This window comes from Aythya fuligula, chromosome 25 (assembly GCF_009819795.1).
Source record: "Aythya fuligula isolate bAytFul2 chromosome 25, bAytFul2.pri, whole genome shotgun sequence".
NCBI classification, from domain to species: Eukaryota; Metazoa; Chordata; class Aves; order Anseriformes; family Anatidae; genus Aythya; species Aythya fuligula.
The window spans coordinates 6,497,956-6,569,471 of record NC_045583.1 but is presented as its reverse complement, the minus strand read 5'-3'; the positions used below and the strand labels follow the sequence as shown (position 1 = coordinate 6,569,471).

General features: G+C 41.0%; 3 protein-coding genes across 5 annotated transcripts; 1 reads left to right on the top strand and 2 right to left on the bottom strand.

Moving 5' to 3' along the window:
- Nucleotides 1–4,581: 4,581 nt before the first annotated feature.
- On the bottom strand, nt 4,582–10,424 carry SRSF3 (serine and arginine rich splicing factor 3). Its single transcript, XM_032203209.1, has 6 exons — nt 10,330–10,424; nt 9,316–9,523; nt 8,641–8,775; nt 6,451–6,489; nt 5,680–5,766; nt 4,582–5,428 (listed from the first exon to the last, which is right to left on the bottom strand). Exons 2-6 carry the CDS (start codon nt 9,519–9,521, stop codon nt 5,401–5,403), a joined length of 495 nt encoding a protein of 164 aa, XP_032059100.1. The 5' UTR covers nt 9,522–9,523; nt 10,330–10,424; the 3' UTR covers nt 4,582–5,400.
- Nucleotides 10,425–24,609: 14,185 nt separating this feature from the next.
- Nucleotides 24,610–37,430, top strand: STK38 (serine/threonine kinase 38). 2 transcript variants are annotated; one of them, XM_032203110.1, is made up of 14 exons: nt 24,610–24,691; nt 26,104–26,236; nt 28,479–28,530; nt 28,676–28,798; nt 29,368–29,451; nt 31,335–31,458; nt 32,358–32,512; nt 33,566–33,668; nt 34,361–34,422; nt 34,997–35,114; nt 35,314–35,437; nt 36,179–36,274; nt 36,507–36,601; nt 37,215–37,430. In XM_032203110.1, exons 2-14 carry the CDS (start codon nt 26,106–26,108, stop codon nt 37,343–37,345), a joined length of 1,398 nt encoding a protein of 465 aa, XP_032059001.1. In that variant the 5' UTR covers nt 24,610–24,691; nt 26,104–26,105; the 3' UTR covers nt 37,346–37,430. The 2 variants fall into 2 exon arrangements, with proteins under 2 accessions (XP_032059001.1, XP_032059002.1); XM_032203111.1 differs by lacking the exon at nt 24,610–24,691 and adding an exon at nt 25,190–25,259.
- Nucleotides 37,431–44,965: 7,535 nt separating this feature from the next.
- On the bottom strand, nt 44,966–61,752 carry KCTD20 (potassium channel tetramerization domain containing 20). Of its 2 annotated transcripts, XM_032203140.1 has the most exons (8): nt 61,469–61,752; nt 51,523–51,722; nt 50,810–51,089; nt 49,810–49,912; nt 49,164–49,284; nt 47,987–48,184; nt 47,368–47,478; nt 44,966–46,099 (listed from the first exon to the last, which is right to left on the bottom strand). In XM_032203140.1, the coding sequence occupies exons 1-8, from the start codon at nt 61,477–61,479 to the stop codon at nt 45,807–45,809; spliced, it is 1,317 nt and encodes a 438-aa protein (XP_032059031.1). In that variant the 5' UTR covers nt 61,480–61,752; the 3' UTR covers nt 44,966–45,806. The 2 variants fall into 2 exon arrangements, with proteins under 2 accessions (XP_032059031.1, XP_032059032.1); XM_032203141.1 differs by lacking the exon at nt 61,469–61,752 and having other exon boundaries at nt 50,810–51,105; nt 51,523–51,579.
- Between the last annotated feature and the right edge of the window lie 9,764 nt (nt 61,753–71,516).

Genomic DNA, 71,516 nt, shown 5'->3' with positions numbered 1-71,516 from the left:
GGAGCAGCAGACCTTCCTCGCAGACACATTGCTGTCCACATGCTCATGTAGCTTCCTGAATATTCATGAGCAAAGCAGCCTATGCAAACGGCAGAGATAATGCTCCTCTCTCACATCTGGCAGCAGTGATCTTACAGCCAGCTAAAAAGTGACACCCAGGGTGACAGGGTGCCCCACCCTGATACTGCTGCCCCACCCTGATACTGCTGCTCCAGATGCAGAAGCTGCAGCTCTCCAAGGGCCTTTCCCACAAAGGCCCACATTGCAGTGCGCTGCATGATGATGACAGAGGTGCTACAATGGCTGGCAGCTTGGCTGCTTGTGCTGGGCACTGCTACGGCACTGCATCTGCTTCACAACTTGGCAGCACATTTACATGTTGACCACGGGCATGCCCAAGGCAGGTGGAGAACAGTCTTAATCTGATTGTACAAGGATTAATCCTAGGATAACACAGGGAAGCTGTGGAGCAATACCACTAAAAGTGGTGGCAAAATGTGGCTGAGGATGGATGCTTCCCGTTTTGGATTTATTCACTCCCTAAAATAAACAAACAAACAAACAAAAAACCAGCTATAGTCCTACAATCCTACTTTAAGGACCAAGAAGAAACACACCTCTTGAGTGAGTGTGATGATTTGTTGAACTAACAGCAATGTCAGCTACTAAAACTATTAAATAATAGATGTATGAATCACTTGGGAACATAGTGTTCTTGTTAAATAGTCTATTTTATATTTGCCTGGATCTGCTGTTTATTTAGTCCACATTTATTTGACCAGCAATAATGGGATATATATAATGGTAGTGCCTGGGCAACCCAAGAGAACAGCTTAAGTGAGATTTCAGAAATGAAACAGAAAACTGAAACAGTATTTCTAGGAACTCAGAATGCTTTCTACAACAGCCAGCAGGTTGGGATTCTGCTTCAACCTCAGCAATTGTTTTATGAAATGACTTTAATAGTTTTTACTTGAAAACCGTAGTTTGTCTATTTTCGGGAGGTTGAATTGTGAAACTGGAGCTAGCTGCATCACAGTGACAGGGAAACAGACCCTTTATGGCAGGTCTCTCTCTCTCTCTCTCATATGCCAGGTACTCTCACCATGGGATCTAAGGTTAAACCTGAGCTACTGGAATTGCCCTTTGGCCTTGTTTGCATAAGGGGTTGGTACTCCCTTTTTTTTTTTTTTTTCCTTTTCTATTTAAGTGACACTGTGCTACATCAGCACCAAAATAGGACATTTCATGATGGTGACTGTAACCCCAGGTTTGGGGACACATTTTGGGAACACTGATTAAGAACAGTAGAAATGGGAGAAAGTTGGTCAAACATTCAGATGCTTTATGGAAATTTATGTCACATGATGACAGGACACTGACATCCTGTCGTGATGAGACTGTAAATGAAAGAGAGTAATATTGGGAATCTGTCTGAAAAGACATCATGTTAATAGCAAAAGAAACAGTGCAGAACTGCTAGGGTACTCTTCATTTCCATTGGTGAATTCTGCTGACAGGTCCCCACAGAAGTGCAGACACTCAGAAAAAATGCTTCATCTGCCAGTCGAGGAAACGGGGGCTGCTGCAGGAGGACCCAACGGCACTGCACATTTTTTCTGATGTTTTCTTTGACCCCAAATGACAAGAAGTACAAGAACAGAGAGTACAAACATGCAAGTGATTTCTCTCAGGAATATATTTTAGTTCTTGGTGGGGCTGGACTACAGAGTAGCACAGCTCTAAGAACACGTTCATTTTGGAGACAAACAGCAGCAGCTCCCCAAATGTAGCTGCAACAGAGTTTTGCTAACTAGAATCCCTGTTACTATTTTAGAAGGCTGCAATTGCTCACCCAAGCATGAACCTGGTGAGCAGAACATCTAAGACTGGTGGAACAGATCCCATTGAAATAAAGTGTATTTAACCTCTCCATTTCCTTAGTGCAAGACATTCTTAAAATTATCTTCTCCGTCATAAGTAAAAGGCAGCATGTACATAAGAAAAATCCTTTTCTTAACAAAACCATTTGTAAACACTTTTCTCACACTGTCCCTTATGGAGAGCAACCACACACAAACATGAGGTAGTTACATAGTTTAAAATGCCTCTAGATGCGTGTAGATATTGAACTGATGTACATCTGAAGAACTCAGATAATACTAACCTCAGGATGTTTCTGACAGGCAAAAGGAGTTGTAAACCTCTCCCAAAATTAGAAACACAGCTTTAAACATTTGCATGAGAACCATGACGCCCTGTAACAGGTCACCATAGCATATTCCCTCATCATCCTGGAGCGTTGGAGCAGCAGCATCTCTTGAGATTCCAGGTACAAGCAACTCCATTCTGCCTAGGAATCACTGGACAGTGTGCTTGTCCTGTTTGTAACAGGGCAGATAACGTAAGTGGCTTTCTGGTTTTAATAATCTTTGTGGAGAGACAAGGGATGTTCCTGGCACTAGAAAGTGAATAGAAATATTTCCTTGTGAATTTATTTTCAAAGCAGACTTTTTAAATACAAGCCACAATGCTCTCTACCTGTAAATAGTGTTCCCAGTCTGGCTACCCTGTTACTGAAACAAACTTAAAGGCTTAAATTCAAGAATGCGTTCTTGAATTAAAAATAAGTGCTAACTATACCCTAGGAGACGGGCTGTACACAGCTTAGCCTTTATAGGTTTCCCATTTTTCTCTAAAAGCTGCTGATTTTGTTCCCCATCAAAAAACACCTGATTAAATAAAAACAGGATGATATCAAAAGTCCTGATCCACCTTCCTCATTCAAATGAGTAAAACATGAAGTCATCAACCTGAGACTGACAACTATTCCCAGTTCTGCAGTCCCTTGCACGTGAAAACCACGATCTGCTTCTCCATAGCACACACTATCACCAGAGCTTCAGATTTTTTACCCTCTTGCCTCATCATCAGCTAAAACTACTGAAGACTACTTGTCCCCTGCTTTTCCCTCCCTCAACTTAACCATAAGAGGAAGCACGATGCCAGCAGAAACTGGCTCCCAGGCAACAAGAGGTGCAACCCTTCTATAAATCAAGCCTTGGTAGAAGCACATATTAAAAAAGGGAACACAGCTGTGTGGCACATATCTCAGCCCTTGGCTGCCTTTCATCTAATAAACATCCCCAGAGGAGATGGTCCGATAACATTTTACTACCAAACTTGATTCTGAAACAGTAGCTGTTGGTCTGCAGGGCACTAGCGCCACCCAGCCAGCCACAAGGCCACCCTGACCTCTGCTGGGGGATCACAACAGTGCATGGCAGAACCCCGTTCCAGCCTGCCTCTTCAAGGCTCAAAGCTCCACTTCAGCTTGGAGCCTGATGCTTTCCATGTGTTTCAGCTGATACACAGGCTCCACTTTCCCTGGAAGAGAACAGAACAAGCCATACCACCTGCCCCTTAAAGTACACCACCAAGAATTATAGGTCACATTTAAACTTCTACCTTGATCAGCAGCAGTTGTTTTCCGCTAGCAGCATTCCCCCCCATAGGAATAATCACACTGTAAAATTAGCAGAGCTCATCCATCTGTAACATTTAAGCTTCCTGCCCTCCATGCGTAGTGATTTTAGACCTATGTATGCCTTCTGCACAACACACACCTTTCCTGCTTTTCTGTGAACACAAGTTTGCTTATGCTTATATGGGTTTGGGCCAGTGGTTCCATTAAACTCTTAGACAAGAATACCAAGTAGTTGCAGAAAAATAAGAAGTATGATAGACACCATACACCAGTAGCCAAGCTTGCAACACATCTGGTACCTCTGACAACTGCTTAGTGCATATAATCCCCTTTCACCTATGTCCTTTCTAGGCAGCCTGCAAAGCAACATAATTTCCTTCCAAAAGCTTTGAATCCAAAGCCACTGCCATAATCTTATCCCCAGGTGGATACAAGTGAAGGAAATTAAACACAAGGTTGGTTGGGTAGGATGGATTTAATCTAGATGCACATGATCAGAACTGATGTAGCTCATCTCTTGGATACAGAAAAAAGAGCTGTTAAGCAGTTCAGGAGCTCTCATTACATTTGTCCCATGCTATGGTTTTTACACTGAGTAGACTCTTCATGCAAAGCTTGTTAATAGACCAACAGTTTCAAAACTGAAATTTGCATCTCGAATTATTACTAATCCACATATAGGATGCAAGAAAAAAATGTTATGAACTTTTCAACCTCCAGTTAGTTTTCCGAGTAAGCATTACAGAACTCACTGTGTTAGGCAAGAAGTCAAGCTGCCATTTTCTAAGCTCATCTAGGCTGGAATTATATGCAAGGGATAGGGAAATAGGCCCTGCCCATCCGAGTTGTGAGATGGTATGGAACAAAGTCACAGTTTCAAATTAAATGGAGACAGTGACCTGCACCTTACAACCTGAACAGCATTTTTAACAGCTTACTGTTATAGGTGTGTTAGCCTATATTCACCATACCTCCTTCTTTCTCCATACTGCAAAGTGCTTTTAACTGGAACCAAGATCCAACTCTAAGAACCAAGTGCATGTTCTGTAGTGCAAAGGGATAGCAGGTACTTGAGTTAAATACTGAACAACAAGTTGTAACCAAAACTTTAATCCCAAGGATCTCACAAAAAGACATTTTACAAGTGACATGAAAATTCTTGTACAGTAAAGAAATGTTTAATTCATAACTTTTACAATGTACCATTACACATTCAACACATCCACTCCAGGTGTCAGTTCTGTGGTACATTTGGTCTATTCAGAGATTCTGGAACAGACAGTCAAGCTATCATCTATTTAAGAAGTACTCTAGTCATATGAGGTACAAAATTAACTGACCCTACAGCTAAAAGTTTATATGTCATATTATAAAGTAGCTCAGTTCCAGATAATTGGAAGTTGGAACTAAAACCTCTGGATAAAACTGCAGCTCAGACATTCCCTTTACATGCCACTGGCTCAACATTATTACTTCTGAGAACTGTACTATGAAGCATCTACACCTTGTTCTACACAAACACCAATCACAGCCATCATTCTGCAAACATCTTCATTGCATGCTTCCTTCCACAAGCTGAACCCCAACAAAATACACTGCAGAATGTCAAGACCAGAAACATTCTATCTGTGCAGGACTGATTACCATTCAAAAACAAACAAAAACTTATGTATAAGGGTACATTGTAAAAACTGATTAATAATACAAATCATATGATCTGCTTAGAACCATATACAGATTCACATCTTTACATTTGCCACCTGTTACAAGATACAATGAACAAAGCAAGTTCAACAGCTAAAACATTTTAAAAATGCACCAAGCTTTATGAAGTTTCAAAACAAAACAATGTTCTGTACATACTCCTGTCCTCAGATCTAATGACTTCCTGTACACAGCTCCTCCTTTAAGTCTTATTTCCTCTCATTTGACCTAGAGCGACTAAAGAAAAAAATATATTAGTTACCGAGTGCCAACAGCAGCAATATTTTGTTCCAAACCTCCCAGCCCAATTGAGTGCATTACAGATAAGCGTTTTAAAATACTGTTCTATTTATTAAAACATAGCATTTAATTCAAGGTAAAAACCCCCAGACTAACTCCACCACAACTTACCTTAGTATTACTAAGACAGGGAAACAGATCCATTTTTACTGATCTACTCAAAAAGCCTACTATACAACTCATCCTACCTGCGAGACCTGGAAAAGGAACGAGAAGGCTTGTGATTCCTCTCCCGTGAGAGTGATCTCTCTCTTCTTCTGTCTCTGGAGAGGGACCTGTTGGAGATTACAAGACAAGGTGATTGTAGCATCAAAACAAAGCTGAACTAGGTAGTTACACAGCTACCTCAAGACATTCCCTTTAGGAAGTTACAGTTTTCAACTATTCATCCAGGGAAAACCTTTCAAAGTTTACTGTATTGCACAAGCCAATTATTCTTACAATGTAGATGAAGCTGTTGTTTACAAGTTATTCCTTTGCAGCAGTTTAAACCTGTTCAGTCAGTTACACTGCCACAGCATAACTGACAGGGTATCAATATATACTTAAAAATCCTTTATCCTAATGCACAATCCCACACCACAGAAAAAAATGCACAAACTGTGTCACTAGTCTGTCTCTTGCTTATCACCTGTACTTGTGGCTTACAGCACCCAGAGAACTATGTTATCAACACTGAAACTTCATAAGAAACATAAGGGATGCTGGAAAACTGCATGACATGAAAACTCACTACTGCCGTTCTTAATATACTTTGATAACCCTGGCATCTCACATAGCTATGTAATCATATTAACTCTAGGCAAGCAATGACAGTACCAAAACACATTTTTCTCATATATTGAGTTAACGTCTATTTTGAAATCTATTAATTAATACAATCCAAACACTTCTGTTTGTTTCTTTTTAAATCCCTTGGACAAAGTGGTCCAATACTTAGTAATTGATGCTATGCATACCTGCTGCGGCTACGAGAAAAGCTTCTCCTTCGTGGTGATCTAGAACCGTAAAAAGAAATGTGAGGCTTTTTATCAATTCTTTTAGCATTTATAGGGTGAGGCATTTCCCAACTTGTCAAACTCACTGTTGGGCCCTGGGAACGTGCCAAGAATAACTGGCATCCATCATCCAGTAAAAGGCATGGAAAGATTAAGCAGTAAAACAAAGCTCAGTGTGAACAGCACATTTCCAACCACGATTTCACTTTAACTAAGAATGCTTCATAGCAGAGTTGTCCAATGCAACACTTCCATTTCAACTAAATACACTGCCCAGAACACCACACCAAAGTCCCACAAGTGGTTCCAAAAAAATAGCACAGACCAAATGTTTTGGAACCCATGCAAGCCAAAAAGGTCCATGACAAGACATAAGAAATATCAAGTGGAAAAAGTGAAAATGCGCTCAGTGTAAAATATTGATAACGCCATTAAGTGCTACATTAGAACTGCATATTTGTGATTGTCATTTTAATGCCATAGTGTGTTTAGACTATTTTCTCTTTTTAAAAAAACTTAGCTCGGCCAGTTTCATCCCAAAAAAGTAATTGTTTTAAGTTCTGAAAACTGTTAGTAAAACGATTTAAAGGTGATAGGATTTTTTTGGCAAGGAAAAGCTAGTTTGTTAGAGCTTTATTAAAATTTAGTTGACATCTCACATGCAAATATACTGGGTTTTACATTATTCACAAGTGTAAGAGTTTCCATATCACCCTTAAAAGTTTTCTCAAGCAACATATGTACGTTTACCATTCAATTAGCACAGCCAGCCTTTGATTGAGAAAAGTAATTACTTATAAGCCGCTTACTCCTTATTTTAACCAGCAGTAAACTGTATAAGCAGGAAAAAACTACTAGTTTTTGTTTCAAACAAGCTAGAAATGGTGAGGTGAGGCTGCCGGACTGACTGCCAAGAAGAATTTGCTGAAAAGGTTTTGCCAGATGTTGCGTTGTATTTAGTTGGTTGGCGAAGGGGGTGTTGTGGATTTTTCCTGCTTTTTTGTTAGCCGAAGGCTGCTGCTGTAGTTGTTGTGAAGACATTTGGTAAATAAACAGCTGAGCTGATTGGCCGGGAATGTGTGGGCGGTCGAGGTGGCTGCTGCCGATTTGGTTAAGGTTGGAGAGAAGGCTGAGAGAAAACAGCATGCTCGGGAACCAAAGGGCGGTGCAACCTGACGACTGGCCATGCCTGGGTCATGTGAAACGACACCAGCCAAGCTGAATGGGGCGCGCTGGTCACATGACGCTGAAAGGGCTAGTTGACTGGCTAATGCAGACTCAGAGGGTGGTGAGAAGAGACATGATGGTGACTCTGTAACGGGTTCATTTTTATTAATAGATGGACCAAAAAGCATAAAAAAATGAAAAACAAGCCATCAGTACAACCATCTATTAGCTAACAAATATTCCTAATGTGTTATTTTTCAACAGCAAAAGGGTAAGCTTGAAAATCTGACTTGTGAGGACTTCACTCACCTGCAACAGGTAAATTCAGTCCTGTAAAAACCACGTTGCAGACTTAACCACCAGACAATCTAGTCTGGGTCCAAGAATGCGTCAGTTACCAGAAATCCTGCTGTATTTTAGAGCTGAGTTTGCAAACCTCAAGTGACAGAATTGTCACATGATGCTTTAATTTCAAACTGATGCAAAAGTGTAAAGATTCTAGATGTTTAGAGCAACTGTTACTTGATCTATTATTAAACAGCTGCCTATTTACAAAGTATTTAAACTGCGCAAACAAAGTGGAGAAACACATCTGCATGAAAATGCTTTGCTGTATGTCATGTTTTGCCATTATGGAATAAAAGAAAGGAACAACCTAAGTTGAAGTATGGGGAAGAAAGGGAAAGTGTGACTAGAAGATGAGCAGATTTTAGAAGGAACGAGGACAAATCCAGGACAAAGGGCGCTGACTATCAACTTGCATAGTGAACCTAAGGACAAAAGCCAACATTCAACACAACTTATGTTCACCTTGATTTTGTTCCCTCCCCCCCCCCCTTTTTTTTTTTTTTAAGCATTTGGCATCTCCAAATTGTGATAAGATAGATGAATGTTATCCATTTACATGCTTTTAAATGCCTGCTTCTATGATGCTAAGTGGTAACAATGCCAACAGCTCTATGAGTGTACTTTGACCTAGGGTACCTGCGACGTGGAGGAGGACTTCTTCTGCGATAGTCATCTCGAGGACGTCTGCCCCAGGATGGAGGTGGACCACGGTTCCGACTCCGTTTTTCACCATTGGAGAGCTCAACTCTGACACGACACCCACAGAGGGTTCTGGGAAAAGAGGTTGACATTGGTTACATTTCCAGGGACAGCTCTATCTAAAAAAACACCTAGAAAGTCAGAGGGGAAAAACAAATAGAAAACGCAGGTTAAAAGCATTCTGTATATACGCATTAGCCAAGTATGCAGGATACAGAGTCTACAAAGGTAGCTACAGCTAAAGAGACAAAAGGTCTAGCCAATTCTGAAAGCTCACTGTGCTATTAAGGCAGAGAAGAAACTAGAAAGTGCCTCTCTGAACAGTTTTGCCTCTTTACTGGACAACCATCTCAAATTTAACTAACGCAGACCACCAAGTCCAAGTCATGTCTAACTTAAGAGTTCCTTTCTAAAATATAAAACTAATTGTCCCAATGCTATTTCTGCACTATCAAATAAAATTACCCTTGTATCACTCCACAAATAAATACTGCATAACAGATGCGTCAAGCACTTGGTTGCCATTTGAAGCTTCCCCATTTTAAACTACCATACACCACAATTTTTCTTATTTTCATTAGGCAAACCAAACACACAAGAAGCACATTTTACCTTCCATCTAGTTCTCTTACTGCATCAGCTGCATCTCGTGGATCTTCAAATTCCACAAAGGCAAAACCAGGAGGATTTCTTGCCACCCATACACTGCGCAGTGGTCCATAGTAGCCAAAAGCTCGCTCTAGCTCAGTTTTGTTGCCATTGTTTCCAAGGTTACCCACATAAACCTTGCAGTCCAGCGGACAAGAGTCACGATGCATTGCTAAAAAAAAAGGAAAAAAGAAAAAAACTCACATATACTTAACAACCAGGAAGCATTTATTCATCTGCAGGAGAAACAACACAGTGAGTTGCTTTCCTTAAAGTTTCAACAATGACATAATCTGGTAGAATAGAAACATCAGCCTCTGCGAACATGATGGGTTAAGGCATGTTTAAAAGCAAGTAAAGAAGGTATCTGGTATATCATAATTGTGACCGAAGTTTACCATTACGGGGATTTTTGTTTAATTCTGTGGTCCCCTACTACGAAAAGAAATGTTTCTCCGCGCCCCCTTCTTCAGCACCGAGGGCAGGACCTGCAGGGGGAGCGCTGCGCTGGAGCAGTGCTCCATTGTTCTCCGAGCAGGAGCCGGGGGAAGCTACACATGCCGGGGCGAGAAGCAGCACCATTCGCGGCAAAGGCCACGCTGAGAGGCCTCGCCGGATGCCGCTTTAGCGTCTCTTCAGCGCTGTGTATGCGGCGTAGGGAAACAGCGCTCCGTCGGAGCGGGCGGGACGGCGCCACACCACCCCCACGGCGCTTCCCGCCTAGCCACACCTCGCCTCACTGGCCGCAGCCGCGGAAAAAGGGCGGCAGGCGGCCTCTCCAAGGCGATCCGTAGCCTACCCGCCTTCTCCCCGCCCGGCTGTCCTCAGCGCAGCGGCAGGCACCGCCCGCGGCCCAGCTTTACAAAATGGCGGCGGCTCTTTGTTTGCCGCCACCGGGCCCCGCAGCTTTCGCCCGCCCTGCCGGAGACGGGACCGCGGGTCCGCTCCCACCCCGCCCTCCGAGGTGAAGGTCCTCACCGATGCTAAGAGGGAGGGCGCGCGAAGGGAGCCCGCGCTAAATTCGTAGCCGACTCGACCCTCAACGAAACTCCCGTTCCGCTTTTCCTCACTGGACAAAATGGCGGCTGGCGGACGCCCCGCCCGTCCTTATATACAGGCAGTCCCTTCCACGTGACACCGCCCAGAGACAAATCAGAAGGCGCAGTTACGCTGATTGACAGGTCGCCTTGTCCCACCCTCTCCCAACGCACCTATTCCCGCCGCTGCCCAGGCCCATATGGCGGCCCGCGGCTTCTCCTCAGCTCCCGGAACTCGCAAACCGGTGCCCGCCCCTCTTGTCGAGGCCTTCCTCTCTTCTCGCCCCCAAATTTCGCTTTAGAAACTGATTATCGAGGGAAGACTTATCTTTACCCGATAAATAAGGAAAGGCAACGGACTCAGGCTATTTTGTTGGCTAAAAAGAAAAAAATTTTTTTTTCCTGATTGCACTCAGACCCAGGTGGGATTTGTTCGATGTTTAAGTCATGCTTTTTACTATTGTCCCCTAATCATTAGGGTTTTATGCTCAGAAAAGCTTCAGTTCACTAATAGCCCTTTCTCACCAACTTTAAATAAAAAAAAGGCTTTAAATAAATGCATTGAGCAAACCAGTGTTGAACCATACTTTTCGGTAAACCTTATTCTGTCTACTGAAGCACAAAAGAGAAGTGACTTATTGAACCTGCTTTGGCAGGGGGGTTAGACTCGACTATCTTTCGCGGTCCCTTCCAACCCCTTCAATTCTGTGATTCTGTTATTTAGCACTCAGCAGAAAATTAGAGGATTTGAACCAAGGAATTCTGGTTACTAAGGGTATCAGTGGTGTTGATGTGCTTTATTGAATTCATGCATGTAGCTAAGACACATAACATGAGTTTTAATACGAGTTAAATAACTTGCTCCACAGGGGCTTTCTTTGGATAACACACCTCTTGTTTTGGGCTATTAGATAATACGAGGAACCCAACCAGAACTGTTTCTGCAATAACTTCCCAAGGCTGTCACTTCCCAGCCATTTCTGTAGGTTGCATTTAATCCAGATTTGACAACCTTTTCTACTTGGTCCAAACAAGACAAATTTATCTGGCACTAGTGCAGTTAACAGGACTTTGAGTAATGATAAGTGTAATAAGGCTTTCTGAATGCAAACTAATGCATATGCACTGTGTTTTCCAAGCAAGACTTTTGCAGTCCTCAGTCTACTAGACTTGTACCAGCATATAAAAAATAGTTGGATTAAGGACGAACAGCAAGTTTAATCACTTGGATTTCCAGAAATCTTTTAACAGCATCCCTCATTAGTTTTAAGAACCTTTTATCACTAAAATGCTTCAAAGGGTCAAAACTGGCTGGGGGGGGCTGAGGGAGGAGGTGTACTGGGGGGGGGGAGAGGAATTGGGGGGGATAGGACAAAACAACACAGAGAAGAGGGAACAGAAAAACAACAAGAAATCTGAGGTAATTGATTCTCTAAAATATATTTGTCATGTATAGTTATCACTTCATTTTAAAGACATCTAATGCATTATAACTGAAATTAGCTGATTGTTAATTTCCTGATATGGTACAAACGAAATAATTCTAAGCTTACTTGCTGCTGTTCACTTTAAAGACTTCTTCGAGATGCTGATTTCCCATGCTTGTCTCCCTTCTTGACTGGTATTTGCAACATTAACCAGACCCTTCCTCATATCACATAATATGCATTTGAAACATGATTTAAATTTTGCAATAATCACCATTAAAAATAAAAATAAATAAATAAATAAACACCATTAGGTTGAATGCAACTTGGACAACCTTGTAATCTTAACAGATCTTTCAACTTCAAACCAAAGTTATATTTGACGTAGGAAAATAATTACAGATGACAGACTTGGCAGTAAAGGATTTATTCAAGAATAGGTTTACCTCCTGCAAAGTAAACATGGTATTCAGCACTTGTCTTGGACACACTACCTGTTCTATTCAAGGCACTTATTACATGGGCTTTGGCCCACCACTATGCTTTATAAAATCACATCCTGTAAGAAACATGTCATCCCAACATAATAACTTTGCCATTTTCAGTTTGCTTTTGGCTTTGTAAAGAGAATGTGACATATCTGTGACAAAAGACAGAGGTTAGAACAGAGGCAATTGTATTCTGCCAAAAAAAGAAACCTATTTCCACAGACAGCTTTAGGATGCTTGAACACAGCTGCACAATATTTTAGTTATTCAAAAGCACAAAATCAGCATTTTCATTGTTCCCAAAAAAGATTAAATCCCGAATCTGCTCTGAGTGTCACTATATTAGTACACATACACATATCTATATGTGTACTACATTGTCTTCCATGACTTTCTTTCCTACTCCAAGTTCATATGTATATGAAAAATCATGTTGCATTGCAATTCTCTTATTTTTGCAGTAAAAAGGTATGATTCACATGCAGTAGTTGTAAGATAAATGTTAACTTTTACATCCATCAGATCTTCTGTAAAAGGAAGGGGAGATCATTGACTTTATAAGCACGATCAGATCTACGTTAAACAGGCAGGCCAAGATGGGATCCAAAAGAAGGCACCTAACACCTGCACAATTACTGTGAAACAGTCTTCCATTTTAAAACGTGGCCAGACTAGAATCTAAGACCAGCCCAACATGAAATAAGGTGTTACATCTGAGGTGCTATCATTGTTTCTGAGATTTACATCTCACATAAGAAAATTAACATATTCTTGCCTTTATGGTTTGGAAGAAACTTCACCAGTGTGAGATAAATGGAAGAGATATTTAGGAAGACAAAGAGTATTTACAGCAGAATACGTCTATCAGCAGTAGGATCTTACAGCTCCTCCTCATGTGAAGCTAGATAACTAACTAAAATACATATTTATTGGTTTGGTTGTATCTACAGAAAGGTCTTTTGCTAGAAAATGTCATTACATGTACACAATGAGAACTGGTCAGAGGGGATAAGCCTTCACTTCAGCCAGAAAGCCATACGCAGTCATGTCTGAGCTAGCTTGTTGCGAAGTTCTTGTGGAATTCAACCCACTTTCATATGCTGCCAATAGATTAATTTTGATAAAGGCTATTTTCTAAAACAAACAAACAAACAAACAAACAAACAAAAAAAAACAGTGACTTACACTGGTCTGGTCTATAGATATATTAAAATCAGCTTGTATATTCTTGGGCGTATTCTTGCCTCAGCTGCTCTTCTGTTTACAGGGTAAAAGTCCCTGTTCCTTATTCCATCACTTTTGAAACATAAAATTTTACACATTAATACTCCTGTAAAAGCTTTTAGTTGTGTGTCAGACCTCTATTAAAGGGAGAGTGAAAAAACAGGCCACAATTTAATTTATACATCATAGGCCTAAACTTAGACATCCTCATCATCCAGTGCAAAGGCAGAGCATGCCCACTAGACTCAGCAATTGTGAATTGATTGGTGAGAATTGTACTTACTTGATTGACATATCTCAGTTATTTGGAGATTCTTCATCCCTGTCTTCCTAGGTGTGAGCTTTCTGCCATTGCTGAGGTCCCATCTCCTTCTGCATATTTTACATCTGGGGGCAAGATTTTGATTATGACCCCAGAACCTGCTGCTGGGAGCCCTATGACCTTTGCATGTGACAACTAACACACCACTCCCTCAGGGCCAGTACACCATTTGCTGCCACTATAAAGAAATAAGAAACCTCAACCAGCTCTTGGCCCATTTGATCCTCTAAGAAACACCTTCTTGGTCCTACAAGCATTAATGACTGGGCACCCCCTCTAGCATTAGTCTCTTTGGTATTGAGAAAAGATAGCTGATTCTCAGGTAAACTCAAGGGTCCCTTGCTTCTCCGGCAGGAGTTAGGGCTGCCCCTAAGCCACAGCCCTTCACTGACATGGGGTCAGCACCTGCCTGCCCACCTCCTCACCTGGCCCAGCTGAACCAGGACTAGGGCACCAGATGGCAGCATTCCCATCTGTAGGGGCTGGCAGGGGCAGATCCCACCATGGGAGACAGGCCCCTTGGCACCGGGAGATACCCCTCCTGTTTTGTTTTTGCTTTGTTGAGGTTCCCAGCACTTCTCCAGGTGTGCTGCAACCCTTTTGAGTCAGGGCTAAGCTCACAGAGCACAGCGGGTCTTACATAAGTGGCACAAGGGACTGGAGGCTTTGCCTCAGCTTCACCTGAATTTATTGCACACAAAAAACATTCTATATTGGAGACTTTTTTGGGAGAAGGAAAAAGAATCAGACCTAAGCATGGCTCCAGGGCAGATTTTACAGGACAATATCATTACCTTCGATACTGTGTTCAGATAGAGCCGTGAGTCTCATGCACTTCTGTAAGTCTGACTTGAAATCCGTAAATTAAAAATTAATTCTGTAAACCTGACTCACTGCTGCTCAACTCTAATTTTAATCCCCTGGAGCTCTTTCTGTGATGATGCAGTATGTCGTGGGTTAGGGGCTGAGATTTACAACTGCTCGCATAGTCTATCTGCTGACCCTGGAGCCTACCCCCTGCAAATGCAATTATTTACACCTCTCTGACTTGCACAAAATTGCCCTTTCCCTCCACCAGAGAAGAAGGGAGGCCTGGATGGAGCCTGCTGTTTCAAGAAACTGCATTTCATCTTCCTTAAATGGTTACCAAGGTGATGCTGCTGCTGGCTCCTTCCTCCCGGGGGCAAAGGAATGGTGACAGCAGTAGTGATGAGGGTGCGGAAGTGCAAAAATCTCTGTGGCCTCCGGGTTTGCTGTGAGGTGTTATTTCCTCTCATCTCTCAATTACTGAGGCCAGGAAGGGAGAACAGCCATTCATTAGCAGCTGTTTCACCAGCAGCTCAGGGGAACTATATTTACCATCCAAGTGTGGTCAAACAGTTTCCTCTCAACAGGGCGGTGCCTTTCTTTCCACACACCACACTGAACAGCTCATATGAATTTTAGTCTGGTAGGCTAAGAGCAGTTGAGGGGGATGGTGACAAATAGAGATTTTTTGTGAGGGAAATTTTTATGTGAGGGAAGCACCAAGTCTTCTTTTGCTGGTGAATAATAGAAAATAGCACATGGAAAAGATGCACCAGATCCATCTGTCCATCTCCCTACAGAAGATCTCTCTTGAGGCAGTACAATTTTGTTTCATTAAGTTTTAAAATTCCAGGCATGAGGATCCCCCTTGCCCTAACAAAGCTATTTGCGTGTTTTCTTTGCTTTCTGTTCCTTCCCCCCATTCTTTCTTCCCCCTCAGCTGGGCCTCCAGGCTTTCTCTTTCCATTTTCTTTCATGCTGAGCAGCAAGCCATATTCCCTTCCTCCCCCACCTGGCTCCCTGGGGAAAGGACTGGAAAGCAAAACAAAAGAATCACTCATGAGGAAACCATAATTTGCACAGCCCTCCTCACTCAAATGCTCCTACTGAAAAAGGTGACAAAACAGCAGAGTGTGAATGTGAAGCAGGCTTTGAGCCCAGGAAAAGCTAGAGCGTGGGAGCAAAAGCCTATGAAACTAGGACTAAAACCTTTGATGGCTCTCAGGGAGGCCCAAGGTAAACAAATTCCAATCAGCTGGCTTTGTTGATTGCTTCCCAGGTAAAATGGACTCTTCTGCACTAGATTTCTCAGGGCTTTTGGAGAGATTTATCTATACCATCTGGATATTTCACCTAGTAATGCTGCTCTTTGCACAATTTCTCCTTGTTAAATTAGCAATGTTTCCATCATAGTCAGAAACGTTAAGTATGTGTGTGGCCGTGCAATCAAGACATCTTATGTTTTCTTTAGAAATACTGCAAACCATGGAAATCAATCCCCGCATGTATCTGTTCCCTCTGTGTTGTAAGTGCCAATAAGTCCTTGCACTGGGTGATTCTCAAAGATGTGTCACTACTTCAGCACAGTCTGTTCTCATGTACACCTCTTAGGGAGGTTTTAGAAAGTTATTTTAACTTCTTCTAAGACGTTGAGTACAAAGAAACATCCAATGGAAGCAGGTAGCCACGGCAATGCACTTTGGCCATTATAGAATGCTTGAAGTGCCCATTTACTGATCCCATGCCAGTTTCTCTGATCTACCTGCAGTCACTTGGATTAATGCAATATTAGTTCTTCTAGTTGAGACGTCAGTAATTGCATTCAATGAAAGCCCATTATGTAATGGAGACTTGAAAAGTTCAGGGATAAATTAGACCAGATGTTTTGGACATGGTTTTGATCAATGCTCATTATTACTCCTTAAAGATGTAACTAAAGCTTTAGCTTCATGGACAGATAATTCAGTGTAACTGAAAGCTGCCCTGGAAACTAAGAAGCAGATAAGTAGACCTCTGCTTTAGCAACATTTAACAAATGTCATTTTTAATTGGTGATACACTCTGTATTCTTTAATGAGTGACACTAACAATTCAGGCTCATGTAATTGGGAATGGTTATTTGATTGCTGTGAAATAGTGGGGCTCAAAATATGCTGTCATGAGGAATATAATAAAAAGCAAGTTAGTGTCCACAGAAGCTGCAAGAAAGTATGAGATGGCAAGAGCACTGCTAATAGGGCCTGTTTCTGTTGTTAGACAATGCATTTGTATTCACCCGAGACTGAGTTTAACAGGAAGGTAAGGTTGTGTCTGTGTGAAATGAATGGGTAGCTTACAACAACACTAAGCAAATTTTCTCTTTTCTCTTCAGTCTTTCCAGGGATTCTTTCCTCAGAGATGATAAATGCATTCACTTTGAGAAATAGGGGCTGGTCCTCCTAAACAAACTGGTGGTTCAGCCTAATGGTCTGGTCCATCCACATCCTGAGCATCCAAATTTTACTAAAATTATCTGGTTAGAGATCATACAGTGAGTATCAACGTTTATATGTCATTAAGTTGCATGGTTTCAAATCATATCAGAATTTGGCTTTTTGCCTGAGCTACTACTTGCATTTTTATTGTTTAATGAGTTGATAAGTCTTCTTCCTATCTCCTCATTTTCTGAGTTTTAAAACAAATGTTTTACTGTACAATCTGATGGTTTAAATGAAATTTGTACTGAGCATTAAAATCAAGTGGGATGTTATTTACAAATTCCTCAGATTTTCTGCCAGTAATTGTCCTGTCATGCTAACTGTATGATGACTTGCATTACAGAATTCATCAGTATTGTTGATTTAGATTCGTCCTGTACAATATTAGTATCATATACATGGGTCCATGAGGACAGCAAAGGAGGGTTATCTCTTTTGCATACCAGAGATCTTGATCAATAGTGGAACAAGTTTGAATATTGCTTTACCATCACCTTGGGGTACAGTAACACTGCGTTAGAATAAAAAGTTCTCAAGAAACAAAACAAACCAACTAACCAACAACAACAACAAAAACAAACAAACAAACAAAATCAGGAGAGCCAGCAAAAGTGTAAGATACTTTCCACAAACTTGTGATCTTTTCCTTAGTCACAGCTGAACATTTTAGAATCCAAGATTTATTATAATTGGAAACAAGGAGCTGTCTCATTTCACTGACATGAGAGGAAAAGTCTTAGTCACAAAGTGCTGTAGTGATCATTTCTATTGTTTCTGTGGTTGCTGGGCAGGTATAAAAGAAGGTGAAAGGCACTTGCTGTAATTGCAACTGGAATATCACAAGAAGACTGGCAAGTAGACATATCCGTGCAGATCAGGACTTCACCACAATCTCTGCAAGATCAACAGTAAGTAGATGATGTTAACTTTTTAAGTTGAAGATGCATTTTAGTTATTAAATAGTTTACTGTTCATCACAGTATTTTACCATAGTTTAACCACTGTGTGTGAGCAGGAGTTCTACATTTACATAGCCTAAAATATCATACAGCATGTAAGCATGTATGTATCTATTTGTGTATGTATGTGTATATATCTGTATTTAATACAGATTGTTTAATTAGACCTAGTATGCATTTTTCTTTAATGTCTAGTTTAAGTTGATATTGTCCAATGAAATTACTCAGAAAGGAGTGGAGTAGACTTACAAAGGACAAGCTTAATTTTTCTAACCAAATGTATGATATAATTGGATTTTTTATCCAGTTATTGATATTTTAATATCCAAATTTGTATAAAGAAAATTCATTTGGGAAGATGCTGAATGGAGTTTTTTATTAACACAAACCACTTCTATAAATATATATATATATTTCTTCAGAAAATGAGTAGCCTTATTATATGGGAACATATCTATACTATTCTTACATGAAATTTATATGCTGCAATTTTTGTTTTCTTGTCCATCTCGGTTTTGATACAGAAATTAATACAGGATACACTATTAAATAACTAAAGTGACAAGCTGAAGCCAATCCTAAAAGCAGGGTACAGTACTTAGGGTAAAGGGTATTGAAATTTTATTGATAGACCTGATGCTAAAGGAGCAGCAGGGTTGAAAAGATGGGTAGATACAGACATACCAACAGCAGAGGCAGATATATAATTTAATACAGTTTTAACTTAGATGGGAATAATCTTTCTACATTTTGTAATTGTGTCTCCTGAGCTAGAAATCCATTTCTTTATGGAAAAAGATAAATAAATAAAAAATCAAGTTTTGGTCTACTATGATCCTCATGCCCAATGGCTGATTTGTATGTCAGTAACGGCACTTGTATTGCTCATGGAAAAGGTCGCATTATTAAATGTCCAAATCCCCAGGACTGCTTTTAACTTGATCAGCATGGTCCAGTCTTAAATTCTTTTTGTTTTATGACAAACTTCTTATGCAGCAATCCTGGTCTTTTTGTTACATTTCTGCTAAGTTTTATTATGAAGATCTCTTGCCAGTTCCAACTGAAATAATCTCGTGCCTGCAAATGGAGAAACGATGTTTAGGATTCTCAGCAAAGAAATGTAGAAATTTACCAGGAAATCTATTCGCTGTTTACGGGTATATGTTACAACTCCACCTGTGATGTTATGGGAGGTCCTTGGACGATGTAACATAGTATATCGCTCCACTTTTACTAGTGCTTAAAGGCTGAAATTCATGTTGCCAAGTGAATGAATGACAAGAGAAAGAAAGATTTTTGGTCATACTATCAACTTCTTGTCCTGTTGATCAGATCTGAAGAAGAGAGAAAATGTTCCTGCCCCAGAGATCTCTGCAGATGGTTACATTTTTGGCAATTATTTTTTTTGCCTGTTTTGCGACATCTCAAGACACTGAAAAGTAAGCAATATCATCCTTTTACTTAGTATCATTAGCAGACTGCTTGCCTTTGATTTAACAGGTTGTATTCTTCACTGCTGTCATTTACTCCAGGCATAGTAGAAGAACAGTTCTATGCATTTGATACTGCAGCATTTTACTACCTTTTATGCAGTACAGATAATAACAATTACATTTTTAGATTCATCAGTTACACCATGTTAAGTACATTTCTGGTGATGTTTTTAAACATGGTGCAACAAACCATACAAGGATGTTCAAGGCAAGCCACGAAAATGGCACTTACTAAAATCTCCTAATTAGGTTCCCACTCAGATCCAAATCTGCAGTGGAAGCCTATAGCTGCAGCGAGCTCCATCTAAACAGTCTGAAATCCAGAAATATTTGCACCCTAGAATTAGTCTGCCTTCCCTGGCTCAAAAATTTTGATATGTCTTAAGAAAATAAGAATTTGTTTTAATTTCATGGACACCACTGATTTCAATTAAATTGCTCCTGACTTATAGCTCTGAAGGAAGGAGACAAATTCAACAATCCTAAAACATTACAGCTATGAAAAAGGAATTTTATTATGGTATTTAGACCTCTGAAATGAACTAAAATCTGGGAAAGATCAAGGAGCTCTCTAAGCCTGCTAAGGTCATTTTGTCACTGACTCCTCAGTTACTATGTATAAATATATGTGTATATATATATATATATAAAAGGAAATTCAAAGTATACCTTTTGGGAATGTCTGTACGCACATCATTTCAGCTTCCCATGTGACTTTGAAATAGGAGCTTAGACCCAGCTGTGCTTGTTTGCTAACTGAACTTTTCCCTTTCTTTGCAGTAAAAGAGCAGTGACAGAGCATCAGCTCATGCATGACAAAGGGAGGGCATTTCAAGGGCTGAAGCGCCTGATGTGGCTCTACAATGCTCTAGGTAGTGTGCACACAGCCAGCAGCAGGGCTATTTCACTTTCAGATGCCATGTGGGATTCACAGAAGAGCCAAGATCTCTATGACAGCATCGGCAGAGATGAGGCTTCAAGCCTGACGAAGCAGCTGCTTGAACTGAGAGGAAATGAGCAAGGCTTCCCCCTGTTGAAGAAGCTGGATTTGCTGCAGTATCTGAAGACCCCAAAGGGTAATTGGAACCCACAAGACATTTTTGACCTCCTTCAAATCAAAGAGCTGGTCAGAAAGGGAAATCCTATTATCCAGCCACAGAACTTTTCCCACTAACCTCAATCCAGCTCAGTCTATCGCTTTAGACATTTGATGTAATGAAAAACTCTAGTGCAAAGGTGAACTGCAAAAGAAAAATGTTGTCCATCTGTTCCATTAATTATTCCTAAGTGTTGAACAGAGAGCCTTTGAAGGAACTGGGTTCCTTCCCTTGCAGGCAGTTTGAGCACTGTGATTGTGAGATGGGGCGATTTTTAACAGGCCAGAAATCTTCCTTTCTATATCAGGGCCCTGTCTGTCTGTTACCAGTATGTTAGGGCTGTGGCAGCTCTTTCTAGACCCAAAGCTACAGCCCAGGCATAGCAGGAAGTCTGGTTCATTAATCTGCATGTTCACAGGCTCACTTGCAGTTCACTGTTTTGACTTCCAAGAAAGCAGTTATCTCCTTACTAGGAGATTGTCTTCTATTTCACACCTGCCTGCAGTTCTGCCCCTGCTCTGCAGTAGTAAGACTTCATTTACACTTTAGGTCCAAATAATTATTTTTTTCCTGCTTCTCTATTGCTTAGAGTGTTCTAAAAATTCTCTTATCTTTCATGTTTTCCTTCAGAGGGCAAACTTTTGCCAGGCCACAGAGGTTGCTGGTCCCACCATTCCCAGCCTAAGCACTAGATATTCACCTTCTTTTGCTGGTGAAAGAGATAAGGATCAGCTTCCAGATTCCATATTTGAGCCTTTAATTTGAAGACTTTCTACTTTTTCCCTGTTTCTGTGAAAACCCCTCCAAGAGCTCCCACAGCATATTACATTTCCTGGGCAGAAAAACAACTTTTTGATGCGACCTGCATTACCTGAAGGAGAAACAGATAGCACATGATTCTATTTTGCTATTCACCTTTAATGTCAAAGTGATCAGCTCTCCCTAAGCAAAGCAAGGTCCAGTTTAACTGCAAAATCAGTCTTTCAGAAATGAAATCTGTCAATTGTGTTACAAATACATCTGCATTTCCATTACATGGGGACTATACACACAGTTTTAAATCTTGAAATTCCTCTGCTGATGATGGATTTCAACTGCATGTGCAGAGGGTATTTCTCAGTGATAGATTCAGACCCCGAGAACTCCTTGATGTTGTCAATAATAAAAACATTTTCGCCCTCTGAATTGCTTTTTTTTTTTTTTTTTTTTTGTAGAAATATAACAAAAGATTATTTTGTTTTATTTAATCTCCATACATTTGGGATGAATATGGAATCACCTTTCTTTCACTGTGCTGTTTCACAGAGATCTCCCCATTAGATTCTCCAAGGCCAATCAAACCATTACTAAAATGGGTAATTTCAGATGTTAATGATAAAGTAAGGGTTGGGAGCAGAAGCAGGCTCAGAGAAAAACAGACTGTACTGCCCAAATAACAGTTTTGTTGAGCTGGGCTGTGGCAGACCTTTTTCCCCTTAACAAATCTCCAGACTGTTGGAGACTAATTTAGAGTCAGGCAATGACATCAAGAGGACTTGACTTCGAAAAGCTCATAATTTCTGGGAAAAGGCTTTGTCCTGTCTGCCATACTGTGCAGGTCAGTCGACTTGCCCTCACAGATGTGCTTCCCTCAGCCTGCATGGCTATTTTCTGTGCCTCAGGTACAGGAGGCTGAGGCACTGGTATGCCAGCACATATGCCTGGTTATGCCTCACCCTTGTGGTCACTACATGGTGACGCAATGTATGTCACCCCTGAGTGGGTAAGGACAAAACAACCTTCCCTCCACCACAGAGAATCACAGAATCAAAGGGGTTGGAAGGGACCTCAAAAGGTAATTGGGTCCCCCTGCCAAAGCAGGTTCCTCAGAGCAGGCTGCCCAGGTAGGTGTCCAGACCAGCCTTAAACATCTCCAGAGAAGGAGACTCCACAACCTCCCTAGGCAGCCTGTCCCAGTGCTCCATCATCCTCACTGGGAAGAAGTTTTTTCACATGTTGGTGCGGGACTTCCTGTGCTCCATCTTGTGACCATTACTCCTTGTCCTGTCCCAAAAAACCACTGAAAAGAGGCTGTCCAAATACCCCTGTCTCCCACACCTCACATATTTATACACACTGATGAGATCCCCTCTCAGTCTTCTTTTGTCCAGGCTGAACAGACCCAGGTCTCTCAGCCTTTCCTCATAGGGAATATGCTCCAGGCCTCGTATCATCTTTGTGGCCCTCCGCTGGACTCTTTCCAGGAGATCCCTGTCTTTCTTGTACCGGGGAGCCCAGAACTGGACACAGTACTCCAGGTGAGGCCTGACCAGGGCACAGTAGAAGGGCAGGATCACCTCCCTTGACCTGCTGGCCACACTCCTTTTAATGCACACCAGGATCCCCTTGGCATTCTTGGACACAAGGGCATGCTGCTAGTTCATGGTCAACCTGTTGTCCCCCAGGTCCTTCTCCTGAGAGCTCCTCTCCAGCAGGCCATCCTCCAGACTGTACTGATACTTCGGGTTCTTCCTTCCCTGGTGCAGGACTCTACACTTGCTCTTATTAAATCTCATTTGGTTTCTTCCTGTCCATCTCTCCAGCCAGTTCAGGTCTCGCTAAATGGCAGCGCAGCCTTCTGGTGTGTCAGCCACTCCTCCCAGCTTTGTGTCATCCACATACTTGCTGACGGCAGACACTATTCCCTCATCAAGTTCGTTGATGAAGATGTTGAACAAGACCAGACCCAGCACTGACCCCTGGGGAACACCGCTAGTCACAGGCCTCCAGCCAGACTCTGCTCTGCCGATCACCACCCTCTGAACTCGGCCAGTCAGCCAGTTCTCAACCCACCTTGCCGTCCACTCATTTATCCCACACTTTCTCAGCTTTGCTAGCAAGATGTCATGGGGGACAGTATCGAAAGCCTTGCTAAAGTCAAGGTAGATGACATCCACTGCTCTCCCCTCATCTACCCAGCTGGTGTTGCCATCATAGAAGGCAATGAGGTTGGTCAAGCATGACTCCCCCTTACTGAATCCATGCTGACCACTCCTCATAACCTTCTTCTCTTCCAATTGCTTAGAGATGCTATCCAGAACAAGCTGTTCCAACACCTTTCCAGGGACAGACGTGAGACTGACTGGCCTGTAGTTTCCTGGATCCTCCTTCTTGCCCTTCTTGAAGACCAGAGTGACACTGGCTATCCTCCAATCTTCAGGCACCTCTCCCGTTCTCCAGGACCTTTGACGATAAAGAGTGGTTCAGCAACGACCTCTAGCCAACTCCCTTAGCACACATGGATGAATCCCATCGGGAACCATGGATTTGCGTGCATTAAGCCCACTTAAGATGCTCCCGAACCACTCCCTTGTCAACAAGTGGGGAGAACCTGCAGGTTATGGTGCCTTTTGACAGAGGCAAGAGGACAGAGCTCCTCCATGCCTGCATGAGCATTGCAGACAGGCTGCCGCTTTATGGCTTGAAGCAGCCTTTCCTCTAGGTGAGCTCAAAGACTGATTTGACCCAGAATACGCGGATTTTATCGTCGCCTACAGCGGGGTGGGGACAGCCCCCGGCTGCGCCCTCGCCTGCCCCACCCAGGTGACCGCACCTCCCCGCCCCCACAACGCAGCGCGCAAGCGCCGAGGAGCTCCGCTTTCCCCGCCCCCCGAGACCGCCGCGCGCCTGCGTCGTGGGCGGAGAGCGTGGGGCTGGCGGCAGCCCCCGCCCTTGGGCAGCGGGCGGGGCGGGGCGGGGCCGGGAGGATGGTGGCGCATGCGCCCTGCCCTGGGGGGCCGCTGGGGCTCAGCCCGTCCGCGTCGCCCTCAGGGTGGGGGGACCGCGGTGGCGGAGCCGGGGCTCTGCTCGCTCCCCGGGGGCGCGCGGTCCGTTTGGCCCCGGCCCCGCCCGCCGGCTCCGCTCCGCTCCGCCCCGTCCCGCCCCGTCCCGCCCCGTCCCGCCGTCGCTGTGCCGACGGCATCCTGCCGTCGCGTTCAGCGCCTCGCCGCCCCCTTCCCGGGGGGTTCCGGTAAGCGCCGCCGCCTCGTCGCCGCGCCGGCCCACGGCTGCCGTGCCGGTGCTCCGTGTCCGTTCCCCCCCGGCCCCCGGGGCCCTTCGCCACGACGGGGGTGGGCGGCCGCCTTCCCCCCTCCCGGGCCTCTGCCTCCGATGAGGCTGGGGGTGGCCGGGGGCCCGGGTGTCCTCCGCGTCCCGGGCCGGCGGCGACCGCCTCGTCCGCAGCGCGGTGCCTAGCCGCCGTACGGGAGCGCCCGGCCCCGCCGCTCTCCGCGGGTGCCGCCGAGCCCGCGGCACCTGTCTGGGCTGGGCGTTGCAGCCTCTCGGTTTCGCTTTTCTTCCCCGTCCCCGGTTGAGGCCCCCGCAGCCCCCTCCTGTCAGGTCGCCTCCGCGCTCTGTCCGCCGGCGGCAGCGGCTCCCCCTCGGCCGGGCCCGGCGCTGCCCCGGGCAACGTGGCCGGAGGGGCTCGGCGGCGGTGGGGGCGTCTTACAACGAGCTGCGGAAAGTAAACGGCAAAGGGTGGCTCGTGAAACGGTCCTGGCACCTCGGTACTGCGAAACAGGAAGCGTCCAACCCATCTGGTAACGGTGACACAGCTCGGTTACCTGCCCGAGAGTTACGCTGCCACCGGGGAAACTAGGCTGAGACGTAGTTTTATACTTGGAATCTTTGAACCGTAGTTGCGTTTTAGAAAGCGGAGTTAGGTTGTCAGCTATGCCCTGAAGCTGTTCTGCCAGTCGCGAGGGGCACACTGACACGTTTCTTGAGAGAATCCGGTTTGTAAACATAGGGAACTTAAACTAGGTCTTTGGTGACTGTGGGTTGTTTGACTCCAGCTTGGTCAAAGGCAGCAACTGTGTTTTACCGGCTTTCTGTGTGAAATCATTCAGTAAAAGGGAGAGTGCTTAAAATCAGCTAAATACCTTTTTCTTCTTCCTCAGTTGTTCTGTTATCAGGATGGCTTTCAGAATTTTGAACCAGGATTTCACAGCCAAGGAGTTGGCAGGCAACTGCTGGATTTACTTCTGCAAGGGTCAGAGGGAGCTTCTGGATTGTGTAGATCAGTGTGATGTTCTGAACTTTCAACGTTTATTGGAGAAGTGCTGAAAGAGAGAAAATATTGGGAGAAATAAACATTTTCGGTGCTGCCTGAAATTGTGGTTTTTGAGGCATAGTGTTTCTTAAGCTTCCTTCCCTCTTACTCTCAGATCAAAAATGTTCAAAACAGGAAGCTTGACTTGTACTTTTTTTTGTAAGACTTTTCCCTGTTTAGTTGTTGTTTGGGCAACTGGACTGCTAATATTTCATTAAAATCATAATTCTGACCTCTGTGAATAAGCGTCTCTTAACTGATTGTATCTCTTGTTTGGAGGTAATTTGTCACTTACTATGTCAAATGTTTCCTCTGTTTTTCTTTCCTAATAGCCATGGCAATGACAGGCCCAACACCGTGCTCATCCATGAGCAATCATACCAAGGAGCGAGTTACAATGACAAAGGTGACATTAGAAAACTTCTATAGCAATCTCATCGCACAGCATGAAGAACGGGAGATGAGGTAAAATTCTTTCTTGCTTCCATTCCTGGATATGAGCCAGACATACATACTAATTGCGTTTAGTTGTCTGGATCCAGAGCAAAAATAGAAAATCTTTGCTGAGCGTGTACCTAAGCTCCTGAGATGGGTACCTGGCTGTGGCTTGGCATGAGCACCCAGCGGCAACTGCAGGATTTCTGAATCCCATGGTAATTTAGGCTGGAATTTCTTCTAAAATTAATTGAAACATGCTTGCAAATGCAAAAGTGATATGACCGTTACCAATATTTATTTTATTTTAAAGTGTGCTTGATTATTTGACTAAGTAGAAACTAACCCTAAGATGTGCTTGGCATCACTCAAATACAATTCTGAAGCTGAAAGCCAACATTTACAAGTGTTTGTCCGCCTATGTCTGTTCTGTTGCCTGTTCTCATTTTACGTACCTGGTTGTAATATTTAAAATCAATTTTATAGCATCAGTTTCAGCTTGGGTTATAAATTGTGACTGAGTTGCCTGATAAGAGAAGGTAATCTGAAAGGCAGTGGAAGATTGCTGTAAGAGCTGTCACCTAATGCTTACTTCTTGTATGAGTTAACAGAAGCTATCACATCTCTCTAAATATATTGGCCAAAATATACCAAGTAATTTATCTGAGAGATATTGTATTTGTTTTCTTTTGGCTGGAACCCTCTAATGTGCTGAATACCCTCAAGTTGTAGCACTGGGACTTCTGGCATGCTCCCTGCTTGTCATGTAGTCTATAATCAGAATTTTCAAAAAAGGTTCAGTGTTTATTTGCCTGCAGACTTGCTGCCAAAAATCCAACCTGTTCCAAGAGGATTGCCTGCTAATTACAATAACTGCAGAAATGAGGAAACAATTTAGAAAGAAATACTATCTTGTGTATATATTTTCTCCAAAATTTCAAATTAATGAGAGCTTGAGGCCTAATCAAAACAGAAGATATTACTGATTTAATTCCTTGCTTTGTCGTTGCATAGTTCTTGCTTTTTTAATTATGAGTGTTATTGTCTACTCCAAAAACCTCAATGATGATTTTTTTCTAAAAACTTGGACAAACATACTAAGGTATACTTCCTTAAAAAAAAAAAAAAAAAAAAAAAAGATTGATATATCCGTGGCTGTGCAATTTGGAGTTTAAATAGTATTAATAAAATTTTCACTGAAGCACAGATAGGTCCTATTAAGGACGGTTAGGGGAATTTCAGCATCACTCAGTCATGGTGAGCTACTTAATTATGGGTGTTGCAGCAGCAGTCTTTGTTCTTGCTACTGGAGTAACCTTTTTGAGTGTGAAATTGGATGACTGGGTACTTAAATAAAGGCAGAGCGATTTAAATGTGCCTGATTGTGGAAGCAATAGCTCAAATTATCATCACATCACAGTAGCTGTGTAGTGGCAGGAGACCGGAAGAGGATCTTGCAATGGATGACTTGCATAAAGACAGGGAATATTTTAGTACACTTGCAATGTTGTGCAAAAAAATATGAGCAGAAGAGGAGTGGGGGGAGCAAAGAAAAAAACAAAAACACAACCCCAATTGTGGAATTTCAGAGCTATTAATGTGATCACTGTTGGGAAAAAGTTCCCACAGGGTAATAATAACGTATGATCCCTTAAGACATTTCCCTCTCTTCCCTCCATGAAGTTTTATTTCCTTTATTTCTTTGCTCCCAAATAATAATTTCTGATTTTTTAGGTGTGAGAATATGTATTGATGTGTCCTTTTCCCAAATATTTTGGATATCTCAGGTATTATGAAATAGAGAGTAACATTTTGCGTGTAATGCATCTGAGGTGCTGAGAAATCCAGTGCAGATCCACAAAGGTGTTTAGATACCTAATTGTCCATAGAATAAGTGAGACTTTGGTGACTCAATATTTATTACGGCTTTGGCCTTAAGTGACTTATCTAGCTATCAAACAGAGTGACAGGAACCGGATCTATGTTCCTATACAATGAGCATATATACTTGATTAAGACATGTGAAACTCAAGGCAGATTTAGATTATTGAAATTAGAAAGTTAAATTGCTAGAATGGTAAAACAGTAACACTAGATTATTCAAGATTAGTCTTGTAAATGATATATAAAGGAGAATCAGATATACTGTTACTTGCTGGCATTACATCCTCCTTTCACAGCAAGCACAGACCAAAGGTATTGGATATGTGTATGTGATTTAAAAAAAAAAAATTAAAAGATGCAACTTTCTTCTAATTTCTGTCTCTTTTAGACAAAAGAAGCTAGAACAAATGATGGAAGAAGAAGGCTTAAAAGACGAAGAGGTAATTAATACGGGAAAATTATTTTAACAGTTTAGTAGTACAAGTGATTTGCTTATAAAAATGGTCAGCTAGCATTTTTACTTGGAATTGCTTTGATCTTCATGGAGCCTAACTGCAGCCTTGTTTTATTTTCCATAAACTCTAGAAGAGAATCAGGAGGTCAGCACATGCACAAAAAGAAACAGAATTTCTTCGTCTGAAGAGAACAAGGCTTGGTTTGGAAGACTTTGAATCTTTAAAAGTAATAGGCAGAGGAGCATTTGGAGAGGTAAGTATAGAAAAGATGACTAAAAGTATTTTCAAATAATGCTGGTATTTGCCAAAAGCTTATGTAGTTCACACAAGTGAAAGATAAATGTAGGAACTGCAGAGTAGTTTTAGCTTAACACGTGGATCTGTCTTTATGCCTAAAAAATACTGATTTAAAAACATTACATGTTTTAAAAGAACATTAATGCAGTTGAAAAGAACTTGATGGGCAAGCTAAATACAAATCTGGCAGTGTACTTTCATTCTGATCTCCTGGGGCTGGTCTTGGAGAACAGAGGGGGCTTGAGGGTCACTTGCAATGCTCTGTTCTGGTGGCCTTTTCTGGGGAAAGTGGCTTTGGACTGTCCGATTTAGGTGTGTGGTTGCTGAATATCATCCCTGTTACAATGATTTAATATCTTACAATTAAGAGAACTTGTTTGACATTAGCATGCACTATGTAGTGCTTTTTTGTTCTTATAGTCTGATAAGATTTCATCAAACAGAGGCCAAGGGCTTCCTACACAAAACCATGAAGATGTGTGGTGATGATACTTCATTTGATTCAAATTTTTACATACTTTCTAGGTGCGACTTGTCCAGAAGAAAGATACGGGGCATGTTTATGCAATGAAAATACTCCGTAAAGCTGACATGCTTGAAAAAGAGCAGGTGAATAGCCACCCTAAGTAGCGGTGCTACTGTCTGTGATTTAAGTGACTTTGGGAGGTAATTGCGATGTATGTGTAGAGAGGAGTAATGGGCATCTAGGTGTCTATGTTTACTATCTAAAAGATTATGGTGGATTTTTTTCCACTTTTTGTGTGGAGGAAATTGGACAGAAAATTGTTGTATGAACTCATAAGGACTGTCTTCTGGTGGGTTTGGTCAAGCCTTTTCTGTTTGATTATTATTACACCTTTCCGTGTAACAATGCTAAAATTTGAATATATAGTTTTCAAATAAATGAGATTATTGTAGTGGTGACAGGCTATAAACAAATACTGTTGTACGTTGCTGAATGGTTGGAATAGCATTTTATAAACAACGTCTAATGCTGTGCTTAGTCCTCGTGGAAGTTGCAATTATAACTCTCTTCAAGAGACTCTTCATACTGAAGCAAGGTAGGACTGAACTCAGTTTCTACTTGAAAGCATGGGGGAGCAGTGGAGTCTTCTAAGAACTAGGTCAGTCCTCAAATGAAATCAGATTCATAAAGATGGTTGTATGTTCCTCCTCATCAGTTTACGATGATACGTATGATGATATGTATATATGTAACAGTATATTACATATACTTTTACCATTACATGTAGATGATTCAGTAGACATCAAGTAGCTGGTTTACTGTGTTTCTGATTTATGGAATCAGATACAAATATCAAAGTGGTATGGCAACTAGAATTCCGACTCAATCGATGGACATAAAGTAATGGCATTTAATGTTTTTAAGGCTTATATTTGCTAGTACTTTTGGGAATATTGTCTAACACAATCATTTCTTGTTCAGCACTGGGATGAATCTGGGAAGCACTCTGTTTCAAAAAATAAGGAACTGGTTTCCATTTCGGGAAGTACTCATTCAAAAAAATAAACAGCATTGTTCTCGCACAGGAATTTTATGCAGTGCTGCTAAATTAGTGCTTGAGTCTAAATCTGTTGGAATAAGCTGAAGCTGTATCTTGAAGGATGAGTTAACTTTTTTTGGAAAGAGCTATTTTTTGAGAGATCTAATTGTTAGAAATTTTCACAAAAAATAAATTGTCTTCATATAGAATTAAGCTGCTTATATAATAAACCATATGTTTCTCTTTCTTAATCTTCCCATGTTAATAAATTGTGTTTGGAGTAGTCTGTTATCTAACTAATTTTAAGACAAATGTTTTCATAGTATCACCTATCACATGTACACTTCTGACTTGAAGACAACTCAGATACTGTAAGAGTTGAAAGAAAATGTAAATGTAGGTTATCGTTTTGTATAGAATCTTGTTATTCAGGCAGGTAGTTTAAATTTCTCTAGCTTGATTTCTTGCTTAAAAAATGAGGTTTGTGCATTTTTGCCCTTCTATATATGTTAACCTATGGCAGCAGAAGTCTAGCAATAAATATAGAAGTTATTCAAGTGTGAATGAAGGCAAAAGCCCATGTAAACTTTCCAGTGGAAGCCTCAGAGCATAAAAGGGTCTTTCAGATCCTTATTAAGGCTAATGTCGAGTTGGTGCTCATTGGGATTTATCAGATTTGGATGGGGGAGGGAAGAAGAAACAGTGTGGAAAAAATATAGCAGTTCAATGAAAGCTCATTTTTTTTTTTTCTGTTAAAAGAATATTTTTTGAATTTGTTCTTCAATGTTACCCTCTTTTACTACCTGAAAATATCTAGGGGTGAAACTGTTGAAGCTTAGATGGTGTTTCTGCCTTCATGCAGAAGTTTGGCTGTTGTCTTTTCAATATTTGATGCTTTTTAATATAATACTTGAATTGTCTGTGAAGTAAATGCATCTTATAAAAACACAGCCTTGTAATTAATCAAATGCATATGTATATCTACAGGTTGGCCATATTCGTGCAGAGCGGGACATTCTAGTGGAGGCAGACAGTTTGTGGGTTGTGAAAATGTTCTATAGCTTTCAGGATAAGCTAAACCTCTACCTTATTATGGAGTTCCTGCCTGGAGGTAATCACATGAAATGAAAAGGCTGCTTTTCTTTTGGTTTTGAATTTGTAATCTCTTAATTACAGATGTGGTCTGGGACTAGAGTATGTGTGGTTACTGTACACTGCTGTTTGTACTGCACCTTTGTGAGGATACAAGTCATTCCTAAAAAAAATCTCGTTTTAGGAGTTAAGAGTAATAAGGTCTTCAGGTTTATCTCTAGCTTATCTGCTTGTGTGTACTAGCTGCAGATGTTTGAGACACAGCCTTAATAGTCTGCTAGTTATTATTCTTACTCTGTGCTAGCTATTTGTAGAACCATCATCAGCTTTTGATTTCCTAACCCTTTGCTTTTAGCTGGCTTGCAGCAGAAACAATTAAGGTCTTTTTTTCAGAGGATGAATGTTTGTCCTTGAATGCAAACACTACTGTAACACTTAAACTGTACTGAAAGCCTGTAATACATGTATGTGAATACAAACAAGAATGCCTTCTGAAATGACGCTGAACAAACACAGTCTGTTTTTTTTAACAGCTCTGTAGCTGAAAGTACATATTTTAATCAGTGATTCAGATGTGTAGTCAAGAGTGGCTGTCCACAGTTAACTCTTGCTTAAGGGATGTTTCTATGCAGTTATTTCATCTCTGTGCTGTTTAGCTGTCTCAATAAACTTAATGCAACTACAATACAAGCCTTTCACATATAGTGATGTGAAGGAAAATACAAGTTTAACTCTCGGAAGTGCTGGGAAACTGGATGTATTTCTTTATATTAAATCAATTTAGATTTCCCAAAGATTTCAAAGCTTAGTTCTTTTCTTTGCAAATGCATTCAAAATCAGTGAAATTGGAGTTTGTGTGTTTGTACACAAAGTCATTTGTATTTACCTTTGCTGTTGGGGTGGGGTTGATGCTTCTAGGTGATATGATGACGTTGTTGATGAAAAAAGACACACTAACAGAAGAAGAGACACAGTTCTATATAGCCGAGACTGTGCTAGCCATTGATTCTATTCATCAGTTGGGTTTTATCCATCGAGATATCAAACCAGACAACCTTCTTCTGGATAGCAAGGTATGCACTAACAACTGGCCAATGGCTTAATAGTAAATAAGTCTTGTAGTTTTTAATATTGACCTAAACTAGTGTTGAGAACTGTGAAAGAAAACAGTACTTCTTTCATAGCCCTGTTCCTCCTAGCCTTTGAAGGTATATTTGCCATGTTGCTTGGGGTGTTGTGGAAGAGCCTCTTGTGACAATTGTTCAAGCTATTGTTGGTTATTTCAGCTGCAATTTGAAATACACAGTTTCAGTTCTCACCTCTCAGTCAAAGATACTTCCTTTTGGTCTCCCATCTGTTATAATCACCCTTTGCTAGTTACTGGGTAGATGATAGTATCAAATGTGAAGGATCTAACTGCTGCATTAGTGAGACACAGAGATATCTTCCTCTGAATCAGGATGTATTTCTGAAGACTCATTTCGTCAGGTTACTTGATCGATTCTGGATGGTTACTGGAGGTACTTTACAGAAAGCTTGGTTGTTTTGCTGTCCTATTGCTCATTACAAGTTTGCTTAAAACTAGCTTGTATGGAACAGTGCCAACAGTAAATAATTATATTCTGCTAGCCAGCAGACCAGCCAGCTCTGTTGGAATTACTGCTGTAATTCAATATGTCTACATCTAGGCACAGATAAATTCAAGACTTCAAAAAGGATGTACATTTCAGTTACAGGAAAAAAAAATATCGCACCTAATCAGTGTGGTGACAGTATGCACTGGGACAGATCCAAGGTGTTTCTTCTATCTAGCAGTCATTGCACAATCCAGGGACTACAGCTCCCTCTGGAGACGTTTGTTTTCACTCTGAAGCAGTCGATTTGCCTGAGCAGAGGCTTCTTCAAGTAAATTGGTGCTAATAAATAGTCTTTCTCTGGATAGTAGTGAAGAAAGTACTAATAGCTTGATTCTGTGTGTATGTATCCAGTCTTATGCTAAAATGAGTAATGAAAAAGAGTGCATCTATTTATTACAGAAAAATAAAGGGACTGGAAAGAAGTATGAAACTACTTGCTATGATAATTCTCATACTGTTTTTATATATTTTGGGCGTTTTTGTTTCTAGGGCCACGTGAAACTTTCAGATTTTGGTCTGTGCACTGGACTAAAGAAAGCACACAGAACAGAGTTTTATAGAAACTTGAACCATAGTCTTCCTAGTGACTTCAGTAAGTTATTTGGCTTTGTAAAGTATTTGCATACTTGCTCTTGGTGTCTGATAAAACACATTTCAATGTGAAGATAGAAGACTGCAGTTTGAGTGTAATAGTAACATTGCATCTTGAAGTATAGCTTTGATTTTCTGTAAGACTTCTTTTATAAAAATAATTTCAGTTACTTTAATGTACACATACAGCTTCATTTTCAAAAGTTTGTCTTTCAGATGGATTCTGCGGTAGCCCTTCTTAGCACGCATAGTAAACCTCAAACGAAAATTTGGTGCAACTCGTAGATGCTAGTTGCATCACATGCGTGACTTGAATTAAGAAATGTGCATGTAGTCTCTGAATATTCATTCATTTTTTTCATGAGGAATAACTTGGAGTTTAGCAATTGCCTGCTAGAAGCTGCTGACCGCTCTGGTCTGCCTCTGCATGCACCTTTAAATTGTGCCAGGTAAACCAAGCAAGGCAAGGCTGAGGCAGGTTAGCATGTTGGTCTATGCTGATGAGCATGTGGGGACTGTAACCTTCTTACTAGCACAGCTAAATACAAAATGAGCTGTTTATTCAGGCCTCAGTGAACTTTTTGATCTTGGAAGGGAGATTTTCGTAAGTAGTGCAATGGATTTGGAGTAAAAAAATGTATGTACGTTGGATGACTGGCAGGATTCAGTCATCCATATTCTGATTCCCTTTAGCTTTCCAGAACATGAATTCCAAACGGAAAGCAGAAACATGGAAGAGAAATAGACGGCAGTTGGTAAGTGACAATTTACCTGTTTTGAAATAATCTCTGAGCTATTGTTTTCAAACAGTACATACATTTAAACAACAGGCATTAATCCATGTCAGAATTTTGAACAAGGCTGGAGTGAAGACTCACCTCTTTCTTTTTAAAAGAGGAGTGACTCCTGTTTGTCCTTCATCCAGCTGCTGAAAAGCTGTGCCTGAGATAGTGCTGCCATAATTGTTACATTAATAGCGGATACCTCCTAGTTGAAACTAATGCTTTTTTGCCATTTACAAGATAACAATGAGCTAGTGATCCATTTTGAGGTGTGTGTATATATAGACAAAGGTACCTTTACCTATTTCCCTGGTAGTATTTTAAGACTCTTTGAGGTAAGCATGTTGAATCTTTTTCTTTACATATTTTGAAATCAACTTTGACTATCTTACAGTGATCTTACAGACATAAGGTCTTACAGATCTTATTTTATAGGGATCTTATAGACAATCTGATGTCTTTCTCAAAATAATCGTTGTTGCTTAAGTTCTGTTTCCATAGCAGTAAATTTTCTCTAAATATATGTAACTGATGTTATTTGTTTCAGGCTTTTTCTACTGTGGGAACTCCAGATTACATTGCTCCTGAAGTTTTCATGCAGACAGGCTACAACAAGCTTTGTGACTGGTGGTCACTTGGGGTCATCATGTATGAGATGTTGATTGGTAAGAAACAGGCACTGCCTAAGTTCTTAAGAGGAATCATGGTGCAGGATATTGGTTGTATTTATGTGTTTGGGATCAGGATCTCAAAGCATCTGCTGCTTGCATAGTTTATGAGAAGTGTTCTGTCTGTTGCAGTGTTAGACTTTAGTAACTAAAATAATTATTTTTGCTTTTTACAAGACTGCATTTTTATTTTCAGGTTATCCACCTTTCTGTTCTGAGACTCCTCAAGAAACGTACAAGAAAGTAATGAATTGGAAAGAGACGCTCACATTTCCTCCAGAGGTTCCAATATCTGATAAAGCAAAGGATCTTATTTTAAGGTGCCATTTATATGGTTTGCCAGTTAATACAACGCTAATTTTGTCTTGCAAACTGTTCTATAGCTTCAATAGCCTGCTTCACATGGGAAAAAATGATTGAATGATTGACAGCTACATATTTAGTTAAGCACATTAATCAAATGCTGAACTCCCTAATCAAATACATTTGTCTCTCAGTGGAACTCTTGACTGAACTATGCTAAAAAAAAAAAAAAGGAGCACCTATGTAAGTGCTGCTAGTCTGGCAAAATATGAACGTTTCTGCTTTTTATTTTGTCTACAGGCTTCTCTTGGAAGTGACTTACTCTTTTTGCCAGAGCTAGCTTTTTTTAACATAGCAAGAGTTTTGGCATTGTGTGTACTGGAGCATACACACATCCTAATGCATGCTGACTCTTTCATTTTTATTTCTGCATTCAGTGTTCTCAATCACTTATCCATTCTCAGGATAAAAATATAAATGTCTAGCTTTTCAGACTTTATATGTTCTAATCTGTGCTTGTCCTGAAATAGAAAGGACACATTATCCAGTTTTGAAGGAATACTGCATCTTAATTGCAGCATTTGGCATGATGGCGCGAAGCACACTTCATGTGTTGTTTCTGAAGTGGCAGTTCTTAGCCTTTTCCATGTATATGTTAGGAAACCACAGTACTATCAATTTGGAAAGCCATTCCATTTCTGGATGGAATGCTTTCATTTTTCATTTTTCCTTCATTTTCATTCTTCCTTCCATCCCAGATTTTGCTGTGAATGGGAGCACAGAATTGGTGCATCTGGTGTGGAGGAAATAAAGAGTAACCCATTCTTTGAAGGGGTTGACTGGGAGCATATAAGGTAAGATGCTTTGCAGAAAAACTAGATGCTGGTCCTCCTGTTCAGCGGGAATGAACAACTTGACTGATGTTTATTGTATCTAGATGTGGGTGAGAATATTTTGGGCCTTATCTGAAGCTTGCTGGAGGTCTAGGTGCCTTCAGTCTTTGAGTCTGTTAGGCAGTGGGAAGCATATGAATCCTGCTTTCTCCTGCCTCTGAAATTTTGGTCCTGAATCTGCTCTTATTGGCAGGGAAAGACCTGCTGCGATTTCAATAGAGATTAAAAGCATTGATGATACCTCAAACTTTGACGAATTTCCAGAATCTGATATCCTTAAACCAACAGGTAAATGCTTTGATTCTTCCTCTCTTCCAATAGAATAATGTGACATTCCTGTTATTCTGAGAATCACACAATCCTACAAGTGAGATCCTAGGATTTTTGTTTTTATTTTTTAAGTATGATTATATTTTTAGCTAGTAGTCTCTGATGCAGGGGTGTGCAAGCTATTAATTTGGGTACTGGGAGCTGGAATGCAGACTTGTGAGGGAAATGGAAGCCCTTTGAGAATGGGCGTCTCTAAGAAGCAACAAAGCTTCCAGCAAATTCAGATTTCAGCGGACCTTTGAGCCCAGTGCTGCAAGTGCCTCTTGGCACTGGCTAATTCTTTCTAGCATGTCTAACAGTTAATATGGGTGGGAAGAGGGTGGGACAGATGGGGACAATATGTTCTGGTGTAAATCTTTAAGGATCCTTGTATTGCATATAAACATTTGCCTACGTGTTTAAAAAACACATTATTGCAGTTTTTGATTGGTGTTGTAGAATGAAACTGAATGCTTACCTCTATGATACTTTTTTTTCTTTAGAAGCATTCTTCCCTACTCTGCATCTAGTGTTTTGTGTGAAAATAAACTGAAGTGTCCAAATAGTAATTTGTTTTTCCTATGCCTTTCAGTGGCAACAATTAACCATCCAGATACTGACTACAAGAACAAAGACTGGGTTTTTATCAATTATACATACAAGCGTTTTGAGGGCCTGACAGCCCGAGGAGCAATACCATCCTATATGAAAACAGGAAAGTAATTAACCTTTACCTACGACAACTTCTGAATTGTGGAATTTTGTTTCTGTACCTTGTTTGTTTGTTTGTTTGTTTGTTTTTTACTCATAAAAGAACTTTTTATCTTTTTTATTATTATCATTTTCTTAAAAAAAAACTTGAGGGCTATCACCTCTTGGAGAAGACTTCAAGACCCTCTTTTGTTACACACTTTGGCTGTTACTAAGGATTTGTTCTTTCTGCACCATTGAAAACTTCCACAAAATGTCCTCTCTGCTGCAAGCATGTTCTGCTGCTTCAGGAGCAAGAGTTTTGAGTTTTCCTTTTAAATTCTTTGCCAGACTGTGCAGTCCATCAGGAGATCTGAGCAGGCCTTCACTTTGACATTGCAAAGCATGTGATGTTTATATGGATGATTTTGCTAGTTCTGCATTAACATATTCAATCTGACAGTTCTACCAGCACTGTTTTCCTGGTGGACTTCAGTATAATGGAAATAAAGCAATAATTACAGCTTGAGGTAGACAACTCTCCGGTAAACTATCTAGTGGAAAGATACAACATGTATTGCCTTAACTTTAGTTTGTAATACTGTTTTTTTATGATGCTATGTGAAATCCTCTTCAATAGCGTTTCTTAATTTTGTCGCAGTGGCCTCAAGTTGCAGTGCACTTTACTTTTGGTACTAAAAGTGACCCTCAAGGTATTTAATATTTTTCTAAATTAAAAAAATTGCGCAACACTTTTTTCTCCTATACAGTAATAAGAGAAATGGGCCACTTCCTCCACCAAGCACCAGCAGTTTTCAGTTGTTGTATGAAAAGATGGATCTATAAGCAATGCAGATAATGAAGACTACAGCTAATAACACAAGTGGATCTGGAATAAGGGCAGAGAAAAGGGAGAATTCATTTAACCTGATCATTGGTAGTAGGCATGCTGGGTACAGTTGGGTCAGCCATGAGGTTTCTGGATCCTGATGCTGCCAACTTTTGGCCACTTTTAAGATTGGCATCTTCATCTTTTTTAGACAATACTTTCTTCTGTGGCCTTTTTGCTCTTGGTTTTGAGCAAAACAGTATTAAATTATTCCATAAGTCTTGCTGACCAAAGCCTCCTTGATTTCCTTTAGAACTCCTTGAGATCTCGTCTTGCTGTCATGACTGAACCAGCTGTCCTTTGTAGTCCTCTGAGACAGTGCCTCATGGGGTCAGCTTTGGAGTGGTGGGACCCCTGTGTTCTTTGAATTTTGTCTAATGTAACTTATAAAGGTACATTCAGTTATGATCAGAATGCTCTCCAAGAGAGCCCCAAGGTGTCTTTCCTTGCCTAAACATCTCTGAGAACATCGCTGCATTTTGGGAGGGAGGATTCTGCCTCAGCTGAGCTTTTTATAATGTTGATTAATTTTTATAATAATTTATAATCATGAGCATCCATCTTGTAGTTGCCACCTGCCACTGGAACTGCAGAGTTATTAACCTTTGGGCCTGCCTGGTACTAGTCTTTAATTTGCAATTATAAGTTTTTAAAACTTTAAGGTTTCTAAAACCTCAAATTTCTTGTGTTTATCAATTTGAACTAAGATTTTTGAAAACTTTTATTGGTGCTGAACACTAATGGCATAGCACAGACAGAAAAGCTGTTTAGAGACAAAACAAAGCTGGAGCAGTAGTAATAGTAATTCATAGTAATAGGAAGGCTTTCAGTTATGTTTAGTCCTAACCTTCTAGATTAGGAAATTAAAGAAAATAGGGTCTGTTTTTTTTTTTGGTGCTTTTACGGAATTTTCACCTAGATGTCTTGAATTGAGTGCCATCATGAGTTGGGGGGGACAGAAAGCACTGTATATTGCTAAGATGGGGTGATAACTCGTTAGCATCATCTCCCTAACCATCTCCTTGTGCTTATTGTGTGTCCTAGGAGTTAAATGAATTGCTATAATTAGATAGATACCCCATAGATCCTAAAAAGCTGAACTGCAAGAATAGCCTTAATAGAAGTACGAGGAATACTGTAGTCAGTAGGAATTACTCATATGAATAAGGGCTAACTGAGGTAATGATTTATAGGATCAGGTTTTTTATCAACTAGTCAGTAATACTCCACTCTACCCTCTTTATCTTTTATGGAGGGCTGATAGCTACTTCTCAAACTGTTCTCTCTCCCTATCCTGCAGTGTCTTTTAACCATTGGAAAATGTTGCTTTATAAACCACTGGAAAATTAAGAGGTATTAATATTGAAATGCTTAAAAAAAAAAAAAAAAAAAAGCTTAGTTACTGCCTGAAAACTTAACAAAGCAAAATCTTTTAAAATTGCTGTGGATTAGGAGTAAATGATTTTGAGACAGTAGCTGCATTATAGCCCTTTAGTAAAGGGACTGGAATTTTTATTTATAAATACCAAAGATAAGATAAACTATACAATTATAAGTTGTGATAATGTGCTGTGAAAGCCTTTATATGTATTTTGCATTTTTAGTGTATATGTTTTAGGGTCTTCTGAAACCTCAGATTGTTCACTTTTTTTGAGGTAAGGGTGTAGTTTTTCAGAAGTGCAAGCAACAGTAGGGTACCTCATTCCCGTGTCTTTCAGTAGGAGTTGGATGTCTGCATATAATCCTCTGAAAGCCTTGGACATCACTTTACAGTGGTAGGTTTTGTATCTCAGTTGCGTCATAAGCCTGCTTCCTATTACAGGCATTTACCAACAACCTGTTGTTTCCAGGATCCTTATTTCACTGCTAACAGATCAAGATTTTTGTATACCTCTTCCCTCACCAATGTGTTAGCCAAACATTTAGCTGCTGGCTCGTGTATCGATGCATATTGTCTTATGTATCTTTTAGATCTTTTTTAAGATGCAAGCAGGGTTTATTTGTGTCTTTTTTTTTTTATTATTTTTTTTCAGCTGGACTTCTAGGAATTATTCTAATCTGGATTTCCAATGAATCAGAACTTGAGTTTTGATGCCAGTTCACCTTTGTATCATGCCTAACACAAAACTGCACTAAGTGTTTCTTATCACTGTGCCCTGATTCTGCCTTAACCCTATAATTTGAAAAAGTGTTTTGCAAATATTTAAAAACTGTTACCAAATTGCACTGTAAGACTTGGCAAATGTATTGTGTGATGTTGGAGGAACCAACTTTTTATGGAACAATCTCTACGTTGTAGTGTGTAAATAAAATCCTCTTAGTAAACAAAATTTTGCTAGCATGTGTTGTTGTTGTTTTTTCAAACTGGAATCCTGAGGGAAGGAATCTCTCTTTTTGACTATCTGTCAGACTTGAAAGAGGTTTTAAACTCAACTGTTCAGGCATAAGGCTACAACGGTAGACCATGTTTGAAAAAACTCTTGAAACACATCTAACGCTAAAGAAGAGAATAAAAGGCAGGCCTGTTCCTGCTTTCCTCTGAGAGACAGAGAACAAGTTAGACTGGGAAAGCTCCTTTCACAGCATATTAACCCAAAACAGCACTTTTATACATGCTGCATAGTTTGTGGGTTAAATACCCTTGTCTCATACCTGTGCTATGTGCTGCTTTTAGGACATCACTACATCAAGTTGGTAAACTTCCTTGAGGCCCTCTCAGTGCAAGGGGTAGCAACACGTCTGTGCAGCTGCTGGATGAGATCCCTGCCAACCAACCATGGTCTGTATGATTCAATATATTGTGAAGACTAGGTTACAAGCCACTTTTACTTTATGAAGTGAGGAAACATGACTGCCTAGTGGTCTACCCTACACCCATTCTTCTCCACATTTAAAACAACATAAACGAGCCAAAAAAAGCCATGTATAATTTATATTTTAATACACAGAAGAAACCATACATCTCTAGGAGTTCATAAATGCTGTGGTCAACATTTCAGCATATCTAGAATAAGACCAAATGATGTACCTGAATGCTGTGTAACTGAAAAAAGGACAAAAAGGAAATGCTTATTTTTCTCAACTTGATACAGTGTTCCAATGGAATTCACTCTACTAACAAACAAACTAACTAAAATGCATTTCTAATTACTTGGAAAAGCCAATAAAGAACAGGGGATTTTTGGAGTGTCTGCAAAACACTGCACAGAAGACAGATCACTCCATCCTCTACTGTAAGTGCAATTGATTACACAGTACCAGAAAGTTCCTACTAGACACCGACCCTTTACCCCTTAGGCAAGGGCTCGTTTCACGTCAGTGGCTGGGGTCACTGTTTCTAACAAACTGAATCCTTCAGGTCTAGCTAACACTGAAATCAAAGACAGACAACAGTGAAATTTGTTTTAGCAGAATATAGCACTAAGCTGTTTGATCAGCTTCTGATGCCTTGACACAGTCCTGGAAGGGTAGTGCTTGACAACAAGCACATTCAGGTCCTTAGAGAAGAACAAATGTAAACTCCAAGTAAATACCAATACACATTTACTTAAAACTTACACTGCTGTAAAAATAAATACACACACACAAAAAATAAAAGCCACAGGGCCTGGAGCTAAGCTCCATCACTGTTGGAGTGACAATCTCACAGCACTGCCTTTCTTCAACTTGTGGAACATCTCACTTACTAAAGGAAGTAGTGTGTTTGGTCTGGCCCTTAGCTGGATAATTAGTGTGCCACATCTTCCTTTTTCTACTACAGGAATACAAATTAATCTACAGCAATAATAGAAAGTGATTGCACACAACTTAAACCACCTCTGTGCAGACACTGAAGGACACTTCTCCAATAACACATGGGCAGGACTTTTCAAAAGTGGTCATATGGACCCAGGCATCGAAACCCCTGGGATTCCCAGGAGGGCCTGAAGCACTTTTGGAAATCTTCCCATAGGCACTTATGAAAATAAGAAATGTACTTGCTGCAGTTAGGAAATAATCTAATAACAGAAACACTGCAAATAATAGAATATCCATACAGATGGGAACTAAATGTATCAGCAAGTACATGCCTTCGCAGAGATCATTTTGTTACTCTTAACCACAAAGGCATTCACATTTCTTACACTGAGGCAAATAAACAAAAAACAGCTATAGAAGCAAAACTGTAACAACAAACTTCAATACTATTACAGTTTGTAATCCTGACAACAACGACAACAAAATTAAATGTCTAGGGGCAGACTGATAGCTACTTCCATTTTGCTAATTATGACCAGATTATGACTGGGTGCATAACTGGCACAGGTTTCAACACCAGCCAACTGTGCTGAACATATGGGAGCTGTCTTCCTCTTGATCTTTTTGAATCAGTTTCAACTTTTCTTTGCACCAGCACTCTGTCAAAGTTGGCTACAAATCTGCCTTGGGTATGTAAAAATCTCTCCAGAAATGGTGGCTGTGTAGCACAGGCCTGTGCTTGCTTGCCTGAGAGCTTGGCTCTGGTTGTGCTGAACACCATGTGCTCTTCAGGGGGTTAAACAAGCCCAGAGATAATGCCATACTGCAGAAACAGGACCAGCTAGGCTTTAGCATAACTGAACTAAACCAGCCTACTGAAACATTGCCAAACAGACATGGATCAGGTTAGGAAAGCTCAAACCTATTTAGAATTAAATTCGGCCAGGGACATCAAGGGCAACAAGAAAGGGTTCTACTGGTACATCACTGATAAAAGGAAGACTAGGGAAATTGTGGGCCCTCTCCAGAAGGAAACAGGATACCTGGTCACCTGGGACATGAAGAAGGCTGAGGCCTAAGAACTATTTTGCCTCAGTCTTCACCAACAAGAGCTCCAGCCACATTGTCTGGGCCCCAGAAGGCAAAGGCAGGAACTGGAAGAACAATGAACTGCCCAGTGTAGATCAGGTTCAAGACCATCTAAAGAACCTGAAAGTGCACAAGTCCATGGGACCTGATGAGATACAACCACAGGTCCTGAGGGAACTAGAGGAAGTTGCTAAGCCATTGTCCAAAATATTTGAGAAGCTGTAGCAGTCCAGTAAACTTTCCAGTGACTGGAAGAGGGGAAACGTAACACCCATTTTTAAAAAGGGAAAAAAGGAAGACCCAGGAAACAACAGGCCACTCATTTTCACCTCTGTGCCTCGCAAGATCATGGAGCAGACCCTCCTGGAAACTCTGCTAAGGCACATGGAAAGTAAGGAGGTGACTGGTGATGGCCAACGTGGTTTCACTAAGGGCAGATCGTGCCTCACATATCTGGTGGCATTCTATGATGGGGTCGTAGCATTGGTGGATAGCGGAAGAGCAGCTGACATCACCTACCTGGACTTGTGCAAAGCACTTGACACTGTCCCCCATAGTATCATTGTCTCTAAAGCTGAGAAATACGGATTTGATGGCAGGACCATTCAGTGGGTAAGGAACTGGCTGGGTGGTTGCACTCAAAGAGTTCCAGTCAACAGCTTGATGTCCAGGTGGAGACCAGTGATGAATTGTGTTCCCCAGCAGTCAGTACTGGGACCGGCGCTGTTTGGCATCTTTGTCAGCGACATGGACAGTGGCATTGAGTGCACCCTTGGCAAGTTTGCTGAGGAGACCGAGCTGCATGGTGTGGTCAACACACTGGAGGGAAGGGATGCCATCCAGAGAGACCTGGACAAGACTGAGAGGTGGGCCTGGGAAAATCTCATGAGGTTCAACAAGGCCAAGCGCAAGGGCCTGCACCTGGGTCGGGGCAATCCCAAGCACAAATACAGCACAAATACAGATGAGTAGAAAGAGAACATCCTTGAAGAGAAGGCCCTGGGGGTACTGGTGGATGAAAAACTGAGCACGAGCCAGCAATGGGCGCTTGCAGCCCAGAAAGCCAACTGTACCCTGCACCAAAAGCAGCATGGCAAGCAGGGTGATGGAGGGGATTGTCCCCTCCGCTCTGCTCTCATGAGACCTCACCTGGAGTCCTGCTTTCAGCTTTGGGGCCCCCAGCATAAGAAAGATGTGGACCTGTCAGAACAAGTCCAGAGGAGGGCCACCAAGATGATGAAGGTGCTGGAGCACATCTCCAACAAAGGCTGAGGGCATTTGGGTTGTTCTGCTTGGAGAAGAGGAGACTCTGGGGAGACCTTACAGCAGCCTTCCAGTGCCTACAAGGGGCTTCAAGAAAGCTGAGGAGGGATTCTTCGTCAGGGGGTGTACGGATAGGACAAGGACTAATGGCTTAAAGCTAAAATAGAGTAGGTTTAGATTGGGTGTAAGGAGGAAATTCTTTACTCTGAGACTGGTGAGGCACTGGAACAGGTTGGCCAGAGAAGCTGTGGATGCCCCATCCCTGGAAGTGTTCAAGGCCAGGTTGGATGGGGTTTTGAGCAACCTGGTCTGGTGGGAGGTACTGTGCCCATCGCAAGAGGGCTGGAACTAGATGATCTTTAAGGTCCCTTCTAACCCCGTTCCACAATTCAGAGAAGCCTGGAGTATGTTTATACTTAGTCACAGCTCCATTGGCCTCAAATCTAAAATGAACAGAGCCTTAAATACAGAGTCCTGTAACACATTTGGAGAAGCAGAGTAGAGTTGTTCCCAGCACTTTTTTCTACTAAGTCTCATTTACTACTGATATTTCTTACCTGCCTGACTGCAAAAGGGTCCCATCAGTTCCAAACTGGGAAGAAAGTAGCTTGCCTTTTAAAGGTGCAACAGGCCCTGTGAGTAGTGTTTCTTAGAGAATCCATGGAAATTTTGACTAAGGTTTATGCTGTCAGGGATTTTACTCAGCTCCACTGGATTTTTTTTTTGTCTTAACAAGGATGGGATACAACTGAAAATCTTTAATATGCACAGCCACCTCTCAAAAGCTTCTTTTAGGCTACTAAACAGACTTTGTTGATAAAAATCAGCTAGTCTTCCTTTTGGCTTTTTCCTTCAGTATAGTCTCCTTGTTTTAATCAATTTAACAATTTCTCAGAAAACCGTGATACCATCTTATGCAGAAGTATATACAGGAAATTCCTGTGAGCAGGCATACATTCCTATTAAACTAGTTCCATCCTTCCCTAAAACAGTAGTATATGCTGGATGCAAAGCCAGGTGTCAGTGTAAACAGATTCCCCCACACTCAGTATTTTGTTGCCATAAGCATGCAACATTTCTGTTGGTTGATAAAAGAGTATCATCTCCTTTGCTTTGATGTTTGGTGCTGATTATCACAAGAGCAAACATAAGTGCCTATTGGTAAAGGAAAGCTTGGTTTCAACAGGCCCAGAATTTCCTCTCTCATGTCATTTCTAAATACTTCTGCTTTTCTTTTTGAAGTTTAGGCAAAATATTCAGCACTCACCAGTCTGGAAGCCTTTTAAGTGGAAACAAATGACAATTTCTCTTTGTTTGAAGAGATGTTGCTTTTGATTGCACAAATATATTAGGGAGTGTGGATGTTTATTAACATGCTTTAAATGAAATACAACAACACAGTAAGAGGATGAATGAGAATAAAGCACCTTGCAAGAAGTCTTTGTTCCATCTCCTGGGATGAAACTATGCTGAGATGTTCCCACATCAAGCAGCGCTATGCACCCTGAGCCATGACTAATCTGGTAGATCGTTAACAGCCATTTGGGAGAATGGTGCGTTTAGCCTATCGAGTTCATCTACCTGTGGGGGGTGATGCATTATAACCTCATGGTCCTCTGAAACGTCATCACCCACAGTGACTAAGTTTGTTAGAGATTTGCTCCGAACACATTGGAAATCAACATGACGGCTTTTGCCCTCTTCCTTTTCCCAGGACATCTGGATGAATGGCCGTTGAACATAGTTGTATATCACTTCCGACCGACCGCCAGGCCTCCTTTTCACCTTCTCTTTACAGGTGGGATATCCTGAAAACACAGACAGTCAATCAGTTGCACTAAAGGATCATACATACAAGAACAGCTATGTAGGAGTGATTACAGGGGCATGGTGAAATGAGTAGACAAATGCTCACATCTCACATTTACCATCACTGACTTACAAGACTGCTTTCTTTTCCCCTGAAAAGATGATGTAGCACTGTGATTAGTCATAAAATCAATGGCTGCACAGCATTAGCCATTTTGTGGGCATGTCACCTGTACCCCCTGCTTCTGACCCCTGGTAATACAGTTAGAATAACCAATGATAAGGCAAACATTCCTAACATGTAAACAGGCTGATTATGCATCATCCCCCCTGCTTTATCTTTCCCTTTCTGCTGCCAGGGTATGGGGACACCCATTAACAGGGTAATTAATCCATTAGCATAATCAAAGCCCAGGTGCTGGGTTGCCAGAATGTGGTGACACCTGTCACGGAACCAAGGCATAAAAGCTCATGAGATAGGGCCTATAAAATCACGAAGCATAAAGCACGTGGGACTTAGACCTAAACTGCTACTGGACAGCACAATCTATGATCCCCCTGTGACCACAGATGCCTCCATCTTCATCTCCTTCATCTGAGGACTGAGTAATTTATGTTCTTTGAGGTAAAATCAAGGTCTAGGTTTTGATTACTGTTTCACACAATAGTTAATAATATTTTGACCTGTTCTGGTCCAGGTAACTGAAATGCCTGTGTAACTAAGAATTCTAGAAATTCTGCACTACACTAATAATAAACTACACTGCTTGCTAACATTTTATCTAATACTAAATTTCTTAACTGTAACTGCAACCCTGTAGCCAGTACTCATTCTCCAAGGACCCCTAAAAGAACCTGCCTGTCCTTTGTAGTGCTGGTTGACAGCATGAAAGTACAACAGTCTCCCAGGACGTAGCACAATGTTCTTAAAGCTCTCTAAGGGACCAGCAGGAATGCTGGATGCAAGGTTTTATTTTTATCTTCCTAAAGAGACAAATTTTACAGGTACAGGATATTTTCCCTTAGCTTTTAAGCCTCTTGCCCAATTTCTGTGTAACATGATAAGGAAGATGCTCAGTTTTTAGTAATTTAACAAAAATAAAGGCTTAGTAAAAGAGAGCTATTGGTACCCCTCCACGCATTACAGTCTGCAGTACACCACAAAACCCCCATGGGAGCCCTCCCCTGACACAAACCTGGAGGAAAACAGGTTTTACACACTACATTCACCAGTTTTACAGTTTCCCTTGCTGAGGAAATACTTTACCTTCAATTCCAATGCGTATATTTTTGAGACCCCGTTCCTTTAACACAGCTTTTGCAACATCACGGTTCTCAATGTACTTAAAGAATCTGTACAGTTTGGAACTGTAAAGGACTTGAGAAATAAAAAGGGTTATTAGAACCTGCAAGGAAGGACCTTCACCCTGTTACACACTCTCAGCTGTGGGGGTGACAAAAAAGCAGGTCTGGTTTCCAGTAACTGCTTCTCATCACTAGGTTTAGCTATGATTCCTTGGTGGCAGTGTAGTGATACACATTACGTTCTGGATAGACAGGTGGTGATGGGTGTATAAAGAAGAGTATTCAGTCACCAGGGAGCCAGCAAAAGGCTGGGGGGGGGGGGGGGGGGGCAGTAAACAAATGCAAAAAATGCAGTGAGCACTGTCTGTTACCAGTGCAGGCACTCAAACTAAAGCTGTAACTAGACAGATTGGTATCCTGGCTCTAGCAGCAGCCAATTCAGAGGGAACATACAAAACAGGACATCATATGCCAGCCTCTCCACCAGGAGAAAGACTACTGTTTAGGCAATGGGTCCTAGTGGCCATATGTCTGTGTGTGAACAGAACAAGCAGCCAGCAGCTCCAACGTAGAGTCCTTACTTTGTGAGTACTCCTCGCCCATTGGAGGTGGATGATCTTCATCCCAGTCCACAGTGTCTTCATCTGTCAGCACGACGATATGGCATTCACGTTCCCCTTTCCTAGCACTATCCACCATTATAGGCAGAATTAGCTCCTCCAGGTAGCTGTCAAACTGCTTGTGAGCACCATCATTGGAGAGCTCATGTAACAGAGCACCTAATAAGGCATACATTACATGATGAGCCTTTTTTTTTTTTTTTTTTTTTTACACATACATGTATACATATGCATACAGTATGAAAATATGTCCCAGACCTACAGTTTCCTAATACAGTCAAGAGCACAGCCCTCATTCTTCATTACAGAAACTCCTCAATATATGTTCAGATGCATCATTAGTCTCTAGAACTGGAAATAAAATCAAATATGAGACTGCATTTTGGGATGGGATGCAAATTATACCTTAGAACCATTATATTACCATAAAAAAAAAACACCAAGGTCCAATCAAGAAAGTGAAATAAGAGACAAGTTAGTTTTTATCCTTAAATTTCCAGCAATCATCTCTGACCTTGAACGCACATTTTCTGCCTTGTCTGTGATTGTTCATCAGAACAGTCAGAAATTACAAGGCCTGTGCTATGATATCACGTCCCATTTCAGCATAGGACCTTTTACCGATTTGGCTACATTAGAAGTACTTTTTCTTTTTTTCACCCAGTATACCCTCCAAAAAGCTTCTCCCAATCAGATTTCTTCATGACTAAGAACTCTCTACTGCTTTCCTACCTGAGTGTTTTTCGCACCTACATCTTTCTGCTTAAATTATCCTCAATTTTCTGGTATGTTTTAGATGGGGATTATAAACCTGCTTTTACCCTTCATTTTACTTGGCTGTAACAGCAAGCTCTTCTACTCTCCTCTCATAAGAGACTGGGAAGAATTTTTACAATTTCAGTTTGCTTTTCTGAGCAAAATGTCTGTGTTCTGTAGGATTAAATCAGTTCACTTTTGGTTGATGAAGAAAAAAAAAAAAAAAAAAAAAAAAAGGAAGCTGGTTAAATGCAACACATACTAGTGGAGTCCACACCCTCATGTTTAGACTAAAGCATGTAAGAACCACACTGAATCAGTATGATAGCGCTCAACACCATGCAGATGATCTCAGAAGAGCTGATTTTATCTTTATACTTACTTAAATCCTGACATTTGATTGTGTTGAAGTCAAAGTTTATGCAGAGATAATCACATGTGTCTCTAAGGTCTGGGATGGAAATTCCATCAGGACAGTTAATGATTCCAGTTTTGTAATAATCCTGCAAATAAAAGGACAGTTTTGGGTGAGAAATTTAAAAATAGTGTGAACTGATCATTTTTAATTAGCTTTTTGTTTTGTTGATGAACACTTTTTGTTTGTTGAGTTTCAGTGAACAGTAGAAACAGCCCTGCCTGTCTGAGAACATACCTACATCTCTTCACAGATCCTCTAGGGTCTGATAAACTGTGAGCTCCAGTAAAAAATTCTTCCTGTGACGTAGAATTTCATAACATCTCATATGCAATGTGCATTTATAGGTAACTACAAAGGCAGAATAGAGCCCAGGAACTACAACATTATGACACGGGAAAAGTAAAAGGCAACATGAACAAATATCTGTGATGTTGACTCACACCAAAATTGACTACTTTTTCATAATCACAATGCAAAACAGTAGTAAAAGAATATGTCCTGGGGGTATGCAGCTGCCTGGGAGATAGCTCAGCTTTGCACATGTGACAAATCAGTTGTGTGTTTTGTTTTTTTTTTTTTCCTCCCCTCTAGTCTGCAAACATCATCTTACCAGCACAGTCCGGAACACAGCTGAGCTAATTCCTTCTGCAATTTCATATTCTCCTTTTTCATTTGGCCTGGTGAAATTATATTCTCTTCCTGGTCCGAACATTCTGAACAGATATACATAAGTTTACATAAGTGCACAAGTAAATTTAAATTCATTCTTTCTAAAGACCAATAGGTACATTGAGTTTAAACAAAACCAGGAGTGACACCTATACACAGTAACTTGAAACAAATACTCAAATCTCTTACATAGTAAATAAACAAAAGAGCTGTCTCAGCTAAATCCTGCTACAGCTGGACTCTGTCGCTATAGCTACTGTATTGCATGGAACAAGTCACAGCTCAAAGAAACAGATCATTCAACCCTGGGTCAGAAAACTCCCTGTGGATAAAGCCCTTTCACTGGAGATATGCAAGATAACAGTCACATGCCTTTTGATCGCTTGCTTTACATTACAACCTGCAAGTCATCAGCCCAACAGAACCAGGCTCTATGTCAAGAGACAGGGGTGAAAGTGTTGGCAATACAGAAAATAAATGCTTCTTTTTACATTAAAGGGGTCCAATCTCTAATGCATCTTACAGGGAGACGAATGACTTCTTCCATGGGACAGTACTATAAGATAACAGCAGGAGGAGATGAAGCATGATCTTTTTGCCCATTACGGAAGGAATTAAGTTATCAGTTGTCAACAGGTGTACTACTTATGAGCAAGGCAAACACTTGGGGAGAAGGCAAAAGCAAACCTTGTCTAGCTAGACATGCCCAGTTTGAAGGAAGAGAACTGAAGAGAGAAACGTTATCTAGAGAACTACCAAGGTGCTCTCTCTACATCTGGTCACGTCTTCAAGGCCTTACTAACAGGCAGGTTCTGAATGAGGTCAGACTTGCTTCCCTTGTGCATACAGATGAGATCACAACACAAACATTACAGGTTTATTACACTTCAGCAAGCATTTGACCCTCTTGAGGTGTCTTGAAAATGGTGGAAATAATCTACCTTCCCAGCATAGTATCAGGGTGAGCAGTGAAAATCTGTGGGTTCACTGCAAATCGAGTGCCATCTACCACAAGTGTCACTTTCTCTGGAGTCACTGTCTGTGAGTTGATGCTTGAAGACAAAGCGGTGCATCCATGGCGTTCCTGGCTATTAAAATATTCAGTCTGTCTTTTACTTCCATCTTGAAAATGACAGTTGTGTGTATCTTCAGAAGCAGACAACATATTGCTGATCTGGGGACTCACTGGACAAGCAGTATATCGGCATTCAGAATCTAAACCTGATAGAGACAAATACTGTAGAGGTAAAATATAGTTTGCTGAAAAACTTTGTTTAATAGTAATGCTTTGTACTGCAATGAGAAAGCCAAATCATACAATAGCAAAGAATGTCAATATACATAACTGTCAGAATGATGTTACATGACATAAGGCTAGGCTGTATTTTCAAACTGAGCCAGCAATTGCATTTTGGATAAAGAATTACCCTATGCTTAATGCTACTTATTAAATCGAGATGGATTCCATTGCTAAAGAGCAGGAGCACAAGAATTAAAGAAGGCCAGGAATACATGAACACAGTATGCCTAATGCTGACAAGTAACACATAGCTAAAAATTGAACACCCCCGCCCCCCCCAAAAAAAAACAAACAAAAAAACCCCACACCACACCTCCCTTGAAGATTAGCATAAGGTAAAGACATTATCCTCACCCTCAGTTCTAGGACCTGCAGATGGGCTATGACCTCCTAGCACCACATTACTTTCTCCTGACTCGTGGTCTGCTGCAGCTACATCTTCCACAGAGCAGCTCGACTCCAGATTTCTTGACCAGTCTGTCCCACCAGCACAGTTAACATTCATGCTGGGCCTCCGTGATGTTAGGTGTTGACTGCGTTTCCTAAGAGAAGAGCTAGGAGAAGAAACACCATGTTGTTTATTTTGGAAGGAGTTCTCAAGCAGCAAAGCTCAATTCACTGTATCTGGTACTACGAGCAAAGTCCTCAGGGTCAAAAGGCATTTCTACAGTCTTAACTGAGCTTTGGAGAGGCTTGCGATGCTATTCATGCCCCTACACTAACCTAGAGAGGGGCCAAAAAAAAAAAAAAAGGGGGGGGGGGATGGAGGCAGGTTTAAAGTAACCAAGGGTCTATTTCATCTATAGTCCTTTGTATTATTATTATTATTTATTTTTTTTTTTGAAGTCTAAAACCACTGACATCTTCAGATCACACACGTTCCTGCAAGTAACTTACTGGCCATCGCCTTAATTCCAGCCAACTACAGCCCTTTAAAATATTTATGAATCTTTCAATTCCCAGGACTAGCAAAAGAGAGCTCTCTAACTTTGCTGTAGCCTGGACTGTAACAGTTGCCCAGACAAAAGCTCAGGCATTCAGGTTTGGCTAGAAGATTCCCTACTCCCAGACTTCTCGTCTTCCTCCTTCTTGATTTATCCCCCTCCTGTCACATAGTGCTCACCCCCGCTATTGAACCCAATCCAGACCTACAAAAAAGTAGAACAGCCATGGCTGCAGCTGCCTTATACATATCACACCTTGACTCTGCCTTTTTACACACAGCACTTTAACCATTACTATTCAAATCTTAATTATCACTCCAGAATATGCTCTTAAACGTCTTCCTTTTTACTGTTCTGGTCCCTAAAGTAAATTCGTCTTTCTTGTTCCCGTTTTTAAGACTCTCTTCTGCTCTGTTCTCACTTCATTCCATTATTTTGTATCTCCTAATAGATTGCTTCTGCTGTCTCTTTCCCTCATTCTCCCCCTTTGCAGTTTTTTTTCCCCTGCTATTGCCTTGGGCAAGAAATAGCTCTCCTTTCTTGGCTCCCAGTGTTTTCTTTTCACTCTCTCAAACACAAAGCACTGATTTCCTTCATAATGAATTTACCCAGTAACACTCCCCCAACTCCCGTGTTGTTTTTTTGTGTTTTTTTTTCTTGGCTGCTTGAAGACTCCTGTGCTCACAGGCGCCAGCTAAAAAGCATGGCAGAGCACTGACATGGCTCAACATAAACCAGACAAAAAACAGGTCTAATAAAACAAAATGATAAATAAGAGTTGGCAAACTTTATGGTCAAAACATACTGGCGATAAAGACAGTATGAACAGTTCAGTGGTCAGTTTCAAGCCCACTGTTAGTTGCAGTCTGTGAAAGCATTTCATTCTTAATTAGAAATTTTAAAAGGGATAGCATTGCTTCCCCTTGTTTCCTAAAGCAAATACTAAGTTGTCAGCATTATTATCTGGATATTTTTAGAAAATCTGTTGCTTACACATCACGTGATATTCATTAGAAGGAAGACTTCAGGCATCAGCAAAACCAGATGAAAAGTTTTTTTTTTGTTTTTTTTTTGTTTTTCTTAAGGCCCTGGCTGGTAAGAACAGCAACAAGAGGAGCCTACAAGGCTCATGTTAGCTCCAGCAAACTTAACAGCATGCATTTCTTCACTATCCCACTCTCACCAATTACCAAGCACTGACTGGGGCTGTCATCACATCCCAAAAAAAACCCTCTCCCACTATTTTCTAAGCTGTGCTAATGTGCACCCCAGGGAGCCCCCTCAGCAGTCTCATCAGAAACCTCAAGGCTGCCTTGCCTGCATTCACATGTGCACAAATCCATCTCCTGTTGCCTGAGCAAAGGGCACCACAACCCTGCTGAAAATAAGCCCCTGCAATCTTTTGCCCTCTTCTCTCACGTGTCAGAGCAGCAAAGAGGTAGTAAGAAAGGCCAGCAGTCCTCTTGTGGGCCATGGGTTTGTGGAGTCACAGAATCATGGAATATCCTGAGATGGAAGGGACCCACAAGGATAAAGTCCCCACTATCTAAGCAGAACGCACTACCATAACAATCACATGCACATCGCACAAACTGTCCCACTCATACAACTACAGGATAAACCTACTGTCCAAGGAACAATCTGTGTAAATGACTAAACAGAGAACACGCAGAAAAAAAGTTTGAAATAGCCCTCTACCCCCAATTTAAAACACATGACTGTACAAAACCTCAGGGGAAAAAAAAAAAAGGACTTTAAATCTATTTCAGAATTGACAATTTCAAAAGCAACAGCAAAAATAAACCGCTCCTCTATTTTATATAGCCTATTGTAATTATTGTGAGGAAGCAGAGCTTTCCAGACTGCAGATATTAACCTATTTATACAACTAATGTTGTGGGTTTTGTGATTTGAAACATTCACTGAATGGCATACATTATGATTATGCTATATTTTTTGACCAAAATGTTTTAAAATTTGGTATTGCACAGCAAGCTTAAACATATTTTTAAAAGCTGCAGTTTGATTTACTTCGGCAAAGGTGTTTTGAGATGTGGGAAATGCAAGGTCTTTGTAGCACAGATAAGGGATCTTCTTGGAAAAGCCCTTCACAGTGCTCGAGATTGGCTAGTCACACAGAAGTATGCAAACAGCCTCCTGGGTCCTCCTTACCCCACCTTTTCCATACAGAAACAAGCTCCCTGATACAACTGAGATGCCACCATGCTCTCTTGGGAACAGACTTTGCTCTGTGAAGTGAGAACTCTATGAAGCAAATTTGGTAAGCATAAAATTTACTTATGCTTCTTTCTGTCAATACAGCTTTGTCAATGCAGCTTGGCCAACAAGCTCCCCTTAAGGCACCTGAACAATCTCTTAATTATTTAATACATTACTTCAGAGGGAAGACTTAAGGTAGGGAGTTAGACCAATAAAGTTATTATGCTGGCAAACAGCAGATTTATCAAGAAACACATACATTCTATAACTTCACAAGAAGCCTGCCTTATAAGCAGTATTTAACTGATGTCAAACAGTGTGAAACACCCAAACTGAATTTTCGTAATTATCAAATTGGATTTGATGAATGTAGCAATCTGTAACAAGACTAACCTTTTCTGCAATCACTCTAAGCTTTGCAATTAAATCTACACACAGTTCAAGAAACTCTGCATGCCATTCAGTCTTCTGCTGCAGTATCTTATAAACCATTTACACAAGTATTATTAGATATGTAGATACTATGTTACTTTCATTTTCCCCCTTTTTTGCTTAATCTGCCTAACAGAATTTCAGGAAAAAAAAAAAAAAAGCCTCAGCTGGTTAAAACCCTTCTCATTCTTTTCCACTACACTATTTTTAGCACCAGTGAAAGATGCACAAGCTAAGAGAAGATTCAAAAACAAATGCTCTTCACAATTGTGGTGGTTCTCATCAGCATCAAGCCTGATTTTCGTCGTTAATCCACAGAAAGATGAATATTCAGCCGTGCTGATAATCAAACTTGGGCCTGGCTAATGACATTTTCCTGTCTCCTGTCCCCTTTCAGCATGTCCAAATCCTATGTTATGTGTCAGAAGAATTAAAGCAAACAAGGAAGCATTCCTTAATGACTTGGATCTGGCTGATATAATAAATACCCAACGTAGTTGTTTAGCATGACAGATACATTGCAGTCATGCTCATAACCCAGAAGGGAAACTAGTACATAGACTTCAAAAGGCCATACTCAAACCTGACCAGCTTACAAATATCCTGGTTTCTTTTCATGCCTATGATCAAGGTGAACTACCCAGGGTGAGAATGAATACCTATACATAATTATTAGCACTATTCATCTTCAAAGATTTTATACATATTATCTGCTTATTCCTCCTACCAGCCCTGGGAAGCACCGCAGGGAAGTTTTTATGAGAGAAAACAAGGACAAAGAAGAGACAATCTGCAGGAGCAACCAGAGCATCAGGCCCTCTAACCAGGCATTACTCTAACTTTTAAGACACTATCCTTGCTCCCTGGCTGTGCACAGGCATTAACTTCCAGTTAGCAGGACAGATACTTGCAGGGTGCCATCTTCTTTTGAGGTCTGTTTCCATGCACATTTCTACCACATGGTAAGCGTGAATAGCCTGGTACCACAGAACTGATGATAAACAGTAAACAAATACCCTTAATTCCTTAGCTCATTTCTCAATAACTCAATTGTATGCTCAGATCTGGAGTGGCCAGGTAGGGCCCACTTTGCAGAGGAACTGAGGACTCACAGACAGCTGGATTTAGGAGCTGGGAACTCAAACATCAAAAGCCTAGCACCATGTTCAGCACTGAAGATCAGATCTAAATAGACTGTGATTTTTGTTTTTAGGAAAGCAAATCACCATCACAATGAAAAATCAAAATTAACATCTGACTCCCAGTGCCGGTTCTGCTTAGCTTGGAGCACATAGGTCTCTCCTCCCTCCAGAATGAGACCATGTTAAGAATGAGCTGTGCAATCCAAGAACCACCTCTGTTCTCCAAATCACATGCTGAGTGTCAAGGTGAAGTCATCTTTATTAGGGCTTGTTTAAAGCTAACAATTTTGTCAGGAGAAAAATATGGCAGGGATACTTATTTTTGTTTCAAAGGAATTAGAAACAAAGTCTTATTTGACGTGGCATCTTTGGCAAACACAATTCATGCTATAAGCCTTTTGCAGAGATAAAGAGACTGATCCTTGTTCTACTTAATCCTTAAGAAATTAGGAAGCATACCAGTACGTAAAAAGGCTGGGACAATCTTCAAAAGATTATCCTTCCCCACCCTAATGAATCAAACAGACATCCAAATGTACTTCCCAAGGTGTAGTCCTCACCCAGCTATTAGGAGTGAAATATTCTAAATGGCCTAACTTGTTCAGACCAACATAAACGGCATGCAGGTGATGTGAGCAGAGGAAGAATACAAATACAGGAACATTTCCAGAAAAAAACAAACAAACAAACAAAAAAAACCCACAAAACAAAACAAACAACAACAACACAACAGAAGAAAAAAAAAAAAACACAAAGATTTAGTTGCAGACCATTTCATTAAGCAAAAGATAAAAACCATCAGAACATACTTGCTGGATTGTAACCTTTTATTGTATGAGTTGTTCCTTATCCTTACCCTTTTTTTTTTTAATTTTTATTTCAAGAGCAATTATAGAATAGTTTGAGAATTTCACTGAAACTTCAAATAAAAAAATCATGAAAAGCTGTCAAATTCTGTTCAAGAGCAAAGCTGTTTACTGTAACTTCTGACAGTTTAAGCACTGCTTTACTATCATTTAGCATGACAAGAAGGAAGTCAGAAGACAGAAATAGTAGAAGCAAGTAACCTTAATTCATCACATGGTTTGAAAATGGTGAAGAATGACCACCATGCTGAACAAGTGAATCAGATGGTTAGCAATCTTCCACTTACTAAACCACAGCGTAACCACGATGACTGAAATAAAACTCTAAACAACACATTTTTAAGGTGACAACACTCCTTTAAATCTACAAAAACATTCCCACGTACAATTCTCAGAAATATGAGCAAGCAGGAAACACACATATTCAGGGTGTGCCTGACCTAATTCTACAGTCTACTAGTTTAGAACAAGATGTATTTCTAATATAATGGCATACTTTTCAGAAAAATTTAGCCTCGCTTCAATTTTTTTAAAACATATCCTTGCAACATGCAAAATGTTTCTTAAAACATAAAAGCAGAAAAACAAGTTAGCTATGACTGAATTCCTCTTCTGGAGAAAAAGAAAAGGAAATCTCACTGGCATGATTTGGATAAATAATGAGAAGTATTTCCTGTATGTAAGGATTGGAGAGTCAGCATCAGGTAGGCCTCCACCATGATGTAGCAGAGCCCAGGGATACCCATGTTAGGAGAGACCCATGGGCCAAGGCCTCATTGAGCTGTACACAATAGGCAGAGCTCTCATCTTGAGGCCAGATCTGTGTCAGTCCTGTATCATGGCTGAGGTATGTAGTAGTACTCGCAACTCACATTCACCTTCACTCAGATGGATCTGCTCTTGTGTCCCCCATGCTTTTTTTTCTTTTTACATAACCAAATTCCAAAAATCACACTTGTTATGAAAAAAAGCTCATATTGGTAAGGAGGCAGCTGTCCAAGTTTCTAATTTTCATAAAAACAGTTATGTTTGCCTTTGATCACCACATGCATACTTCCCCTGAGAGAATGAGGAAGAAAAAGCTGTACTGCCTGTCAGCTCAGTTCAGTGGCAATAAAAATTCCCCAGCAAGAAACCATTCCAGAGGACCATGCAGGAGAGAATAATCCAGTCATTAAGAAAGGCTAAAAGTAAGTTTCTGCTCTCTTAAAGATTGAGATCATATCCAGGGTCTCATTCTGTAAATATGAGGGTTATCACTCATATACCCCTGAAAACAGTGGGCTTGAAAATTGCATGATCATTCATGCATGATCAGAGTCAAACCCTAAGAAATTTGGCTCTAGCTTCTGTTCATTTCCACACCTTTAATTTGGGAATCTGTTAAGATTTCTAAAAAATAAAATGGAGAACATATGGAAAGGAAACAGTACAAAAAGGCACAGGAAAAAAGACAAACTGCTAGCCTGTGCCTGCTCTAGCCTTCACTGAGCTTCCCTTCCCTTCTTGAACAGGAACCAGCAGAGTGCCTTGGCGGCCAGCAGGGCCCTGGAGTGCATCAGGCACAGCACTGCCAGCCGGGCGAGGGAAAGGACTGTCCTGCTCTGCACTGGTGTGGCCTCACCTTGACTTGGACCCAGGAGTTGGACTCAATGATCCTTGTGGGTACCTTCCAACTTGGATATTCTATGATTCTCATGCTCTACTTTGTACCCTTCTGTATTCCCAGGAAGAGGGAATCACAGCACCTTTAACAAATTGGAATAGACAAAGTAACTATGAAAACTATTAAAGCATCCTTAATGTAATTTGTATAAAACCATCTAAAGTTTAAATTGCAAGAAGCTACTTTTCCAAGTTCATTGAAAATAAACACAATCCTATTAACTCTTTACCTACTCAAAAGCAAGAAAGGGGTTGATGAATCCACATTATCAGTATTCCACAATTTACATCACAAGAAAAGCATTTCTTCTAAAGCAATGACAATTAACAATTAGTGTAACAATAGATAAACAGTGAAAAAAAAATCAGTTACTTCTTAAAAATTTGACAAAAATGAACTTTGCAACAGGCCTGAAGCTACTGCTATTGAAGCGTCTATATCATGTGCACACACAGGAACAGATTTTCCAGTTTAGTATTGTTTTAGCTTGCCAATTTCCAATTTAAATAAAGCATTTCAAATTAGTATCCCGTGTTTTTTCTTTCAAGAAAAAAGTCCTATTATTTCTATGTTTATCTTCTCTCACATGCCATGCATTGTAACTCTGTTTTTTTTTCCATTTGTTCTAGACATCACATGGTTCCAAATTGACAAGATTTTCTCTAACACCTCACTTCAACTCTGGACAACTAACTTAAGGGTTTGTAATCAATTCCAATGAATTACAAAAATTAATTCTCTTTTATGCCCTGACATACAACCCTTTTGGCTCCAGCTTTTAATTTGTCCTCCCTGCTTTTGGCTAAATTCTATAGTCTTTAAACATTTGCAGATTCTGAAGGTTTCTTAGGGACTTTTTTTTTCTTCCCCAAAAAACGTTTTTTTCAGTTGTCAAGTATAAATCTGGTTCCTCACTTCCTACCTCTCTTTTGAGTATAAAACTTGTTTATGAGATCAGTTCTTCTCTTTCAGAAAGTGCCACGGGCAAGGTGTCACATAAGCAAGGAAGCCAGGGTCACCCGGCTGCCCTGGGCAATGGTACCTTCATGCACAGACCTGAGGAACACACCCAGACTCTCCACTATAGCAGAATGCCAGATCCTGTAGCCCCTAACACCTTTCACTGGTCAGAGCCAAAATCTGTCAGCAAGCTGCATCTGGCACGCTGGATTACAGAGCAGGAAAGACACCGACTGCTGCCACAACTGTCTTGAGCCCCCATCACTGCCCTGTGAGGCTGACTCATACACAAATGCTCAAGGCAATGTGAGATTTGTCAGGTCTGATGTTGCCCACTCACTTGCACCTGTAGATATGCCTGTACTATAGGAGAACAACACAGAAGTGCATTCGACCAAATTGCATCAGAAAGAAAAACAACCTGGAGCCTTTAACGTGCTTTTCTCATTCCTGCTAATGACCTTCACTTCATTTTCTGTTATAGGTACAAACATAACCAGACAATAAACGAGTGATTTATAGGTTGAACTAGCACAGACACATTACAAAAGGCTTTTCCATTGTTATGAAATAGCTCTATAAATATATAGTAGACTCATTTTCCATCTGGCTTTGAATTATAGATGGAAAATAATGTCCAGCAGGATTGATGCAACGCAGGCCAGCCTGCAAATTCTGGCAAGAGACAGCAAGAAGGCTGATGAAATGCTCAATTGTTTTCTCCTATTCTGTGCATAGTGCTTCACTGTTAGCAAAGTTTACAGACTTACTCGTTTACTTGAGTCTTCACAAAAATCTACTGTTTCTACAATTCCAATTCAAAGCTACAGTCTGCAGTATGGTTTTAATGGCTTAACACTGCACGTCCACACCTTGATATAAGATCCATGGTTTGCCATGCTCTTCCATGACTGAAAGTGACTGGTTTACTTGCTGAAAGCTCATATCATTGCTGATAGCACTGAGCCACATCAGTGCCCCACACCGACAGCATCATATCTTTTGCCAAACTATCAGCAGCAGGATTCATATATGCAGAAAGCTCATTGCAATTTATTAACTTGCAGTACCCTACTACAGACTTTTCCAAAATAGGAAAGTTATACTATAGCAGACTTAACTGGAATGATGAAGAGCATCTAATAGTGTCCTACCACTGGGTGTCTCAGAAGGAAACAGTTTCTGAACAAGGCAACTGATTAATGTTTTGCTAGGGTTATTTCCCTCCCCAAGAGGTGCAAGGGTACAAGCATTAGAGAGCATGGCCAGGTGACCTATAAAAGCCATTTTCACTATTTAGTTAAAAATAGTTATATGAAAAATGATAGCTGATCCTCATAAAGAACATTTTAACACTATGGTAATGACAGCTTTGCTAGGGCTGTCCACCTGAATTCAGTCAGCAATTTAAATTAAGCTGGATGTGCCAACAGAGACATCCTTTCTAGGCAGGAGATCTGACCAGGGTAGGGGGGAAAAACCTGGTGAAAGATGTTTGTAACAGGTCATAAGCAGGATAATAATTGTTTCCTTTTTAACATATATAATATTGTGCTAAATAAGTTTTTTGGCCAAATGACACCAGAGTTACATTTTGTTTTCACTTGTGTTAGATAAAGCTACAAATACTTGACAAAAATCTTCAACAAGAGCAACAACAGCAGCCAACAGTTTTATCCTGTATTGTCTGTTCCACAATTTTTGGCAGAGCTATTTAGAAAGATTTCAGAAAAAGAAAACATGTTTCAACAAAGTATATAAGCAAGACCTCCCTTATCCATTAAGATTTTAAAATGCTATTTTCTTTCTCAATTTTTCTTCTTCAGCAGTTAAATCTAACTTGGTCTCAAATGCACATGAATTCCTACATCTACACCACAGAAGTCAAATCTTCTGAATTATAAGCTATATAAAAAAGCATAAAGACAACAGCATTTCTGAAGTCTATAACCCCAGGTCTGACGTACCTGCAACAGTCAGAACTGCTGAACAGACAATATCCCACATTTCCTACTGTAATTCTGGAGCAAACCCTCTGACAATACCCAAACAACACAGCTCCTTACTTACTGGCAGCTCATATGTTCTCAGTGCTACCAGCACCAATATCCTGAAATCCTTCTTTAATAGAGGGAAGCACCAAGTTGCAGCAAAGCTTCAGAGTTTAAACAGTTTGTACTGCTACGGTCACTCCCCCAAAGCCCAGATGTCTGATTCATGTAAATATTTCAGTTTAAAAGTCCTCCCCAGCTGATCCACGAAAACTTTGAATATAAAAATCCAAATGGTCACAAATAGCTTTATTTTATGCCTCCTACTTTCAGGACCCACTCTCCTCCCCACCTTGAATCTCTCCAGATTCCCAGTTCTTCCTGTTTTTTTGGTAGAAAAGGTGCAGTTTCATTAAACTCTTGCTGCTGTCTGGTTAAACATACTACTCTTGCCACTCATCTGCCACACGTCTCTTAGACAGACTGAAAGGAATCAGCTACCAGAACTTCTGAATACGTATGTAACCATGTGCACAAAGACTCCACAGCTTAGAAGACCTTAGATTTGAGCCTGATAAAGTTTGCAATAACTGGAAATGAGTTAATATGTCAATGCCTGCGTAGATGTACTGCTAATGAGTGCCCATAAACAAGTGCCTTCTGCCTTCAGAGCTCTGCTGTCTATGCACTGCATTGCAGAAGCACTAGACATTTATGTGGTCTAGAAATGTTACCCTCTACCAGTTTAGATCTTAACATTACGAGCAACAGAACACATTACTGATTTATCTGGATTGCCCAGAAATTGCTCCAAATGCAGTTACACAGAACAGAATTAGCTGTAGTATACATCATCAATAATATATCACCTTTAATGGAAATAGAACACGAAGTACAAAACTGTTTTAATCCTGACTCATGCCAGTGATAAGGCAACGTGTACGTATTAACAAGCTTTTAAGTCTGAACTTTGCATGGCAGCTGATTAATGAAAAACATCTTAAGAGGTATTTTACACACAAAAAAACCACCCAACACAATAAAAGTAAATTATCACTAACTTACCATGTAACTCATGTTTATACAGTACATACATATACAATGTATTGCATGCACTCAGTATTATTTTTGGTTTGGGGGCAAGCATTTAATTCTTTATAATCAAATTATCTAGTCTATCTAGATACAAGTGCAATAGAGTACCTGTACTCTATTAAGGAGGTTGGTGGACATGACAAGAAAGAGCAGCAGCATCGAGACACTAAGGCACACTGTACCACACAAGGTTAGATGGGTGGTTATAATTCAGCACTATGGAAACTCCACGTAGAGTACACAGTGCTTGAGAGCAATGCAACTTGTACTAGAGCATTCACCCCCAAACTCAGAAAGGAGGATAAACAGCACGGTACAAACTAACAGATCAGCTCATACCTGAGGGGCTGAACCATCACCCCCTCTGGTCTCCTTTAGTACAGTGCCTGTAGCAGAGTCAGGACCTGCAGGCAGCACCTGAAGCACATAACCTGGAGTTGCTGCCACCACATGCAGTTTTGGTGTTAGGACCCTATATTGCAGCCCAACATCCAGCCTGCAGCACCATGAAGCTTAAATTACTCTATCTGCTTTTGGCCTGCGTGTCAGTCAGTATATTTTGAAATACATAACAGTTTTAATGTAAGTGGATTGCTTTATTGCTAGAGAGAATACTCAGAATAAATAAAAACTCCTCTCCTCACTCCTGAGCTTTTAGTTTCCTACAGAAAGTTACTTGTTATTTCACCCATAACACAAAGCACCTACTTGCTATGACTTTTATTTTGGAAACGCTGTGAGCAGTTTAAGACTCCACCTTCCTACTCTGGAAAAGATCCCAACAAGTAACTGCTAACTCATTCCTAGCTCATCTGCCACAACTCCAACTGCCATTCGCTTTTAACCAATTAGATGGCAGCAGCTTGAGAAAACTAATAAAAGATAGCAAATTTTTGAAAGTCGAATGCAGTTACAGTAGCTATTAACTAAGGAGAATTCATAAAGACAGAGAACACAGCATAAAAACAACAAAAAGCAACAACCCCCCCCCCCACAAAAAAAAAAAAAAAAAAAAAAAACACAACCAACTAAATACTGTTGTAGTGAAATGCAATTAAATTTCAAAGTGTCCTGCCTTGAAAAAGTAGGTAGCCTGTACTGAAGCTGGAGGAACTGGGTGGTTACTGATTTATCTGAATAAGCTCTGATCTACCCACATCCCTGCCTGTTTCCAGGCCTGACATCAGGCTGTACAATGGAGATGGGAATGGGAACAGGCCCAGCAAGCCAGCTCCACTACCCACGGCACAAGCACCTGGTGCTCTCCTGGTGCTCCAGACCAGGCTCTGCGGTCTGTGACTAGAGGTCCAGTGACAGTTTGCATCCAGTGGAGAAGAGCAGGACCAGGCTACAAGGGCAGCACTGAGAAATGAGGCAAAACTCAAAGCATTGTAACCCAGCACAAGAGATCCTCTACCTAACTTTGGCAAGAGACAGGCTGGTATGGGATCCCTGTTGGGGTAATTATCTGGCAGCCCCACCAGACACTGCCGTATCTCACCACAACAGTCAGCAAGACAAGCAGCTGGAAACCAGTTCAGATAAACCCACTGAAGCTACCGCCGCACCATGGAGCTGCAGAGCCAGGACACTCCTTGCAAGCAGAGGTACAAGCGAAGCAAAGGGTAGCTGTGTTATCTGTGGAAGTAACTGAGTTCACTGAATCAAGCAAGTTGTTTAATACACATTAAGCCACAGACAACAACAGAAAGCAAAACAAATCTACATAAGCCTACATTTTAGAGTGGCTGCATTAGTAAACTGCAAGTAACACTAAAGCAATCCTACACCAAAACAAACAGAGGAGTTTTATTTAGCACAATTGCAGCTCTTCAGGAAAGCTCATCCCCGAGTTATTTTTGGGACGCAAGAGTGTGGGGTGATGATTTCAGCTGGGTAACGCCAGTTATTAGTACTTGGTCAATTTATGTCAGCAGAGGACTTGATACCTTGTTTCCAAGAGTGGAAAAACATCTTGCTCAACACTTCGAAATAACTGAGGTTTAGGATGGGATGTTGGCAAGACACCTCTTGCTTTGTTTACACGTCTGGATAAATATCTTACACACCAAGCATAGTCAAAACACTTTCTAAGAATATTCCATTACGCTCTTTCTTATGTGACTAATAAGACTTTCACAAAAATATTTGGCTAGTGTTATGTTTCAGCAAAATTAGCCAGGAACCATAAACATATTTTGTTGAGACTTAAAAAGGAAAATAACCACAGAAAATACAAAACTGAAAAAGCAGAGACGATGCCTATTTCAACACACACAATGAAGTGTTCATGTAGAGGAAAAGTATCCATTTGGGCACTGAATAAGGCTGCTCTTGAAAGTGAAAAGTTCTAAAATTGAAATGTATTCCAGAACAGTCCACTCCTGCCCATTTTTAATTTGACAAGCAAACAACCCATCTATGTTGTAACCAAAATAGCAACTGTCTTTCAGAGTGTTTATCTCAAAGACAACAAGCAAAAAAAAGGCTAGGATTTTTTTATTACGTTTTTTTTTTTTTTTTTTTTTTTAAATTATTATTATATTTTTTTTAAGGAAAGTCTTCACAGTCTGTTCTTGTGAGGAATATTCTACTCTTCTGCTGAATAATCCAAAAGACTCAAAAATAAATTTTATTCCAATAGCAGAACTTACGCACGATGTTATTAAGTATTTAAGATGAAGATAATAGGACTTACTGCGGAGCCTGCTAATTAAAGGTTCTATTAGTGTACAAAAAAGATTTCTCTCACCCAAAGATTTCAACTCAATCCAGACCAGAAATGATCAAAACCTTGACATTTTAGAGCTCTTAATGCAGACTACATGAAGTGAGTTTCCTGTTTTCAAGCTGGCCATCAACTAAGCAAGACACTTACTAGAAACCACCATTAAGGCTTTTGACGCCATTTCCCACAGCATTCTCCTCGAGAAACTGGCTGCTCATGGCTTTGACTGGTGTACGCTTCATTGGGTTAGAAACTGGCTGGGTAGCCGGGCCCAAAGAGTCGTGGTGAATGGAGTCAAATCCAGTTGGAGGCTGGTCAACAGTGGAGACCCCAAGGGCTAAGTACTGGGGACAGTTCTCTTTAATATCTTTATCGATGATCTGGATGAGGGGATCGAGTACACCCTCAGTAAGTTTGCAGAGGACACCAAGGTAGGTGCATGTGTCGATCTGCTCGAGGGTAGGAAGGCTCTGCAGGAGGATCTGGATAGGCTGCACCGATGGGGCTGAGGCCAACTGCATGAGGTTCAACAAGGCCAAGTGCCGGGTCCTGCACCTGGGGCACAACCCCAAACAGAGCTACAGGCTGGGAGAGGAGTGGTTGGAGAGCTGCCTGGCAGAGAAGGACCTGGGAGTGATGGTTGATAGTCGGCTGAATATGAGCCAGCAGTGTGCTCAGGTGGCCAAGAAGGCCAACAGCATCCTGGCTTGCATAAGAAGCAGCGTGGCCAGCAGGGCTAGGGAAGTGATTGTCCCCCTGTACTGGGCTCTGGTGAGGCCGCACCTCGAGTACTGTGTTCAGTTTTGGGCCCCTCGCTACAATAAGGACATGGAGGTGCTTGAGCGAGTCCAGAGAAGGGCAACAGAGCTGGTGAGGGTTCTGGAGAACAAGTCTTATGAGAAGTGGTTGAGGGAGCTGGGATTGTTCAGCCTGGAGAAGAGGAGGCTCAGGGGCAACCTTATTGCTCTCTACAGGTACCTTAAAGGAGGCTGTAGCGAGGTGGGTGTTGGTCTACTTGTATTCTCCCACATGCCTGGCAACAGGACAAGGGGGAGTGGGCTAAAGTTGCACCAGGGGAAGTTTAGATTGGATGTCTTTTAAAGACTTTTAGATGTTGAGCTTAGCGATATGGTTTAGTGGAGGAGTTGTTAGTGCTAGGTCAGAGGTTGGACTAGGTGATCTTGGAGATCTCTTCCAACCCAGGTGATTCTGTGATCATTAAATGGCCCTCTTGGTGGTAAGCCTGGTGAAAAACTCCAGAGTTACAGGCAGAAGTCTCAGCATACTCACCAGCAGCAGGGTCCCCCCTGTCGGCAGGACACAGCTAGGGCAGCATGAGGGTGCCAGAATGCTCATTGTCACTGCTTCAACTGCTCCAGGGATAAGCAAAGCTTTTAAGTCTCATGACTGTTGAACTGGCTGGCCTGTGTTCACAACAGGTTTTATTTTGAATTGTTTTTAATTCTGTTGTGACAGTCTCCTAATTGAAGATAACGCTGTCTGAAACAAATGTGGTGAGAGACTGAAGATTCTATTTGCGGCATTAATAATAATTTCATCTTTCTGAAGTGCACTAACTCCACTCTACAACTGGTGAAATGGCATTTCCCATAGATCTTCACAACACCTTCAAAACGATATTGGAATGACTTAACAGAGCAAAGCAAAGACAGATACGGATGCCATGGCATATTAAACAATTTTCTGAAGAAAACTGAGTTTCCAAACCAGCTTTTAAGAGGAGAGAGAAGCTCATTCCATGATCTTATCAAAGAACATTTTGTAATAGGGACAGACAGATGGGGTATACTTAAATATAGCATAGCCCTAATGCACTAAGCTCTCTACAGCTTTATAATTGACAGTAAACAGAAATCCAGTTTCCCCCTTGCTCATCTAGTACTAGCAAACAGGCATAATTAGCCTGCTCTTGTTTCAATACTTTACACGGTACATTGAAAGTGAACCATCTTAACATCACATGTTTATCACTGCTTCTCAAGTAGGACAGCAAAACTACACATCAACTTATTTCCTTGCTGTCCAATACATTCATTTGGGCATTTTTGACTGAGCCACATCGTATGGTCCTGTGAGGGGACTACCACCTGCAGTAGGCTGGGAGCCATGACGCAGAGCTGAGTCACAGTAACCTTTTCACTCAAGAGCAGCCAGAACAGCATGTCTGACCACAGCCTTACACATACATTTGAAAATGGAGAGGCTGTTGCAGAGACAGGGGTAGACGTATTCACAGTCCCCATTACTGGATCTGAAATGAGGACTATTCTGGGAGGTGAATGCTCCTCTACTACCTACTGCTAATGCATGCCTGAGGAATTTGTGTGACCAATATTTTTCCTCCACTAGTGCAACATCCAAATCAATGGCTTTCAATCACAGTCAAAAAGAAGGCTTAAACTGCTGTGCAGCACAGCTTAAGCCAGAGATAAGCACCATGAGGGGTCAAAGCTAAGATCTGTCTAGTCCAAAATGACTCAAATATTACCTAATTAACACACTGTAAGAATTGATCTCATAGAAACTGTGGAGACTAGCAAAAAATTGAGCTTTCAAGGTGGTTTACTTAAAAATTAAACCATTTAACAAATATAACTGCATGACCTGATTTGAAGATCACAGAATAATCTTATTTTTCCCATTTGCAACCTGGCCTCTCTGAAAGGAAAAAAATATAGTAGATGCTATAGAAAACAGTTAGTAGAAGAAAAAAATCATACATACTACAGAAACTCTACAGATCAACAAATCAAAACTGTAATGGGAAATCAACTATTATTAAAATTTAAATAATCTATATATTTCGTTTTTATTCTTTAGTTGGCTTCCTGAAAAAAAGTTACAATGAATAAGGCAAGTTTTTCAAGAACTCCTAAGCTCCTTCACAATAAATACAACAGTCTTTTTTAAAACTGTATTTGTATAAAAGGTCCTTGCTATCATAAACTTCCATCTGCTGAGCCTGTATCAGGCACTAACAACTGATAAAGGGAAGTCTTATCACACAGCATTATATGACAAGGAGGTCTGCAAGTGCCTGCCACAACATTTCTGTCAATGGATTAGAGAACTCATTCATAATTACCAAATGCTACAGTAGGTAACATTCCAGGAAGATGTAACCTTTTCTGTGGTTAAGATTAGGGATGTCATGATTTTTAAATCTCCCACCCACCCAGAGGAGGAAGAAATTGGCCAATTTACACAAAGGTTAAGGCTTCCTTATTCTGTTTTCCTCCTTCATTTGTTCCAGTTATGTTGATCTAGCAGATGACATTAAACACATATGAACTGGGAAAAGGACTGGGTAAAATTTACCCAGCTATGCTAATTTCCAGTCTTACTATGACTTCCTGCAAAAATTGTGCAGCCACTGCAACGGAGCAAATGGGAAGTTTGCCTTCTTGCCTGCCTTTTTCCTGCTTACCTGATTTGTGGATCTTTTACTACACTTTCTCCAAGTTATCAAAAACACACTGAGTGAAAACTGTGGCCATTTGAAGTTATGAAACAGATACCACTTGAAAAGAATAACGTCAGCAGTAAGTAAACAGAAAATTTCTTAAGTTGGGGCACATGCAGTTAACAGGGAACCCTAAAGCATAATGTGGGCTCGTAGATTAATTTCAGGAAACATGACCAGCTGCTGTCCCTGCAGAGTGAGCCACAAGGCTTGAATCCAAGGGACCAAATGGCATTTTTTAGATCCAGAATTATATTTGTTAAGGAAACCCTTCATTTATTAGAAATGGTGTTGCTGTTTTTGCCTGCCTAGTGCATCTTTCAAAGACATATTGCCAAAGCTTTACATAAAAGATGCATTATGAGGCAGCAGTGATCACTAGTTATAACACACTGCTTATTACTGTCATCACAAAAGCAGACTGCCACTGGACTTGCACATTCCTGCAGCACTCAGTTGTGATGAGTATTAGGCACAAGGTTCAGTTCTGCTACTCTCACAGCTGACAAGCTGCACTTCCTTTGGCAAGTTCTCCGATTCAACAGACTAAATTACTACATCCCAATACACAGGTCAGGGACACAGCACTGTTTTATGAGACCTAGCTGGTAACCACACATTTCCCAGTTCTTGTCATATATGCTCTTGCCACTGAAAGTATGATTAATCAAATTTTAACCTGTATTATTCGTCCACAAACTGCAAACACAGACGTGACACACAACTGTACTCTCACTTCTGTTTATCTGACACCCCTCTCCCCCACTCCCCTTTTTTTTTCCTCCTCTTTTCTTCTGGCTATTTCAGTAGTATATGCCAAGCAGCTTTTTATTTTCAAAATAATTTTTTTTTTATTTTCAAAATAAAACTGACTAGTTTGTATACATCCTATTGTTAGTGACCATCAACCTGTTCCAATTTATAGATCAGAAGGGAATTACTATATTTGCACAATCAGTAGCAAAACTGTTACAATGACTGAGTGTTCCCACTATCAGGAACAATTGCAGGATTAATACCATTTTTAATAGCTGCACACTGAGATTGTTCTGAGGGCAAAAGCCAGGGAACAAATAAACCGGTCACTGAAGACGAAATTTCTCATCTGCGTGAGTACAGGCCACATTCAATGTCTCTTCTGACACTGGCAGACAGTTTTGATTCTCAGTTTCAGGCCTGTGCACATGAACAGCTAGCTAGCTCTCTTATGCATTCTGAGAAGCGGAGCCAAAAAATACACAGGCTGCAGCATATGATCTCTGCTCAGGTCAGAGAGCACATCAGAACTTGACCACAAATCAGAACTTGAACAAGAGAGAGGATAAACTGCCATGAAAGTTAAATCTGCCTGATTAAATGAGACACAGGGAAGCAAGTCCCAGGACTTCTGTTAATCTCGGCACCTGCAACTATTTCCTTGTAACAGACTCCTAAAAAATACTTACATAAAAGCACACTTAGCACTGCATTTGTGGTTCTCCTGTGTTACAATCTAGCCTACCTGGGTCAACAGTCTTCTTCAAGTCACTAGTTCCAAAGCACAAGCTTCCCACTGCTTTTAGACATGAGACTACAAGAGTACTTTCCTCAACGACAGCCTCCTGTTGTAAGCACCTCCTCTGGAAAGCAGGATATCTTCGATGCTGAAATCTATTGTTCCTTGACCTTCCCTCCCAGCATGCACTGACATATCCCAGGGCTCCATCTTAGCTGTGGGCTCTGGGGAACACGTGTCTGCAAAATCAGGATGTCAGATCAGCCACTACACATCCTCATCTCAGAAAAATGAGAATTTTGATATTCACACTGCTGATGTGCCTCCCACCATGCTGCAGGCTGGCTAGAGTCCCTCCTGTAGCTCTTTCTCACTGGTCGCATTGGTCATCCTGTTTTTCCCCAGGATACAGTAGGGCTGCATGAGCCAGCCATGCTGACATATCTATCCTGGAGCACAGGGGTTTGGAATCATCCCATCTGAGCTACCTGGATTACAAGTTCTATCTTCTTTATACAGGCACTAAGACAGAAACACTGGAAGGAGATTCAGATTCACAGAATGCAGATGGGATCAAACTGGGCTACAGGACAGAAGCTAAAATTTCAAAGTTTTTTAGAACCAGGACGCTATTCAGTAGATGACAATTTGTACAGCAAGGCCATCCAAAAGCTGGGGACTCAAAATCGTACTAACCTTGGCAAAAGCTAGTCTACAGGCTCTATGCAATTGTCATGCTCAAATCAGAAACCTAAAATCAGAGGGGCTTTTATCTAGCGAAGTCCCCCCCCCCCCCCCCAAATTGATATTGCAAGAATTTCTGCAGAAAATGCTAATTTTATTAAACTGGAATTTTTTGAACTCATAATTAGCTCTGTTTATGAATAAAGCAGATAAAATGGTAGTAGCTCCCCCATCCCTTTACATTTCCCCACAGAAAAGAATGCATTATGCTGCTTGTCTGGGTATGGGTTGAACTAGTCAGTAATGAACTCATGCTCTAGCTAAATTAATTTCATAGAATCATAGAACACCCTGAGTTGGAAGGGACCCATAAGGATCATCAAGTCCAACTCCTGGCACTGCACAGGTCTACCCAAAAGTTTAGACCTTGTGACTAAGTGCACAGTCCAATTGCTTTTTAAATTCAGACAGGCTTGGTGCAGTGACTACTTCACTGTGTGCAACCACCCTCTCAGTGAAGAACCTCTTCCTGATGTCCAGCCTAAACTTCCCCTGCCTCAGCTTAACACCATTCCTGCAGGTCCTATCACTGGTGTCTACAGAGAATAGGTCACCTGCCTCTGCACTCCCCATTGCGAGGA

Bases quoted from the DNA above. Each gene is read 5' to 3' on its own strand.
- SRSF3 (XM_032203209.1), bottom strand. From the start codon at position 9,521: ATGCATCGTGACTCTTGTCCGCTGGACTGCAAGGTTTATGTGGGTAAC. The intron at 5,767-6,450 runs GTATGCATAGCA...AATCTCCAACAG, and splicing joins TTTTCTCGTAGCCGCAGCAG to GTCCCTCTCCAGAGACAGAA. The intron at 5,429-5,679 runs GTAGGATGAGTT...TTTTTTCTTTAG, and splicing joins TCCTTTTCCAGGTCTCGCAG to TCGCTCTAGGTCAAATGAGA.
- STK38 (XM_032203110.1), top strand. From the start codon at position 26,106: ATGGCAATGACAGGCCCAACACCGTGCTCATCCATGAGCAATCATACC. The intron at 28,531-28,675 runs GTAATTAATACG...CATAAACTCTAG, and splicing joins AAGGCTTAAAAGACGAAGAG to AAGAGAATCAGGAGGTCAGC. The intron at 31,459-32,357 runs GTAATCACATGA...TGATGCTTCTAG, and splicing joins TATGGAGTTCCTGCCTGGAG to GTGATATGATGACGTTGTTG.
- KCTD20 (XM_032203140.1), bottom strand. The intron at 51,090-51,522 runs GTGAGGATAATG...TGTCTCTATCAG, and splicing joins TGCAGGTCCTAGAACTGAGG to GTTTAGATTCTGAATGCCGA. The intron at 46,100-47,367 runs GTAAAGTATTTC...CTGTGTTTTCAG, and splicing joins TATACGCATTGGAATTGAAG to GATATCCCACCTGTAAAGAG.